Here is a 72,089-nt window from a genome sequence, read left to right as displayed (position 1 = left end):
TTAGTGTCCACCTACATGCTAAGGCAGGTACACAATAGCCTGGGGTTAAAGGAAGTAGGTTAAATTATATTGGCTGTCATTCAACTCGGAAGACTGAGGATATCTTGTGGAGGGGAAAAAAGTACTGTGGGAGAAATCCCAGAAATAAGGCAATTACTGCAGCAAAAAATGCTTTTTTATTTTCTCTTTTAAAGAGCTCTACTTTAATATATACTGAATACTTTTTTAGTTGAAATGTCTTTTGTAGAAATGCACATTATTAGCTTCCATAGTAATCATTATTTTAAACCGCCATTTCATTACCTGCACAGTAGGGGGCGATGGGAATAAATCTGCAGGACATAGGGGTTTCCCAATTTCCTATGATAAAAAAAACAAAAAAACAACACATTCTTTCATTCAAAGCAGAAAACATTAGTAGGATCTATCAGATGATGAAATACAGCCATTTTTAAAAAGGGCAACATACGAAGTGCCACTCTCTGGAGTATATAAAAGTTATTCGAATTTTAAAGCTGCTTCTCCACAGCACAGTGAGCTTTGTCAACCTAGTTTGGAAGTGTGTTACTGGCAGGCTCATCAAATAAAAATAAATGCTTACAAAAAATAGTAAGTTATAAGTATATAACATAGAAATACACTGATCGAAAACTTACCGCTTTCTTCTTTTCAAATGCAGCTACATGATTGATAGCAACAGCAGAGTAGCCAACTACATAGGGAAAGATTTCATTATTAATCTGTTTGGAAACGCAGTAAATAACATTTAAACAAACAAAACAAAGCAGCTACATCGATTGATTATTTGGGCCATTAGTGCAATATAAACTTATAAATGTAAGTGACAAAATAAAAAATAAACACTATCTGGCTGTTGCACATTGATTTAATTTCTTCTATGTTTGAACTATATAAAACGGTTTTAATGATTCAAGATTTAAAAGCATCATCCTTAAAGTGGTTGTAAACCCACTATTTGGACTTTTACCTACAGGTAAGCCTACAACAAGGCTTACCTGTAGGTAAGGAGAATATCTCCTAAACCTGCACGGTTTAGGAGATATTACCCCCGCAATGCGGGCGGCGCATGCGCAGGGGGGACTCCACGGCTGAAGGACCGGCATCGCCGGACCCTGCCGATTTTAAATCTCCCGCGCGCACGAGTGACGTCATCGCCGCTCCAGCCAATCACAGCGCTGGAGCGGCGATACCCGGAAGACACGCCGGAGCAAGATGACATCCTGCTCGGCGTGGACCAGGTAAGTGGTACACACCTCGTTCCGAGGTAAGTATTTCATAATAGGCTAGTATGCGATGCATACTAGCCTATTATGCCTTTTGCATTGCAGGTTTGGGGAAAAAAAAAAAAAGTTTATGCGGTTTACAACCGCTTTAAGTAATAAAGCGATATTATTGTAATGTGCAGTAGCATCAAACTAATTAGTATTCACTCTGCTGAAGTAAGCTCAATACAGTATAAATAGCTGAGGCAACAGGCAGTGGAGAGCACATAGTAGTAGTAAAGCAGTGAGCAGTAGAAAACACACAGAAGTAAAAAGATGTGAGAAATGAAAAGAAATAAAAAAAAAAAAGAAAATCCATAACATTATGCATGTCTTTTTCACAGAGCGATCAAACCTGCAATTTTCCATCCTTTTGTTTTTACTATCCATATGCCCTGCTCTCATTTTAGAGATCTATGCAGATCAAAAATATGAAAGTGGAGCCATAAAAAAGTAATCGCTGGAGATCGGATTTGAACTTATTTCCAGAAGGGTTTGTTTGTACAGTTGCATAGCAAATTCTACAACAATAAAAAGACACCAGGGCAAGTTTACAGTCTGAAGCTTGCCATACTTGTTATTCTACAAACCCATTTAGTTTTACCAAAAACAACAAAACTTGGAGGCCTACCTAAGTGATCTATTCGATATGTATTCAATCAGGCAGGTCTTTGCACTACATAGTTGTCTGGAGATCTAAAGCACATTGTACTATGTACAGTCATATTCAAAGATTGTAATGTGTGGCCAAATGAAAGCCCCACCTAATACTTACCTGAGCCCCATCTCGATCCAGTGATGAGCACGAGAGCAGAGGGTCTCCCAGGTCTCTTCCTCCTCATTGGCTAAGAGAGCAGTGGAAGGGTGGGCTGTGCTCAGTGTGTGAATGAACACAGAGCAGTGACTCAGGAGCAAGACTGTTCGGGTGCCCCCATAACAGGCCGCTTGCTATGGGTGCACTCAACAGGAGGGAGGGGCTAGGGGTGTTGGCAGGGGACATGGGAAGAGGAGGATCGGGGCTGCTCTGTGCATAAACACTGCACAGAGCAGGTAAGTATGACATGCGTGTTATTATTTTTTTTATCTGCCTTTAATATCACTTTAAACACGTGTAACTGCGATACTTACGATGTGCTGCCATCTCAATAATACTTTGCAGCTTCTTTACATCTGTGCAGTTCATAATATTGAGATCCATAAACGTGGCCATTCTGAAATTAGGAATATATATGCAAAACAAATAATCAAACATTGAACAGGTTTATTTCAATTACAAACTGATTTACTATACAGCGTCAACATTATCAAAGCCTAAAGTATACCTAAAACAGAAAGGTTAGTATAGAAATCCCATCAAGACCATCATAAAAATTAATTGCATTGAACTAAGGATTGTTCAGTTGTCCCTAGTATGAAGGAAATAAATCATGCAACGCTGTACCCAAATAAAATTGATGTCCTTTTTCTCCCACAAATAGATCTTTGCGTTTTTTACGCAATAAACAAAAAAAGCAGACAATTTTGAAAAAATATATATATATATATATATATTTTTTTTTTCTTTCTGCTATAAAACACATCCAATAAAACAATCAATTTAGGCCAAAATGTATTATGCTACATATTTTTGGTAAAAAAAATCCCAATAAGTGTTTATTGATTGTAAACGCTATAACTTTTGCGCGAACCAAACTATGGGATATATTTATGGAATTGTTATTCATTTATTCTTTTACTAGTGATCAGTGATAACTCAGTAAAAGGCGATCAGTGACTCATAGCAGGACTGCGACATTGCGGCAGACGAATCAGACACTAAGTGACACTTATTGGGGACCAGTGACACCACAGTGATCAGTGCTAAAAAATATGCACGATCACTGTACTAATGACACTAGCAGGGAAGGGGTTAACATCAGGGATGAACAAAGGTTGAAACGTATTCCTGGGGAGTGCTTAGTTACTGTAGAGGATGCGTTTTCTACTGTGGGTAGGCAGAAACTTAGCAGAGACACAGGATCTCTACCTTCCCTACTGACAGAACGGGGATCTGCCTTTACATAGGCAGACCGTTGTTCTGCCTCTCTGGAACGATTGGCAGCAGGCCGCCTGCGGCGCTTCTGCGTGCCCCAGACCCGGAAGTGCAAAATCACGTACCTGATTTTGCACAGCCATATAGGTACTGTATACGGTCGGCAAGCGGTTAAAGTGGTTTTAAATCTCAGCTATGGAATATGAAGGACGCATATCCTTCTATAGTATGTAGCACTAAGTCTCCATTCACATCTGCGCATTCCAGAATCACGGGCATGACACGTTTGCGATGCCTTTACTTCTAATGACACCCCAATCGCGGTATGATTTTGTCGCGATAGATGGCAAAGCTGTCACCCAAAAGATGTCCTGCTTCTTTTTACCACGATTGCAGCGCGATTAGTTGCGCTGCAAAATTGCACCACAATTGGGGTGCCATTAGAAGTAATGGCATTGTAACCGTGTCCCGTGTTTTGCTGCAATTCTGGAATCATGGGCAGAATCGCATGCGATTCTGCAATGCCCAGGTGTAAATGGAGCCTAAGTGTAATTCTGCCTGCTGCTTCATTCCTCTGCTATCAGCATGAGTCACTTGTGATAAGGTGACAGGGGAGGTATCTCCAGGCAACAGCCTCAGCTTTGTTCCTGTGTGAAGGGGGTTTTCTCCCTTCCCTCCAATCAGCTGTCAGAGCATTCCTCACTTAGCTCTGCAGAGTGTAACTTCAGCTGCCTTTCCCCTTTTTTCTGACAGCTCAGACAAGCTCCATTAATTTTGGACTTTGAACAGATGTATAGAAGAAAAGACCGCAGATAAACAGGTACAACTTATGCAGGAGGATTTGTTTCATCTCTGTGTATCACCTGAGGTCAGTCACTTTAATGGGTATATGTAAGTGTTTACAGACACTTTAAATAAAATGTCAAGAGTTGGAAGATAAAAGTGCCAGTTGGGCAAGCCATGAGCACATGCACAGTCACCACAGATGTGCCATTATCCAGCTTTGGTTAATAACAAAGGGAGTAGTAGCCCATAGGAACCAATCAGAAAATGCATCAAGGAATGTGACTGTTACAGGAACCTTGTCCAGCTATCCTAAAGCAGCCACACTTTGCTTTGATAACATGACATACTGGCGAGATTACTTGATGTCCTTTAAAACCCAAGAGAACCACGCAAGACTATTTACAAACAAGCATCTGGAAGATCCTGCACCCTTTTAGTTTGTCTCAATTGGTGTGATGCTCTGTTTAGGGTTTACTTTAAAAGAGAAGTTTTTTTCCCATAATCATACCTACCTCAGTGGATGCAGCATCTGTCTCTGTCCCCCGGCGTCTATTCACTGAGAACCGAGCCACCAATCACTGTCAATGGCTCGGTTCTTACTCCTCCCCGAGCAAAGCGATGCTGGCTGACTATTCCCAGGAGGGCGTCCACGTGCCCCCTGCGGCACACTCTGTGATCAGCAAGTCAAAGAGCCAAATGTCCACTTTTGGGTGAAGATCCACTTTCCCTCCTTCCTGCCCAGGCCAATTTCCAGCTTTCAGTGCTGTCACATGTTAAATGACAATTGGGTGGTCATGCCACGCTGTACCCAAATGAAATGTTTATCATTTTTTTTTTTTTCACACAAATAAAGCTTTCTTTTGGTGGCATTTAATCCCCACTGGGTTTTTTATTTTTTGTTAAACAAACGAAAAAGACCAAACATTTTGCATAGGTTGTTATAAAATTTTGCGAACAGGTAATTTTTCTTCTTCACTGATGTGCACTGATATGTGTGTCTCTGACGGGGTGGCACTGGTGGGCACTGTTGGGACTGCACTAATAATCAGTGCCTATGTCCCTTTAACACAAGCCAGTTATCGGCTGTTAGCATGAGTAGAGAAAAGAAGATATCGGGCTTGTGTTCATTGGACATAGCTGACCACATGGTAAAGGGCCACTGTGATTGGCCCTTTATCCTGATCTGTGATCAGCTGCGTTCAAAGGACTCAGTGATCACAGAATGCATCGCAGGGCGTGTGCGAGCAGCATGATCATGGTTGGGCGTCCAAGTATGCCCTCCTGGCAAATTAAAGTGGAGGTTCCCCCCCAAAAAAAATTCTAAGATTACATCAAGCATACTAACGACATATAAAGTATGCTGGTATTTTTATTTTTTTCTCCGTACATACCGTGTAATTGTTATTTTCGCCGGGCTTCCGGGTTCTGATTACTGCGGGACTTGGCGTTCCTATTGAAAGCTTAGCTGATTGACGTCTGGTTAAAATCTTCCCATGTCGCATACACCGCGCGTCACCAGTTTTCTTTAACCACTTCCTTACTGGGCACTTAAACCCCCTTCCTGCCCAGAGGACTTTTTGCGATTCGGCACTGCGTCGCTTTAACTGACAATTGCGCGGTCGTGCGACGTGGCTCCCAAACAAAATTGACGTCCTTTTTTTCCCACAAATAGAGCTTTCTTTTGGTGGTATTTGATCACCTCTGCGGTTTTTATTTTTTTGCGCTATAAACAAAAATAGAGCGTCAATTTTGAAAATTTTTTTTTACTTGTTGCTATAATAAATGGCTCAATTTTTTAAAAAATAAAAAATTTTATCCTCAGTCTAGGCCGATACGTATTCTACATATTTTTAGTAAAAAAAAAATAAAAAAAAAACGCAATAAGCGGTTTTCGCAAAAGTTATAGCGCCTACAAAATAAGGGACAGAATTATTATTTTTTATTATTTTTTTTACTGGCGGCGATCTGCGATTTTTATTGCGACTGCGACATTATGGCGGACACTTCGGACACTTTTGACACATTTTTGGCACCATTCACATTTATACTGCAATCAGTGCTATAAATATGCACTAATTACTGTATAAATGTGACTGGCAGGGAAGGGGTTAACACTAGGGGGTGCGGAAGGGTTTAAATGTGTACCCTATATAGTGTTCTAACTGTGGGGGAAGGGGGGTGACCAATCTGTGTCTCTATGTACAAGAGACACAGATCGGTCTCCTCTCTCCCTGACAGCACGGTGTCTGCGAGAGCCGGCAATGAGAAATGATCTCATATGTTTACATATGAGATCATCTCTCATTGGCCGCACAGATCGCCTAGCAAACGGCCACTCCGATTGGCCGTTCACGGCGATCTGTGATTGGGACACGGCCAGCACAGCAGTTCCGAACGAGCAAAGGGGCGGCCGTAAAAAGACGGTGCCCCAGAGAAGTAGAACCACCCTGCGGCCGTATATAGTCGTACGGCCGTCGGGAAGTGTTTAAATAGCCGACCTGCGAGTCGGCGCTATACACGCCTGCCTAGTAGAGCTGACTGCGCAGGCGCCATATGGCGCCGACTCACAGGTCGGCTATTTACGAAAAACTGGTGACGCGCGGTGTAGGCAACATGGGAAGATTTTCACCAGACATCAATCAGCTAAGCTTTCAATAGGAACGCCCAGTCCCGCAGTAATCAGAACCCGGAAGCCCGGCGAAAATAACAATTACACGGTATGTAAAAAAATAATAATACCAGCATACTTTACATGTCGTTAGTATGCTGGATGTAATCTTAGAAAAAAAAATTTGGGTGAACCCCCGCTTTAAGTCGGTGTTGTAGCCATCTTTCAGGTATAGCGCAGGAAGGAGATTAAGAAAGCCTGGTTTATTAAATTGCCCCTTTCCCCCCAGGGTTCTGCATTCCATATATAGAACGGAACGCCATCTGCTCATGCACACCAGCCTCTAGAACGCCAGTTAGATGTTTACAGCATCTAGGTTTTGTAAACATCTAAAACACAGCGCTATAGGAATCAATAGGGCCAAACACACAGCTATGTTTACAGATGGAAATGTGCACCACATTTAGGGCATTTAAAAAAACAAAAACAAGTTTTGTTGTTATTGTCATACCTATCTACTGATTTCATGTATGTATATGTACACAGCCTGTAGAAGATGCCGGAGTCTAAGCACTAAAAGCATGTAAATGGCAGTCTTCTGGGCACCCTGTGCCTGTAATGCCCTGTATTCTGTACAGACTACACACATATGGTGGTGAGTGACCCCTTTGTCACACCTCTACACCCAGGTTCTAGTGGAGTCACAGTGTACAGCCAACCACGTGTAGTCTTTCAGCCAATGAGAGCACAGTATCTACCCCCAGGGAACTCCTCCTTCACCTACCTACCTCCTACAGGTTCAAACACTTCCTTCTCACTAAACTCCACCAAAGCTCCCTTCCCACCATTCCTCCTCAGTATCAGCCCCTAAATATCTCCCGTGTACCGCCTTTCCAGCGCCCCCACTAACCCAAACACACATATATACCTGATGCACACTGACTCCCATGTGTTAATAGCCCCGTCCAGCTCTGTCCCGCCTCCTTCTAGAATCTGACCAATCACCACACAGAGGTAGACATCCGGGCTTCATCAAGCCTCGTAACTTTCCCTGGGCGGGAGAGAGGAAGCGCGCTGTTTCGATAACTATGGGAAAGCTGCTTTTGGCCCGGTCATAGGGGGCGGTGTTGTCGTGTGCCGCAGGAGGAACACGTGGCCGATCAGCTGTCGGATTGCAGCGTGGATGACAGTCCGTATTCCCTGGGTTCCTGATTGTGACATAGAATGAATGGGCTGCCCTTTGCATGGAGCTGTATGTGCAGATTTAGGATAGCTTTGATGGGAGTACACGCATTTCCTGTGTGTTAGAAGCGCGACAATGTACACAATTAGAGCGTGCAGCGATGGCATCAAATACAGCAAAGAAACATAGATGAGCACACTCACACCCTACATTATCATATGCACTGATCCAGGTTTTAAAGTGGCATTAAAGTTTTGTTTACTTGCCTACCGGGCACTTTCACCCCCTTCCTGCCCAGGCCAATTTTCAGCTTTCAGTGCTGTCGTACTTTTTGTTTTTTGATCAAATCATTTTTTTATTTCTTTTATATACAAACAACAAAAGCAGAGAAAAACATAACAGAAACAGCATACAACCCTGGCCCGTATTGAGAGGGAGAAAAGGAAAAAAGAAATACAAATTAAATACGCTCCCCTGATCCGCACTCTTAGTGATTAGGAACAGCGATCACTCTCCTCTTCCAGTCAGTTCCATCCCCCACATAGAAACACCTCCCAGGGAACACGTTTAACCCCTTGATCGCCCCCTAGTGTTAACCCCGTCCCTGCCAGTGACATTTACACAGTAAACAGTGCATTTTTATAGCACTGATCTCTGTATAATTGTCAATGGTCCCAAAAACGTGTCAAAAGTGCCCCATCTGTCTGCCGCAAAAAAAAAAAAATCGCAGATCGCCAACATTACTAGTAAGAAACAATAAATCTATCCCCCTATTTTGTAGATGCTATAACTTTTGCAAAAACAAATCAATATTCGCTTATTGCATTTGTTTTACCAGAAATATGTAGCAGAATACATAGTGGCCTAAACTGATGAAGAAATATATTTTTTTTGGGATGTTTATTATAGCAAAAAGTAAAAAACATTTATTTTTTTCATTGTCGCTCTTTTTTTTTGTTTAAATCGCAAAAAATAAAAGCTGCAGAGGTTATGAAATACCACCAAAAGAAAGCTCTACTTGTGGGGATAAAAAAGAACATACATTTTGTTTGGGTACAGCCTCGCACGACCACGCAATGAGGAGGCACTTGTGGGCACTGATAGGCAGCACTAATAGATGACACTGATGAGGAGGCACTTGTGGGCGCTGATAGGCAGCACTAATAGATGACACTGATGAGGAGGCACTTGTGGGCGCTGATAGGCAGCACTAATAGGTGACACTGATGAGGCACTTGTGGGCGCTGATAGGCAGCACTAATAGGTGACACTGATGAGGAGGCACTTGTGGGCGCTGATAGGCAGCACTAATAGGTGACACTGATGAGGAGGCACTTGTGGGCACTGATAGGCAGCACTAATAGATGACACTGATGAGGAGGCACTTGTGGGCGCTGATAGGCAGCACTAATAGGTGACACTGATGAGGAGGCACTTGTGGGCACTGATAGGCAGCACTAATAGATGACACTGATGAGGAGGCACTTGTGGGCACTAATAGGCAGCACTAATAGGTGACACTGATGAGGAGGCACTTGTGGGCACTGATAGGCAGCACTAATAGATGACACTGATGAGGAGGCACTTGTGGGCGCTGATAGGCAGCACTAATAGGTGACACTGATGAGGAGGCACTTGTGGGCACTGATAGGCAGCACTAATAGATGACACTGATGAGGAGGCATTTGTCGGCGCTGATAGGCAGTACTTATAGGTGACACTGATGAGGAGGCACTGGTGGGCACTATTGGGACTGCACTGATAATCAGTGCCCTGATTATAAGTGTAGATGTCCCTTTCACACAAGCTGGTTATTGGCTCTGTGAACGTGAGGAAATGAATGCCGATAACCGGCTTGTGTTTGACTCCTGATTGGACACTAAAGACACAGTGATCACAGAGCATGCCACAGTGGGCGCGATCATGCTGTAGCCACCATTCGGGAAGTTAAAGTACATGAGCCCCCCAGGTGGATTATACCATAAGGTACCACATATTAGCACATTATGAGAGACGTAACTGTCACAAAGTGCCCTCCAGTGCTCAGCTGTCACCTGTCCCATGGGCCCCTGGCTCTTCCATCTTCACCTGGTCTGCCTTATGTGGTCAAGCAAGTTTGGCCACTTGAAAAGTCAGGTGTGATTTTGTCATAAAGGTACGCTGAGCTGAGTATGCAAGGCTTATTTTCATGACTGCTGACAGGCAGAGGGAGGCATGTTTGACAAAAAGAGACCCATAGCATGCTTTGCAGCACTTCACCTTTTCTTGTCTGAGGGACTTTCTCCCCCCCCCCCCCCCCTACAAATCGCAGGGCTGTCTTAATGAGAGGGCACACTTGGGCACTACCCAGGGGCTCCATCTGCATAAGGGGGCCCCTGCACTTTCTCAAAAGCAGCTTCTCCTTGAGCCCATGCTGCCCCAAATTTGGGGGCCCCATGATGGCACTGAGAGTGATGGATACACAGGGGAGGCAGGCTGGCAGCAGTGCACCATGCTGTGTAGAAAAATACCTATTATTTCACAGCCATCAGGGAGGGGCAGGGTCGGAGAGCCAGTGATGCTCGGACACTGCTCCATGCAGCTTGAATGCTCAGGACTTGAAGGCTGTGTTGTAGGAGCTGGAGTGGGAGTTGCTGAGTCGGTAGCACTGAGAGCCCAACTGCGGAAGTAGCATTGTGGATGGTGTCATGGTGAGCCCAGCTGTCCAGCACTGTTTGCACTGAAAGGCTTGGAATGCCCAGAGGAATGCTCCCTCCTTCTGCCTGCTTGATTGGTATAGGTGAGTGCAGAGCCAAAAGTTTACATGCACTGTATCTCCACTGCAAAAGGGGGCACTACATGGATTGAATAATGGTGCTGAGTGATATCAAGGGTGTATGGGGGAAAACAATGCTGAGGGGGGATCTGGGGTGTATAGGGGTAGCAATTGGGCCTGGGGGGTGGCAGGTGATGCAGACACAAATAAGATAACCTAAAAGACGGTATTTGAATAGGTACAGTCCTAGCTGGACTGTATAATATAGCACAGTGTAAGTCTTCAGTGAAAAGCAAAAAACATATGTGTGAAAATCAAAACTCCAACATGAACATAAAATCCTGGATTGGTGCAAAACAAAGAAAAAAGACCACAGTTCCACACTAGAGCTGATACAGCAGTGAAAAAATGGTTGAGAATGAAAAGAGTTCCAGTTATGAGTGATAGGAGGATAAGGCTACAGCTTCTTTGTTATTATTTTTTTCCATGTGTATGACCAACCATTGAGAACTGGCAGCAAGATACCCACCCAATAGGAACACTGGTAACTTGTTTGGCCCTGAATGACAGCTGGAAGGTAAGCTGCACGAGTCACTGAGGTGTGGGCTGCAATCTTTTTGGATCTGTTTGGACTGCACACCTTTATCTATGCAGAGTCTGGAACTCTTTTCATTCTCAACCATTTTTTCACTGCTGTATCAGCTCTAGTGTGGAACTGTGGTCTTTTTTCTTTGTTTTGCACCAATCCAGGATTTTATGTTAATGTTGGAGTTTTGATTTTCACACATATGTTTTTTTCTTTTCACTGAAGACCTACACTGTGCTATATTATACAGTCCAGCTAGGACTGTACCTATTTAAATACTGTATTTTAGGTTATCTTATTTGTGTCTGCATCACCTGCCACCCCCCAGGCCCAATTAGCCCGCTCACTCACCTTTCCTTATATTCACCTATCCGGCCAAGCCATATCACAGCGCAGACAATCATCACCTTTTACATACACCACTTTTTGTCTTCAAAGGACAGACTCCCCGTTTGTTTGCTGCAGTGCCCACTTCCATTTCACCCATCCTTTTCGCCCACTCCCTTCCCCCTCTCCCCCCTCCCTTCATCCTACACAGCGCAGGAGTTTCACCTATTTATACATAGGGGTAGCAATGCTTGAGGTAGCTTGGGTGGCTATAGTGCTAGAGGTATCAGGGATGTAGAGAGGTCACAGTGTAGGGGGTATCAGGGATGTAGTGGGGTCACAATATAAGGGGTATCTTATGGTATATAGTTACAGTGCTGGGGTTTAGAGGGATCAGAGTGCTGGGGGAAATCTGGGGTGTAGAGGGGGTCAGAGTGCTGGGGGGATATCTGGCTTGTATAGGCGTCAGAGTGCTGGGAAGATATCTGGGATATAGAGGGGTCAGAGTGCTGAGGGGATATCTGGGGTGTAGAGGGGTCAGAGTGCTGGGGGGATATCTGGGGTGTAGAGGGGCCATAGTGCTGTGGAGGCATCAATCTAGCAGATATATTATATGCACAGGGTAGCTTTGTTACTTTATGTATGTAGTATTTTCCCACTGTTTCTTTGCTGTACAGAATGATTGTTCATGTAGTTAATGAGGAGCTCCACCCAAAAGAGGAAGCTCCGCTTGTCTGCCTCCTACCTACTTGATGTCTGTTTACCTGCACTGTCTCCATTGTAGGGGCCCCAGAGCATTACTTTGCCCAGGGGCCCATGATACTATTAAGACGGCCCTGTACAAATGCGTAGATGTGCTCCAGGGCTCAGGTTCCAAACGAGCATTGCAACACATATGCACATGCGTCCATTTCCTCGGCCATCTGCCCACATGCAGGGTTTTCCCCACACACGCAAAGAGTGCTCCCAGGGAAGTCCAAAACCTCCCCCATCTTTGCACATGCACTGAAAATTGCCTGCACAGGCAAAGATGCACCAACAGGTTCAGGACCTGAGGGCAGGGCAGAGCGTGTGTGCATAGCTACGCATGAACCATATTTGTGGTCCCCAAGGTGGACTGAAGTTCTGCTTTAAATGCTTGTTTTCATTTAGGGGACTGGAAAAAACAGTTTTACTAATCTGCTTTTGAAGTGGTTCTGAAGGCAGAAGGTTTTTTGCCTTCATGCATAGTTCCCAACTGTCTCTGATCTTGAAGTGACTGGTCCTCATTTGGAACAAAGTCCCGTTGTCCCTCTTTCCTTGTTTAAAAACAAAGATGTCATACTTACCTCCTCTATGCAGTTAGTTTTGCACAGAGTTGCTCCGATCCTCCTTTTCTCGATTGCCCCATCAGAGAAGCGTTCTCCTTTGGAACACCCGTGCGGGCACTCTCCCATGTCCTGCGGTTGCGTCTATTGACACTGACAGCAGGACTCAGCTCTGCCCCCCGTCGCCCACGTCATTGGATTTGATTAACAGCAGCTGGAGCCAATGGTTGCACTGCTATCAATCTATCCAATTAGGACACAAGACACCATCCCCAGGGCAAGAAAGAATGGGTTCAGGTAAGTAAAATGGGGGGGGGGGGTTGAGGGGCTGCTGCATGACAGAAGGTTTTTTACCTTAATGCATAGGATGCATTAAGGTGAAAAAACACAAGGGTTTACAACCCCTTTAAAATGTCCTGTGCCGATCCCTGCTGGCCCTCTATTGCCATCCATCTCAGGCATCTGTATGTGACATCACATGGGATGGATGGGAGAAGAGGGCCAGCAGGGATCAACACACCAGAGGAAAAAGTGGTATGTCAGTCACCACTGCTTCACTGTGCCATGCTGCATGTGGAGGAAGCTGCTTCTGCACTACAGACTAATGAACCCTTGTGAGCTGGGGATATGTAGCAGGTACAAAGCTCCCTGGGGTGAGCCCACTTTCAGGCACAGATACCAACTCAGTGATGTAGTGCTGTACAGTGTTCTACAAAATAAACAAGGCAAAAACTCCAAAAATTCTAGCCATGTGTGGGCACTAACTAAACAAATTCCTGTCCTAACTAGTAGGCTGAGCAAGCCTAAGGATTCCAACCACTTTGCAGCTCTCACAGACATGACTTGTCTGTTCCCCAAGCACAAGAGCCCTGACTCTGAGTTGAAGGTGATGCTGAATTAACAAAAGGGAGAGGTGCAAAACCCGAACTGGACAGAGAATACAAGGTCTTTAAAAGTGTACGAGAAGAGCCTGGGAGATGTGTAAACCCCCAACAGGACTTTTTAGGCTCCCTTTGAGACATTCTGCTACACCCTTGTACTTACCTCTGCTGACCCTTGTACTCTGCCAAGTTGACCCCTTGTACTTTGCCTAGTTGATCCCTTTGCTCTTCCCTGCCATCACTGCGTACCCCTGTACTCTGTCCTACAAGCTACTGACCCCTGTATACTGCCGTATAAACTAGTGACCTCTGTACCGACCCCTGTACACTGACCTACACACTACTGACCCCTGTTCACTGCCCTAAAAACTACTGACCCTGGTACCTTGCACTAAACTACTGACAAACAAACTACTAAACCCTGTACACTGCCTTACATATTACTGACCCCTGTACCCCTGCTCTACTTACCATTTACACTGGCCGAAACTCAAACTAAGCCAGAACTGTTCATCAATGATAACAACTAATACAATTACCCACAAAAAAATCTTAAGGTCTGCAACCATGGATTAATAATGCCCATGTGAAAGTCTAACCAATCTATAGCACCCTAATTGAGAAAGTAACATGTGAGAATGTCTGAAGACCTCCTCTACTTGGACTTGGGCCAACGAGATGCAAACAAAGCCTTAATATGTCAAAATTATTGTGTTTGAAAATTCTGTATCACAATCCCAGAAAACAAATATTTAAAACCACTCAAACAGGTCATTTCAGTCTGTGAAAGAATGCTGTGGAGTAGGTTAAGAAAAAAAAAAGCTATAAAAGGTAAAACCAAACTGAATGGATCAAAGATCTCCAGTCTCATATTGGAAGAGACTCTGAAGTATTTCTGGTAAGGAGTTTAGGTCTGTCCTTAATGCCGCGTACACACGATCATTTTTCAGCATGTCCAAAAAACAAAGTTTTTCCAACTTCATCATTAAAACGATGTTGCCTACACATCGTTTTTTAAAAATGATCTAGCAAAGCGCGGTGACGTACAACACATACGACGGCACTATAAAGGGGAAGTTCCATTCGCCTTTGGGCTGCTTTAGCTGATTCCGTGTTAGTAAAAGACGATTCACGCTTTTCTGTCTGTTACAGCGTGATGAATTTGCTTACTCCATTATGAACGGTAGTTTTACCAGAACGAGCGCTCCCGTCTCATAGCTTGCTTCTGAGCATGCACAGGTTTTTTTACGTCGTTTTAGCCCACACACGATCATTTTTTACAACCCGAAAAACTACAGAGTTTAAAACAGCGTTAAAAAATGCAGCATGTTCGAATTTTTTTTTTTTTCGTTTTTCAGAACCTGAAAAATGATGTGTAGCCTACACACGATCATTTTAAATGAAGTTTTTGAAAAACAATGTTTTTTTCATGCCGAAAAATTATCGTGTGTACGTGGCATAACTCTTTTTAAGCAGAACCCCATGGCTTTGGTGTTTTTTGTTTTCAATTTATTTTTATTGTTTTTTTTTTCCAACTACAATTTTTTTTTTTCTTGGCTTTGGTGTTTTTAATAATTTTACTAAATCAACAAAGTTCTATGGCTTATTAGTATCTGTAACATTCTTTTTAATGGTTTTAGTTATTTATGTTAAATATGATCATGTTAGTACACTATTATAGCATGCATTTATAAAATAAATTGTCTTATTTGCTCAGGTGAAGATGTTGGTGCACAGTCTTCTAGTCCTCTCCTTGGCAGTTGCTACAGCATTTTCTAACAAATGTGGTGAGTACGGTATATTTCTTGGGTAGAAAAACTTATGATCTACACTACTACTCAGCTATTTTTTTTCTGGCATCTAAATGTCATTCTGTTAATGTGCTGGAAGTGTCACTGTTGGCAAGCTCTGTAACTCTCAGGTGTCCGTTTATGAAGCAGTGATCGGATCGACGCTGATCACAGCCCATAAACAGTATAATGTGTTTCCTACAGCAAGGTTTTGGAAATATGGTAATCTGAGGACCCCATCCATTCAGTCTAGCATGCTTTGCACGCCAGCAATGCTCTACACATTGGCCCGGATTCAGAGAGCAATTGCGCCTGCGTAACCATAGTTACGCAGCGCAATTGCTGACTTGCTCCGGCTTTACGAATGCTCCTGATTCAGGAACATCGTAACGCCGACTGCAGCCTAAAATCTGCGTGGCATAAGGCTCTTATGCCACGCAGATTTTAGGCTGCATCTTTGCGATGACCGCTTCCCATTGTGCTCAGTGTATAGTATAGCAAATTGCATACTAACACCGATTCACAATGTTGCGCGGGCCCTGTGTACGCAAGTTACGGAGTTTCCGTACGGCGCCTTTAGCGTAAGTCTGCCCCTTCTAATAGTAGGGGCAGCCAATGCTAAAGTATACCCGCTGTTCCCGCGTCGTGAAATTTGAATTTCACGTCATTTGCGTAAGTGATTCGTGAATGGCGCTGGACGCCGTTCACTTTGAATTATATGACGTCCTTGCGACGTCATTTGCCACAATGCACGTCGGGAAAGTTTCCCGACGGAGCATGCGCTCTACGCTCGGCGCGGGAGCGCGCCTAATTTAAATGATTTACATTAGGCGCCCTTACGCAGGGCAAGTTTACACAGCGCACACGCAATTTACGGAGCTACTGCTCCGTGAATCGCGGGTAGCACAGTAAATTTACGGGGGCGCAGGGCAAAAACGCTGCCCTGTGCCTCCGTAAGAAAGGGACAAATTCTACCTGAATCTGGGCCATTGACTTTTTAATGCAGAATGGTTAAATATGTTTTTCATGCTAAAAACACTACGGGGGCTAATTTTCTAAAACTAGAGAGCGCAAAATCTGATGCAGTCTAAGCATGGTAGCCAATCAGCTTCTAACTGTAGCTTGTTCAATTAAGCTTTGATAATAAAACCTGGAAGCTGATTGGCTTCTGTGCAGAGCTGCACCAGATTTTGCACTCTCCCTTTTTTAATAAACCAACCCCTGTAATACTTGTAAAAGTAGAACTTTAAACCACTTTGGCATTTGTTTTTGACCTGGCTTATAATTTACAACATGGACGAGATCTGCGTGTAAATGATCATGTGATGATTAAAAAAGGGTAAAAATGTCAGACTATACAGTGTGCTGTATATGAGTACAAACATATCGTTTATCTGCCCAGAAGATAAGAAAAATCTCTGAAAGAGATAAGCAACCCCTAATATTCAATGTACATACAGTACATGTTGCCTATTTATGTACAGTATGGTATTTCTTGTGTACCACAATGCCATAACTATTGGAGAGCATTTTGTAAGTTGTTTATTGTTTATATTACATGGTAAGCAAAAAATAAATACATTTGAATTGTATATTTAGATCCTGGCAATTACAACCAAAGGTTGTTTCTATTGTATTCTTTAAAGTTTCTAAGATATTATTAGGGTACTTTATTTTTATTATCACCGTGATCATTCTTTATTCTATCTGAAGACATTCTGGCAACATAAAACATTTTGTAGATGTAGTCTTCTTTACCTTTTGCAACTTGCATGCCACTTTACAGCATGGCAATGACAATGGTACATGTTAGGCCCGGTACACACGAGCAAACATGTACGATGAAAGCGGTCCGTCGGACCGTTTTCACCGTACATGCCTGCCAGAGGGCTTCTGTACGATGGTTGTACTAACCAACGTACAGAAGTCCGCGCGTAAACAATACGCGGGGCGTGTCCGCGTCGTCGCCGCGACGATGACGCGGCGATGACGCGGAGACATGGGCGGGCCTGCCATTTAAAGGCTTCCACGCATGCGTCGAAGTCATTCGACGCATGCGAGGGACGGCGGGCGCTCGGACATGTACGGTAGGTCTGTACTGACGACCGTACATGTCAGAGCGGGCAGGATTCCAGCGGACGGTTTTAAAACACGTCCAGGAATATTTGTCCGCTGGGAAAAGGCCCGGCGGGCAAATGTTTGCTGGAATTCGGCCCGCTCGCGCCCACACACGACCGAACATGTATGCTGAAACTGGCCCGCGGACCAGTTTCAGCATACATGTTTGGTCGTGTGTACGGGGCCTTAGTATAGAAAGAAAGATGATTTTTTTTTTTAAGCAGTTGGAATAGAAAGAAATAATATAGATTAGTACATAAATGTATGTTGGAAAATAATCAAAGAACCCAACATTTTGCAGAAATTCAGGAAGGAATGTGTCTATTTCTCTAATTGTACCTATGTCCTTTCTTAGAATCTGCTTCTCTCTCTGAGAAGAAGGAGACCATCCTGAACTTGTTGGCATGCTGGGATGATAGCGCTGCAAATAGGATCGTATCAGATTCTGGGTACCCTACTGGAGGTGGGTACCCTACTGGAGGGGATGCTGGATACAGGAGCTGTAAGGAAATCAAGAATTCAGACAGATATGCTAAAGGTGAGATACACATTCATATATCATGGTGCATATACATATATGATAGGGGAAAATATGCTTTCTAACTCTATAAACAATAGGTCATCAATAATCCAACAGAGAAAGGGTCTGTTTTTTTTTTGTTTTTTTTATGTAATGGATTATATACTATGCATTTCAAGATAAATACTTGTCATTCACTTATAAACAGAGGGCCAGATTCCCGTAGATCTGCGGCGGCGTAACGTATCGCATTTACGTTACGCCGCTGCAAGTTTTACGGGCAAGTGCTTGATTCACAAAGCACTTGCCTGTAAAGTTGCGGCGGCGTAGCGTAAATCCCCCGGCGCAAGCCCGCCTAATTCAAATGATCCGGGTAGGGGGCGTGGATCATTTAAATTAGGCGCGTTCCCGCGCCGAACGTACTGCGCATGCGCCGTCCCTAAATTTTCCCGACGTGCATTGCGCTAAATGACGTCGCAAGGACGTCATTGGTTTCGACGTGAACGTAAATGGCGTCCAGCCCCATTCACGGACGAGTTACGCAAACGACGTGAAATTTTCAAATTTCAACGCGGGAACGACGGCTATACTTAACATTGGATACGCCACCTAGGGGGCATGTTTATCTTTACACTGCGTATCTCTTACGGAAACGGCGTAAATTTACTGCGACAGGCAAGCGTACGTTCGTGAATCGGCGTAACGACTCATTTGCATATTCTACGCCGACCGCAATGGAAGCGCCACCTATCGGCCAGCGTAAATATTGCACCCTAAGATACGACGGCGCAGGCCGTCGTATCTTAGGCATGTTTAAGTGTATCTCAGTTTGAGAATACATTTAGACATATGACGGGCTTAGATTCGGAGTTACGTCGGCGTATCTGCCGATACGCCGGCGTAACTCTTTGAGAATCTGGCCCTAGCAGTCCAACTTGTAGTAAAATGATGATTAGGTCAACCAAAGAGATTTTATTGTTTCCTGTTATTTACTATTTTATTTGAGTTTGTAATAAACCGCTCAATGTAAAATTCATTCTGTTTCTAATGGACATGAGAGAAGTAACCTTGTTGCTCATACAAATAAGATGACTGATTTCCTTTGAATGCATAGTTGTTGAAGCTAGTAAGTGTTGTTACATAGTTTGCAATAAATATGATAGGGAAGACGTTTTGAGGAGGTGGGTTTTGAGGGGCTGCTTAAACAATATAAAGGTGGAAACATGTCTAAGGTAGAAAAGAGAATTCCAGAGAGCAAAGAATTGCCTGAGAGAAACAAAAGGGGAGAATGATTGAAGAAAATGTTAGACAATTCCATAGATGCAGGTGGGAAGCTGCATGGTGAAGGGTTTTAAAAGGCAGAGCATAGGTTAACTGGAGTCCCTTAGGCCTTGTACACACGAGCAGACCAAAATCCCCGCGGACAGAGAACGCAGTGACGTATAAGACACCAACGTTCTCTAACACACGAGTTCAATGCTTACACGCATGCGTCAAATCAATTTGACGCATGCGCGGGATTTCGGGCCGCTGGTTATACGTCATAACCAGCGGACATGTCCGATGAGTCGTACTAACCATCGGACATGTCCGACGGACATGTTTCCAGCAGACAAGTTTCTAAGCATGCTAAGAAACTTTTGTCCGCTGGAAACCTGTCCGCTAGGCCGGAAAACTGTCCGCTAGGCCCTACACACGGTCGGACATGTCCGCGGAAACTGGTCCACGGACCAGTTTCAGCTGACATGTTCGGTCGTGTGTACAAGGCCTTAGAGAAACTGGTACAAATGGTTGAGAGATGAGGGGTGGTTGGAAATGTAGTTGAGCATTGGTGTGTGCACAGGGTGTGCCAGGTGTGCCCAGGCACACCCTAATTATCCTGTAGAGCACAGATTCCCCCTACTGCCCTGGGAACCCCCTCTTCCCCCCACAGTGCTGCCGGCTTCCCTCCTTTGCTCTCCCACTGGCTGCTGCTGTGGGCACACACTGGGGGATGTTTTAGGATGAGTGGGGAAGGGGCTGGTAAATATGTGATTTACTGGCCCCTTCCCTTTCTGAGTGAACACAGTGAGTGATCGGTAGCATGTGTTTGAGATTATAGACTATAGAGGAGGAGAGAATTTGTTATATGAGAAAAAACAGGAGAAGGTTGCATTTGTGCAAATGTAGAAATGAATGACGAAGGGCAAAGACAGAACAAATATATGACATTTTTCTGCTTTTACGATGATTAAAGATTAAAACAGTGCATATGTCACCCATCTTCTACCATGATTTTATCAGCTTTATACTGGGGTGGATACTAGTCCAAGTACAAATTCTGAACTAAACAATATACTGCTAATCTAGATGGAATTTACCAGCTGTCCACTGAAGATGGAGTGGTCTATCAGACCTTCTGTGATATGACAACCAATGGTGGAGGTTGGACACTGGTAGCAAGTGTACACGAGAACAACATGAATGGGAAATGCACACAAGGAGATCGCTGGTCCAGCCAGCAGGGAGACAACCTCAATAATCCAAAAGGAGACGGAAACTGGGCAAATTATGCCTCATTTGGGCTTCCAGATGGTGCAACCAGTGATGATTACAAGGTATTACAATTCATTTTATAAAAAAAATAGAACTATTTTAGTTTAGCTTCCACAATATAAGGGCAACTGAAAGATTTTTTTTTTCAGTAAATTTTTTCTGCTGTGTTGTTGGCAAGGACCTGTGTACTGTTTGCAGTGACCTTCCAGAATTATTGAAAAATACCCATTCATGTGAAGACTGCCAGCCACAAAATATAAACTATTACACAATCGTCACTTTTCATGTAGACTTCATTCTGATTCTTACTGACCAGATAGCTCTGAAAAGTACTTTTATGGCACATTTTTACAATACTTCCAGTTATTCTAAACATAGGGCCAGATTCACAAAAGAGATACGCCGTCGTATCTCTGTTTCTAACTATGCGACTGATTCATAGAATCAGTTACGCATAGCTAGCCCTAAGATCCGACAGGTGTAATTGTTTTACACTGTCGGATCTTAGGATGCAAAACCGCGGCCGCCGCTGGGTGGAGTTCGCGTCGTATTCCAGCGTCGGGTATGCAAATTAGCAGTTACGGCGGATCCACGACGGATTTTTGCGTTCGCTACGTCGTCCGTAGTCAAGTTTCCCGTCAAAATTTTAGTCGTTATTTGACCTGCCCTAACTTTACACAGCAATCGTATTGCTGTATAAAGTATGGCCGTCGTTCCCGCGTCGAAATTTAAAAATTAACGTCGTTTGCGTAAGCCGTCCGGGAATACGGAATTACGCTACGCGCGTCGCCGTTCGAAAAAATTACGTCACTGCGCGCAAAGCACGGCGGGAATTCCGAAACGGAGCATGCGCAGCAGGTCTGGCGTGGAAGCGCGCCTAATTTAAATGGCACACACCCATTTAAATTACGCGGGCTTACGCCGGAGGCCGCCGGCGTAGTTTTCATCGCAAGTGCTTTGTGAATCAGGCACTTGCGATGAAAACTTGCTACGATACGTTACGACGCCGCACTTCTACCTGAATCTGGCCCTTAATACATAGATAGACAAAAAATCTGTTTTTATTTTTTTTTTTTTTTTTTAGAATCCAGGATATTATGATATTACTTCCAAAGATCTAAGTCTGTGGCATGTTCCCAATGACACACCCTTGTCTCAGTGGAGGAATTCATCTCTGTTACGGTATCGCACTGACAACGGTTTCTTTAATCAGGAGGGTGGAAACCTCTTCCAGCTTTACAAGGTAAGCATTCTGTGGAATATTGGTGGCCTTTGTATTTTATCTAGCTTTTAGCACAAAGGATTTTTCTTTGTTTGTCAATGAATGAAGGGTAACAGGTAAATAGGTTCAGGTGCGTAGTTTCAATCCCGAAACACTCCTGCTTCCAGCGACAAAACTTTCGTCGCCACTCTAGCCAGAGTGGGTTTTGTGAACCCGGATATGCCTCTCTCACTAACCTAGCAGCCAGGGTAGCACACGGAAAAACAATGGTACAGTCTCTGCCACAGACCTTCCCACTGATGGAGACACTTTTCGGTCCGGAATCCTCACATGACAGGATTCAGCACCCGGATCTCTCCAGAGTAACTTCTAGTAGAACTTGAAACTGACAGGCGATCACCATCCAGCCTTTCAGTAAACGATGCATTCTTCGATGAAGTTCAAGGCCTCTCGAGACACCAGCCTCTTGCTTGGTCCTCTCCAAGATAGGTCCTTCATCAAGCGGCTTCCTCCCTCAGGACGGACAGCACAGGATCACCTTCCAATGCGTAGACCCAATCTGACTACTGGGTCTACTCAGAAGATCACAACCCCGGACCAACGTGGTCCCGGAGCCAGGATTGCAGGAACAAGCACCCCCAGCCAGGAGGGCCACACACGGGGGTGATGAGACGACAGACTCAGGATCGACGACCCCAGTCCAGTAATGTCTGTCCCTTAAGTACCCCTCCCAGCATGCACAGTGGGACGATCAACCCCACTGATTGGCTGCCGAGGGAGGATACTCAAATCACCCTGACCTAGCTGCTGCCACCCTTGGCCTGGAGTAACAACTACACCCCAGGCAAACAATAGTGGTCACTCACAGCACAGCCATGGCTGGAACTGATGCCAAATTTACACAAATCACACATGTCTGAGTAAACTAACTCTCAGGCCCCGTACACACGACTGAGTTTCTCGGCAGAATTCAGCCAGAAACTCGGTCGGAGCTGAATTCTGCCGAGAAACCCGGCCGTGTGTACACTTTCGGCCGAGGAAGCCGACGAGTTCCTCGTCGAGCCAAATAGAGAACATGTTCTCTATTTCCTCGTTGTTCAATGAGGAAAGTTGGCTCGCCGAGATCCTCGGCGGCTTCACACAGAACTCGACGAGCAAAACGATGAGTTTTGCCCGTCAAGTTCCTCGGACGTGTGAACGGGGCCTCAGACTTCCCTCTAAATTTACAGCAGCGCTGGCTCGAAAAGAGCAGGCCGCTACACTTATTCGGGAAATAGATACAATTAGACAAATCTAATGACAGGATATGTATTTAGACCATTTTTTCCCCCAGCTGTGTTATCGCCTTGCTTTATGTACTATGGATAAAGTAGTTCTATTACAATAACAGTTTTGAGTCATTTATTGCCTAGTTATGGTTTCAGTCAACGTTTTTATCTTTTTCATAGAAATACCCTTTGGTTTACAACGTTGGAGCCTGTTTGGCAAACAATGGTCCTGCTGTTCCTGTAGTGTATGATTTTGGAAGTGCCGATAAGACAGCATCTTACTACTCACCATACGGAGCTAGTAAGATCATGATAAATATCCATTAATTCTTATGTGTTGTTCTATATGCGAGTTCTGTGACATGATAATTAACAAGTTAATGATCCATTCTTTTGGTACAGAAGAGTTCACTGCCGGCTATGTCCAGTTCCGAGCTATTAACTCAGAAAGATCTCCCCTAGCTCTGTGCCCCGGTGTGAAAGTGACAGGCTGCAATGTAGAGCATGTAAGTATTAATGCTTCATTAGTATTGATACAATGTCTTGCACATTTACAGTACTCTTATTTGCATGATCATATTTTTTTTTAACATGAAGGCATAGAAGCCATTGCTGTACATCATACACTAATAAGAACCAAAAAGTAAAAAAGGGGTTGTATGCATATTTTGTTTGCAACTACTATGAATCTAACAGATTTGGATGCATGGGAGGAGTGGGGAGGGGAAAAAATGATCAAAGAGCTAAGTAATATGAATAGTCTTTCATTGAAGAAGAAGAATCCCTTTAAGATTTGTAGGGTTGCATATTCTATATGTAAATATCTTCTACTAGTTAGAACAGCTTATGCCTTGTACACACAATCTATTATTAGATAGAATTTTCGATGGAAAAAAGTCAGACGGAATTTTTTCATCGGATATTCCGACCGTGTGTGGACCCCATCTGAGTTTTTCCATTAGAAATTCCGATGGACTTAGAAAGAGAACATGCAAAATTGTTGAAGAAGATGAGGACAGCTGCACTCCAAAAAAGCGTTTATTTTTAATAAAATAAGTCACAAAACTCACATGTCACGGCAAAAATCAGAAAAACACAGCTGACACGTTTCACACTGTCATACAGTGCTTAATCATAGCGGTCACCCTTCTCCCCTTTCTAGAAAGAGAACATGTTCTCTTTTTTTTCCAATGAAAAAAATCGGAAATTCCGTTCGTCTGTATGGAACTCCGACGGAGAAAAAAACACACATGCTCAGAATCAAGTCGACGCATGCTCGGAAGCATTGAAATACATTTTTCTCGGCTCGTCGTAGTGTTGTACGTCACCGCGTTTTGGACGGTCGGAATTTCATGTGACAGTGTGTATGCAAGACAACTTGAACGGAATTCCGTCAGAAAAATCCGTCTGAGTTTATCCTGACTGAAATTCAGATCGTCTGTACAGGGCATTAGTCTGCAAAAACACAGAACCACCAATTCCAAAACTTATCCTTAATGGCCTGTAGGAAAATACAACTAGTATAGTTTACATATTCTGAAAGGTCCAATACAGGTAAATACTGTGCATATTCAGTCATTGAATATTGTATCTGCACACTTTCATAATGAACAGATCAGTAGCACGTAATGCCTACAGTTCACAAGTAGCTAAAAGATGGGATGCAGCATCAGCCCCTCTCCTATTTAGTAGTTTTATGAAAACTCCGCCTCTGATCTGTTTTCAAATGGGAACTTTTATAAACCTTTTACAACAAATAGTATTTCAATTCATTTAACACATGACACATATTTTCTCAAATTACCCATTTGCAAAACCTTTGCACTAAATTCAAGTTCACAGGACTTTTTCTTTTGATGCTTGTTCTATACCTTTAATTCCTAATATTTTACACTCCTTACTAGCACTGCATTGGAGGAAGTGGATACATCCCAGAAGGAGCGCCTCGTCAGTGTGGAGACTTTTCAGCCTTTGACTGGGACGGCTATGGAACACACATTGGATGGAGTTCCACCAAGGAAATTACTGAGGCAGCTGTCCTTCTCTTCTATCGTTAATTTAAAAACAGTTCATATTTTTCAATAAAGTAAATTGCATTTTTGCATCAAACCTGTCTTACTTATTATCTACACCTGCCTTTTTCAACCAATGTGCCCACGCACCCTGTGGTGCCTTCAGGTCGCTTCAGGGGTGCCTTGGCATAATGCCTAAAAATTGTCCAAAAATTTTATACAAACCAGCGGAGGGCGCAAGACCTTTAACCTCCCTGACGGTATGATTATGTCAGATTTTTGGTGCTGAAAGCGGTACAATTATTTTGCATGGAAATTTAGCGTTTTATATTGTAGGACTGTAATTCTTAGGAATAACTCACTTAAATCTTTCCAAACAAGAGTCTAGTAGACATCCCGGGTATGATAAAGTTTGAAACACAAAAATCATAAATTATAATATAATAAATAACTATAAATAATTATAACAAATAATAATATAATAATAATAAAAATTATTAAATAATGTAATCAAATCAAAAACACTGAAATTTGCCCAGTTGCAGAATTGTCTCTGTCATTACTTTCAGGCCCCGTACACACGGCCGAGGAACTCGAGTTCCTCGGCCAGTTCAGCCCTGAAGCCGCCGAGGACCTCGGCGGGCCGAGAGCTCCCATAGAACAACGAGGAAATAGAGAACATGTTCTCTATTTCCTCGCCGAGGTCCTCGTCGGCTTCCTCGGCCGAAAGTGTACACACGACCAGTTTCCTCGGCAGAATTCAGCCAGAAACTCGGTCGGAAGCTGAATTCTGCCGAGGAAACTGTTCGTGTGTACGGGGCCTTAGCCCTGGTTCACACTGGGTACGATTTGGAACGATTTGAGATGCGATTTGACATGTCAAATCGCATCTCAAATCGGCGGCAATTGTCGGCAATGGCACTGTCCTAATCAGTGCGACGCCGCATCTGCGATTTCAAAAAGTAGTTCCTGTACTACTTTTTGCGATTTTGGGCCGCGATTTACATTAAATTGTGGCCGAAATCACGGCAAAATCGCGGCAAAATCGCAGCCGCGAAATCGCTGTAAAATCGCGCATTTTACCGCGATTTTGAATTCGCAGCAGTGTGAACCTAGGCTTAGTGTTTGATGACGAATTTGCCCAAAAATCGCTATCAATCAATTCTGCAAGTGATTCTAATTTATTATCGATGTTTTTTAGCTGGTCTAAAACCACTTTTGACATAAAGAGACAGTTTTTGGTTGTTATGGACAATCTCCAGTTTCCAGGCAGAAAAAACAGTATTTATAATATAAAAGTGCATGCAGGACACTGGACAAAGCACCAGGGACAACAGGGATGTGTAATGTATACAGTACTGTAATCTGCAGAGCTTTTTTTCTCAGAAAATAGGTGCAGGAACTCAACCACGACCCCGTTCAGATTTCACAAACAGTAGAAGGGTCTTAAAGGGGCATTAAATACCAGGATTGCATAACATACAGAGTGCAGAGTTCAGGGGGGTTACACACAGAGTGCAGAGCTATCACTTGTAAACACAGAAACCAGACTTCTGTGTTTACAAGTGATTGTGGTGAGCAGGCACCAAAGAGTCTGAGCCAGAGGTGGTGGAACTGATTTCCCCCAAGTTCCCCCTGAAAAAAAGCCCTGGTAATCTGTAAGATTACAGTGTACTGTATGTGTACCTTGTTTTTACTTTTTTGAATTTGGCGGCAATCTCCTCCCCCGTGCGTCGCAATGTCGCAGTGAACGTAGAGAGAGAGAGAGAGAGAGAAAGAGACTTGACTAAAAAAAGTTGAAAAACATTGATCTACACAAATTGCACATGTTATTTTTTAAATGTTAGGTTTATTAAATGCATATGTATTAAAAGTATCCAATTTAGGAAAAAGAAATCAACCTTAAAGGGTCACTAAAGGAATTTTTTATTTTTAGCTACATAGCTTCCTTTACCTTACTGCAGTCCTGGTTTCATGTCCTCGTTGTTTGTTTTTGCTTTGATGTTGCTGTAAATCCTCTCTGTTCTGGACCTTTCATGGTTGTCTGTTACCTGATCACCACAGTACTGGGAGATTTCTCTCTGTGGTGACTAATCAAGGAGGTGTGATTACTGTGTGTAAAACGAAACTGGATTGGTGCTGAGGAGTTTTAGACAAAGTATCACTGCCCTCTATTGGCTCACTGCCCTCTATTGGCTCTCTGTACATCAGAGAACCAGGAAACAACAGCAAAAACGAAACTAAACTGCAGGCACATTATATGATTGGTTTTTATCTATTTTAATCATTTTTAAAAGGAATCAGTTAACTATTATGTCTCTATACCCTGTAAACAGTCATTTCAGCTAAAAATGTTTTTTCCTTTAGTGACCCTTTAAGTTCTCAATAACCATTTCCGGACCGCCCGCCATTGTTTTACGTTGGTACTTTGAAGAGGAAAAGCGTTGTTATGGCAGCAGCTAGCTACCATAACCCCGGTATCCTCTTCTTCAGTGGGCGGTCTGCTTCAAAATAAAAGTGGTCTCTGTGGCGGATTCGCCATAAGATCACTTTTATCGGTGACAAGAGAGGGCCCCCCCTCCCGCCGCTCTCCAGTGCCCTTTGCCACTCACCAGAACCACCAGCAGCGGTCCTGTCCCTGGCTTATCATGGAGAAGAGTCTGATGGCCCCCATCCGTCCATATCATTGCAGGGAGAAAGCAATCTCAAAACGTCACTTCCGCCCATAGCTCTTAAAGGGAGATTTTATTTTTATTTTTTTCTTCAAATTACATTAAATTTTTTTTTATTTTTTTATTGCATTTTAGTCTTTTTGACCCCAAATCTCATATTTCAGAGGTCCTGTCATGCTTTTTTTTATTTTACAAGGAATATTACACATTGAGGTAAACATCCAATAATGGTTAGGCCCTTTTGTATCCAGAAGGAGCTATAGCCCAAGATTTACAAATACAGTGAGTCGGCTGCATATGAGGCATTTCCCTGATGTTGTCCTTGGTACCCCAATCCAAAGGTTACCCCAAAGAAGATGTTGTGTCTGTAGCAGAAATGGAAAAGAATGAGACACCCACTATTTCTGTCCCTCCTTTTATGGCCAACCTGGTCTCTGCATTAAGGATTGCTTCCATTGCTACTACACACTAGTGCAGTTATTAGTATAGGGTACAGAACAGCACAGTCTAGGGCAAACAATTCACACAAAAGGGTCTCAAAGTTGTTAGATAGTCAGGAAACTGTCTATTGCATTTTGAGAGATCATAAACTTGAAGGCTGGAAATTTTACAATCATGGTCCTTCTAAGTTACAAAAAAAATTAAAATAAAAATGAAAAAAATAAAAAAAGTATAAAAAAAGTTGTTGTTTTATTGAGTTAATGTTACATTGTTTTCTGTGTTTTATTGTTAATCTTTGTTGTTTGATTTCCAGGAACGCCAATCAGCTGCAGCACTGATTTGTTTAGTCTGACAGCAGCAGGGTGTGGCTCTCAGAATACATACGTCAGTGCCTGCAGTGATGCAGGAGGAGATTTCTCATCCGCAGTTAAAAAAAACGTATATGCAAAAGCATGAGGGGCCTGGGGTGAACAGATCGCTCCTATGCTTCGGGATATATACTGTATGTATATATATATATATATATATATAAAAAATAAAATAAAATATTTGGTTACAGCTAAAGCATAACTCTATCCTTTATAGACAAATATTCCTCACAAATAACACACAGTAACGATATAACATTAACTTTCTTTTGTACTGAAATCTGTGTCAAAAAAATAAAATAAATATATATATAAATATATATATTTCATAGATATATCTATATAGATATATCTATATTTATTGTTGAAGCCATATGTCCGATACGGATATGAACAAGATAGATAGACTTAACATAAGACTTACCACATGAAATGGACCTGAAGTGTGCCCTCATCTGATGGACGGTATGCCAAAATAAGGGGGCATCCCCAAGATTAGCGATGAATGTTTTGTGGAGAGAAATTAATTTGAGAAATGCCCTAAAAAGGGGACGGGAGAGTGGGTATGGCTCACAGGAAACCGACAAAGACCACAGGGGAGTGGGCTGGTTAAATACCCCCCAGGCTCCTCCCATAAATCCAGGCCAGTACTGGCCTTGTTACTTATGGTTGAAGCCCTATGTCCGATACGGATATGAACAAGATAGATAGACTTAACATAAGACTTACCGTACCACATGAAATGGACCTGAAGTGTGCCCTGATCTGATGGACGGTATACCAAAATAAGGGGACAAAAACGTTCAGGTAGGGGTGTAGTTTTATTGGTTTTAGCTTTATTCATTGAGCAAGTTTGGTGAACGCTTGTGCCATGGTCCACCTGTGGATTGGGGATGTGCTGGGTGAAGCAGGCAGACTTCCACCTGTCAAGTCTCTTAATTGTCATGATCTGGGATGTGGCCGAGGCCGCTCCAATACGATAAGAGCGACTGGAGCACTGACTGGGGTTGAGGTGTAGGTAGCGTGGAAGAGAGTGAGCAAGTGTGAAGGTGACAGGACACAAATTGACCTAACCCCCCCGTTGATCCAGAGGAAGGCGAAAAACCCCAGCCGAGCCTAGGCCAATTGCTACAGCAGGGGAGAAAATTCCTTCCTGATCCCCCGAGAGGCGATCGGGTGAACCCTGGATCAACTCCTATGGTTGGTTGTGCCCCGATGAATTCTCACGTGTTTGACGAACTGGCAGGCACTCAAGGGTTTGATCGGGAAAGGTAGAAGGGGACAAGAGTTCGACTGTTCAGGTAGGAGTGACAGAAGGTGATCGAGTATGGTTACTGCACACCAGACATTGTTTTAGAGTTGGATGTCTACCCCCGAAGCCTGATCGCTGGGTTTTGGATAGTGCCAGGTGGAGGATGAAATGGTTGTGGTAGCAAGCCAAGTGAGGTCTACGTAGAACTTGGCCGGCGGGGTAGCTGCGGGTGAACTCGCTAGGCTGCAAGAACCCGTGATAGGCCAAGTAGATGGCTGCTTGAATGACCAGGCTGGGGAGAAGGCCAAATGGGAAACTAGCCAGGATAGTGGACATTAACTGGTGCTGTGGGGATAGTTGTATGGACCTGCGTAGGAAGGACATAACTTGGACTTGCCTTTACTAATACTATCGGCCGTAGCCTGGTTGTCAGTGGTGAAGGCCATGGTTTGTCCTGTCCAGATATGACCCCAGAGCTGAGCGGCTGCCACGATCGAATATTGTTCGAACAGGGAGGAAGTCTGGGTAAACCCTGGGATTAAGAGCGTCTCTGGAGGCCATGGTCCTGCAAACCAATAGTGGCCAAAAATTGCAGTGAAGCCTATGGAGGCTGGGGCATCTGTCACTACCTGCTGTGATGGGGGCAATATTGATGGCATAAAGTTGATACTTTTTCACGTAGCAAGGAACTCCTCCCATATTGACAGGTCTGCTACTGCCGCAGTGTCTAAGTTAAGGATCTGATCGGGGTCCTGTGTCTGGGAAAGGAACACCAGGAGGCATGACACAAAAGATCGACACTGGGGAATGATCCTAACTGCAAATTGAGCATTCCCGGGAGAGATTGAAGCTGCTTCTTAGTACACTCCCGTGTGCGGGCGAAGTTTTGGAGAACTGACCTGATGCGGGTCAACTTGAAGGAACTAAAGGCGTAGTGAAAGCTAGTTTGTGTGTGAGCGCGACAAAAAAAAAATAGGTGAGCAGCCAAGTTGCTACTGGAGATTAGTGACCGATTTGAGCCACTTGCAGAAATGCTTCCAGCAATTGCAATTAAGCAGCTTTATTAGAAAGCTGAAAACAAAGTTTAGCGGAAAATTTTGAGTATGTAGGAATGACCGTGCGCAACATTGTACATACAGATGGAGTGAGATGCAAATGTTTATGCTTGACAACTAACGTAAGGCCAGGGATCTGAATCGTAAGTACCACTGTATTTGTATCACTGACACGAATAGTTTGAATCGGGCTGAGGTGTGAGCATCGGTGGGGTTTGTTTTGTGAAGGATCTGAAACGTTGGGCCGGTGCTGCAAATGGACTTGGATCGGTTGGTGAAGTTTGTATTGCTGAGGATCCGAATCATTGCGCCGATGATGCGATTAAATTCGGATCGGCTAAGGATGTAAGGTGACGGAGGGGCTCGTGTGCCGAATCCGAGTCGTTGCACTGATGATATGACTAGACTCTGATCGGCTGATGGTGTTAGTGGTTGATTAGAATCGGAACGTGATACGTGACAGTGAAATGTTTTGCCATGACAGAGGCATGAATCGGTGTGCCGCACGTGCGACTGACAACGACCGGACTCTGGAGCATGTACTGAAATGAGGCCAAACAACTGGGGCACACCGGGACGAATCGGTGCATCACGGATGCGCCTAAATTTGAATTGAAGTGCGGTAGGTGACAGTGAAATGACTGCCATGACAGAGGCGCGGATCGTCATGGGGCTCTGTAGTGTGGAGATTCCATAGTGTCTTGGGTGGGACGGGATCTCCAACCCTGTATCCAGACTTTGTTGATTACCAGCAGGGTGTGTGCTCAGGACAGTCCTTATATTGAGTGTATGGGAAGACCTCATGGCTCCCAGTTGGAGACGGCTCCACACCAAGAGAGACAGGAGGTATTCAGGAGTCAGGGAGGCTTTATGAGGCAGCCAGAATGTTTGTGACTGCAAGAGGCAGAGCTGTGGTCGCTAAAGGGAAGCCGTCTACTTTGAGGAGTCCGTGGTCTGGGTGACCAGGATAAGGTACAGAAGTACTGCTACAGATACTGCTACAGAGAGCCAGGTGGGCTAGCATTTTCTGTTCTGTGTATATGATGGAGAAGAACCCCTGCCCGGGAAACCTTTGTTTGGACTTTTATTTTGCCTTTTTAATAAAAATGGGCTACCATGCCCTAAAATATAGTTCCTGACTGGCTTAAGTCACTGGAAAAACGCATCTACCACGAGAGCTAACAACCCCCCATGCCACAATATATATATATATATATATATATATATATATATATATATATATATATATGAAGAGAGAGAGAGAGATTGAGAGAGAGAGAGAGAGAGAGATTTTTGCCACAGATTTCAGTACAAAAAAAAAAAGTTAGGGCCAGATTCTCGTAGATCGGCGTAAAAATGGGCGGGCGTAACGTATCTGATTTACGTTACGCCGCCGCAAGTTTTTCAGGCAAGTGCTTTATTCATAAAGCATTTGCCTGTAAAGTTGCGGCGGCGTAGCGGAAATCACCTGGCGGAATTCAAATTCGGCGGGTAGGGGGCGTGTTTCATTTAAATGAAGCGTCCCCGCGCCGAACGAACTGTGCATGCGCCGTCCCTAAAATTTCCCGGCGTGCATTGCTCTAAATGACGTCGCAAGGACGTCATTGGTTTTGACGTGGACGTAAATTACGTCCAGCATCATTCACGGACGACTTACGCAAACAACGTAATTTTATAAATTTTCGACGCGGGAACGACGGCCATACTTAACATTGGCTGCGCCTCATATAGCAGGGGCAACTTTACGCCGGGAAAAGCCTAACGTAAACATCGTAACTTTACTGCGTCAGCCGCGCGTACGTTCGGGAATTCGCGTATCTAGCTAATTTGCATATTTGACACGGAAATCGACGGAAGCGCCACCTAGCGGATCGAATGGATATCTATGCGTAACTGATTCTAAGAATCAGTCGCATAGATACGACGGCCCAGATTAGGACTTACGACGGCGTACATGGCGCTGCGCCGTTGTAAGCCCTTTGAGAATCTGGGCCTTAATGTTATATTGTTACTATGTGTTATTTGTGAGGAATATTTGTCTATAAAGGATAAAGTTATGCTTTAGCTGTAACCAAATATTTTTCATTAAAATGACATCCAGATGGTATTGCATGACACAGTATGTGATAAACAAGTATTTCTGGTAAATGCTAGCACAAACATTAAAGTAATTTATTTCTTTGAAAATTGATCAAGTGGCCAGTGTGTCAAAACGTTTTAGTGCTATATTCCAGTTGCTTGTATTTCTGACAGTATATTTACATAATTGTTATATAAACAGGTTAAATAACCATTGCACAACAATGTTGTATTATTGCTGTTTAAGGACAATGTCCACCTTTCTTCTCCACCTTTTTTTGTAGGTCATATATAGCATTGAAAGAAACATTAAAGATTGAATAATGGCCGCAGCACATCTCTGTGTGACTCCATGCTCTCAAGTGCACTTGAAGGTTTGTTTTTATTGCTATATCTGTTCTTCTTCCCTTTTCTTGATTGTATTTTTGTTTGTGTGCTTGTTGTGTGCCAGTAGAATGTCCTCAGACATGGGCGTCCACTGAATTTTTTTCGGGGGGAGGGGGGCGCTTCGGCAGCGGCGATACATAGTCACATTTTACCCTATCTTTGACCGCTAGTGGGGCTTAAAAGCGACCCCCCCCCCCCCCACGTTAAAGTGTAAAAACACCCCACTGTGCCCCCTGCATCTTTAAATATCTCTTTGTCACTACTTTGTCACTTAGTGGTGTGTACCTACTCTCCACAACTGCACCTCTGGACCCCTTTATATTACACAGCACCCTGCATCACTGGACCCCTTTACATTACACAGCACCCGGCACCCCTTTACATTACACAGCACCCTGCATCACTGGACCCCTTTACATTACACAGCACCCTGCATCACTGGACCCCTTTACATTACCCAGTACCCAGCCCCCCAAAGCACAGACCCCCAAATCAGCACAGATGGACCATTTTTCAGCACAGACCCCCCCCTTCAGGGTCTCACTGTCACAAAGATGTAAATTCAAATACAATTGTCAGTTCAGTTGTGACCTACCTAACTTCATGGCAGTGTATAGTGTAGTGGTCCCTTCCCTTCCTACAATAGTACTGACCTACCCAATTCCTACATTGGCCACTACACTACCCTGCACACCACACTGAACAGTACACTACACTCTGACCACTACACTACACATTGACTACTGACCACTACACTGCACACTGACTACTGACCACACTGACCATATGTATAACGTGTCCTATGACGTCATGTTTCTGCAGTCACACACACACACGTGTTGTAGGACATCTCCTCCTCCCTCCATACCGCACACACAGCCTGGCTATCCTTCCTTCTCACCTTCAGCAGGTCCAGCGAGTGTGTGCATCAGGCCGCCTCGCAGGAGGCCAACCCCCCGAGGTACCACCACCGACTCGAGACACCCTTCGCTCCACCATCTCCCCCCAGCTCTTTTTCGTATTCTCTTCCCGGGCGCGCTGCACAGTCCAAGGGCCAGAGGTGGAGAACGAGAAGAGCCGGGGCCAATCGGGTTGCAGCGTGAGGCCCCCGCCCAGCCAGTGCTGCCAAACTACGAGACGCGGCGTCAGGGAGGTGTGGTGAGCCCGGGGAAAGAAGGAGGGAGTACATGTGCTGCGGTGCAGATCTTTGCTGGGCTGGAAGTGGGTGTCAGGGCGGCGGAGGTTGTAGAACACTGCCAATTTGCGCCCCCCCTCGGCCTGCGCCCCTGGGGGGCGCCAGTCTCGCCATTCCCTTGGTACGCCCCTGCTCTTCAACAACTCCACATATTAAGTTAGGTCTAAAAGAAATTTTATTCCTCTACGGTAAGTTCTCTCCACTCAAAGGGATGGGCGTAACTAGAATCAGGCTTTCTTACTATGTACTGCTGTGCAAAGATGTTGCACTGGGCCACAATGGACGATAGTAAGTCTTTGGTGAAAATCAAATGAAAAAAATCAAGCATGGAAAAATCATCAGTGTTCATCTGGACACCTGGCTGGGTGGTGAAAGGGGGGATGTTTGCTGCTCCGGAATTAGGGGGAAGCCACAGGGGGTTTTGAAGGGCATAGGGAAGGCTGGCATGGCACCTATCCCCTTGGGGCTGAGATGACACCCTACTGGTGCTTGGCCTTTGTTGCAGTGGCACTGTGCTCGAGGTGGCACTGCGTTCGAGGTGGACGGCACTGCGCTCGAGGTGGATGGCCCTGCGCTACTGGTAGGCGACTGCTGCTCCACGCCAGAACGCCTTCTTTTCACGGGCACACATTCCTCTTCTGATTCTGTATCAGACCCACTGCTTGTCACGGGTTTATAGGCCGAATCAGAATCGGACTGAGACTCAGAGAGCTCCCCGCTGCTCTCATCTTGTCATGCTTAGACGCTGGCAGGCCTCCTCGCTGGTAAAAAAATGTTTTGCCATACTAGTGGCTGGTGAGGCTGTACTGCAGAGTACTGATTTGCACTATGGGGCGCTGTAGTGGCACTAATGAGTTGCACTGATGGCACTGTAGTGGCACTGATTGTACTGTGTAGTGGCACTGATGGTACAGATGGTGTGCCCTGGCGGGCAGTGAAACCAGCGAACACGGATGTTCCCATGTGCCCAGGGGGCACGCTGGAGCGAGATACTGGGAGGACGTCAATGTACACCCTCCCAGAGATATCGAGCCGCACTGTAGCCATCGTGCAGCTATAGTGCTGTGTCGGTAACTGGTTAAAGGGAGTGATTAATTGTTTACAGGTGTATAAAAGTGTCTATACAAACTCTCATTTGAGCTGGCTCCCTGCTAATGCTGGCTTGCTTCTGCAATTTTTGAACATAAGTGCAATTTTGACCTAAAGTGGAGAGTTAATAACCAGGAGTTGTGCCCTTGACTGTGTGTGCTTGCAAGTGTTTTTGTTTTGTTTTTTTTCCTCCTTTATTTGATAAGTTTGCTATCAGTTTTAAAAATAGTTTTTTTCTCTCCTTTTTCTGACACTTTTTAAAACAGCACATTTTTTTTTGCTCTGCTAACTAAGGGGAGTGGTTAATTGTTTACAGGTGTATAAACGTGTCTAAACAAACACTCGTTGGAGCCGACTCCCTGCTAATGCTGGCTTGCTTCTGCAATTTGTGAACATAAGTGCAATTTTGAACTAAAGTGGAAAATTAATAACCAGTAGTTGAAAACAGGAGTTAAGACAGGAGTCTTCTAACCTGTAAGTTACATCTTAAATTTCCTATAAGTAATTATATTGTAACTGGGGAATGAGTGCTAGCAGGTTTGAAGGTTTTGCTCAGTGCACAGTGTGCCACATGTATGCAAAATTGGTGCAACAGCTCCATGATGGATACCGCTGTCACAGATGTGAGCCCTTCTGGAAGCTCACATTAGAGATCTGGAGGAGGGGTCCTCTGCTCACTGAGCAGGTGGTCAGTAGGGTTGATGTGGAGGGTGGAGGGGCAAGTCAGGATTATCAGATAGGAAGATGGGTTAATGTAGTTAGAGGGAGTGGAAGTGGCTCACAGAAAAGGAAGGCCAATCCTGTATTTTTGCATCAAAACAAATTTGTCAGGTTGGGTGAAGATGTGGAGGTGGCAAACACAAAGGTGGCAGCCCTAGATGTCACTGCTACCCCTAACAGCCGGCAGAGCAGCCCATCTAGTAGAGGTGATAAGGGGAGTACAGGTAGGCTTAGACAGTTGGTGGTAATAGGGGATTCTATAATCAGAAGGACTGATAGAATAATTTGTCACCTGGATCGCCTCAACCAAATGTTTTGCTCTCTCCATGGTGCTAGGGTTCGGCATTTGGTGGACCGGGTTGACAAATTACTGGGAGGGGCTGGGCATGACCCAGCTGTCTTGGTTCACATTGGAACCAATGATAGACTACATGGAAGGTGGAGGCTCCTTATGAATCAATTTAAAGAACTAGGCTGCAAGTTGAAGGGAAGAACCTCTAAGGTGATATTCTCTGAAATATTGCCTGTGCCATGTACAACACAGGAAAGGCAGGGGGAGATTAGAGAGCTGAATGCATGGCTAAAGACCTGGTTGTCAGGTTACCTGTGGCCAGGTGACAAGTGCACCCCGTGGGGGTCAGGGATGCACCACAGGGTAGTGAACCCTATAGCCGACTGCTGCTATCAGAGAGGAAGCGTGAATCCAAGATCACCCAGGGCGCAGAGTCTAAGACCCAGCTTTGTGTTCACCAGAGCCTCTAGTGGTGAGGATGGCCTTCGCCGCAGCTGGATCAAGGTCGCGACCCCTGGGATCCCCTAGGTCACGCTCCGCAGAGAGGGGAAGCAGCAAGCAGGACAAACGGTAGTTATGGGTAAGCCGAGGTCAGGGCAACAGACAGACTAGGGTAACCGAGAGACAGGCTTAAGGTCAAGGGCACAGGCAAACAGGAGAAGTCAGGGACGAGCCAAAAACGGTACACAGGAAGGTAATCGTAGCACACTGGCAGACAGGAACTTAAGCAAACAACACTGTTGAACAGCACTGCAGGCCTGTAGTGCAACAGTTAAATTTGACTTCCAGGTATGGCCTGGGTGGGGCCATACAAGAAGGAGAGGAAATAAGAAGGTAACCAGAACAGAGTCAGGCCTCTAATAGACAGATGGAAACAGGTAAGCTGCCAGACTATTGCATATCCATGACACTGGTGTAAGAGGACCTGGTTGATGGACAGTGTGATGAGTCTAAAGCATTATGGGTGTAACTGCATATAGATGTGCATAGTTCAAAGTTAATCATTGGAGTTTGTTATAGACCACCTAATGTTAATGAGGAGGTGGAGACTTACACATGCACAGATGGAAAGGGCTGCAAGGGCTGGGATGGTGATAATAATGAGGGATTTTAACTACCGAGAAACTAACTGAAGTAGTGGCACTGCTGGGACAGTTAAAAGGCAAAAATTTATAAAACTATTACAGGAAAATTTTATGGTCCAGTTTATTGAGGACCCAACTAGGAATGATGCTCTGTTGGGCCCGGTAATCTCAAACCATGCAGAGCTTATTACTAATGTTTATATAAAGCAACATCTTGGTAGCAGTGACCATAACATGATTTCATTTGACGTTGGCTGTAAGCAAAAAACACATACGGGAAAGATAAAAACACTTAACTTCAAGAGAGCAAATTTTCCAAGGATGAGAGCGGCTCTCCAGGACTTAGACTGGGAGAGAATATTGGCATCAATGGGCACAGAACAGAAATGGGAATTCTTCAAGGTGACTGTTTGTGAACTCACTGCAATATATATAGGTTAATAATAAAACCTATATATATATAGGTTAATAATAAAACCTATGTCGCTTACGGCCAAAGTTAAAAAAGCTATAAACAATAAGAAAAGAGCTTTTAAAAAATATAAAAATGAAGGAACACTAGTGTTGTTTAAATGTTACAAAGAATATAACAGAATATGTAAAAAGGAAATCAAGGACACAAAAACTCAAAACGAACGACAGATTGCAAAAGATAGTAGGACAAACCCCCAAAAATTCTTCAAATATATTAATAGTAAAAAGGTCAGGTCTTAGCATGTAGGCCCTTTACAAAAAAATCTAGAGTGGGTGACTGGGGACAAAGAGAAGGCAAATGTATTAAATACTTTCTTCGGCTCTGTTTATTCAAAGGAGCATGGGGGAGCTCATGTCCATAATGGGGGTGGTATTGACACAGCCCCAAATGATCCACAATGGCTCAAAAGGGATATGATCCAGAAATATTTAAACAGAATAAAGGTGGATAAAGCACCTGGACCAGATGGCATACACCCACGGATCCTAAAATAATTGAGCTCTGTAACTTCAAAGCCATTGTATATAATTTTTAGGCACCCATTAATGACGGGAATAGTACCACTAGATTGGCGCAGGGCCAATGTGGTGTCTATATTTAAAAAGGGAACAAAGGGCCAGATTCACAGAAAAAGTATGCCGGAGTATCTGCTGATACTCCGGCGTACTTTCAAATTTGCCGCGTCGTATCTTTATTTGTAATTCACAAACCAAGATACAACGGCATTTGGCTAAGATCCGGCAGGCGTACGGCTTCGTACGCCTTCGGATCTTAGGATTCAATACTTCGGCTAGTGTTGCTCACGAATATTCGCATTGCGAATATTCGACTCGAATATAGCATATTCGAGAAATCGCGCTATATTTCGAATTTCGCGGTGAATATTCGCAATTCCGAATATTCGCATTTTTTCAATTTTATTTTTAAAACAGATCACATCCTATCGACGTCTAAAAGCATTGCTGGTATGATTAGAGACCCTGGGCCGAGTAGCTAAGCTGAGGCGATCCTTTTATGTTGCCAAATTGAAAAAAAAAAAATTGCGATTTTTCGCTATTGCGAATGCGAAAATGATTGCGAATTTTCGATAACTGTGGTAGGAGAACTCTGATTGTCTCTGATGCAAAAGGGGGGGGGGCTTTGTGTATGTGTATGTTATGAATATTTGTATGTTTGATATTATTTTTTTTTGTAAGAAGGAAAAAATTGTGCATACCTTAAAAAAAGGGGAGAATACAGCAGCAACTCAAAAATGTTATACAACATAAATTAATACAAGACAGAAAATGGAGTCGCTCTACAAGAATAAAAAATATGTCTAGTGACAAGACATGTGGGCAAATTATAAAATAAGCAAGCGCAAATAACTTGTGAAATACACAGTGAAACAAATATATAAAGAAATATAGTCCCAATAATAGAAAAATAATCTTTCATAAAAATGTCTTTGATATGTGAAGTGAAAAAAAGTCCAAAGCATGCAGCATGAACGTGTTCAATCTTCAAGGTGTTTGATTGACAAACGGCTGTGACAGATGGATAGAGTAAAGAATCACCACCAATGCAAAACACTTTTTATTTTGTATTGTAAAATATCACGAATATTCTGAGCCAATCAGAGTGCTCCTTCCGCATTTGCCGAATATTTGCAATTATTTTGTATTGTAAAATATCAAGAATATTCTGAGCCAATCAGAGTGCTCCTTCTGCATTTGCCGAATATTCGCAATTATTTTGTATTGTAAAATATCAAGAATATTCTGAGCCAATCAGAGTGCTCCTTCCGCATTTGCCGAATATTCGCAATTATTTTGTATTGTAAAATATCACGAATATTCTGAGCCAATCAGAGTGCTCCTACAGCATTTGTCGAAATTGCGCAATAAATATCGCATTCGCATGTTGCGATATTTCGATAAAATATCACGAATATTCTGAGCCAATCAGAGCGCTCCTCCAGCATTTCTCGAAATTGCGCAATAAATATCGCATTCGCATGTTGCGATATTTCGATAAAATATCACGAATATTCTGAGCCAATCAGAGTGCTCCTACCGCAGTTATCAAAAAATCGCAATTATTTTCGCATTCGCAATAGCGAAAAATCGCAATCATTTACTTTCGATAAAATATCACGAATATTCGAATTTAGCGAATATATCTCGAATATTCGAATATATATTCGAGATATATCGCGAAATCGAATATGGCATATTCTGCTCAACACTAACTTCGGCGACCACTGGGTGGAGCTCGCGTCGTTTTCCGCGTTGGGTATGCAAATTAGCTGTTTACAGTGATCCAGGAAGGTACGCGCGTTCGTCGCATTCTCTTACGTCGTCGCTAGTCGGCTTTTCCCGTCGCAAACTTAGGCCTGATATTTCATGGCTTAGATTTAGACCAGCCATGTTAAAGTATGGCCGTCGTTCCCGCGTCAAATTTTAATTTTTTTTTTTGCGTAAGACGTCCGGGAATACGAAAGGACGTAACGCACGTCGGCGTTCAAAAAACACGTCGGGGCGCCGTAATTTCGCGCAAAGCACAGCGGGAAATTTTCACACGGAGCATGCGCAGAACGTTCGGCGCGGGAGCGCGCCTAATTTAAATGGTACACGTCCCATTTGAATTAGGCGGGCTTGCGCCGGACGACTTTACGCTACGCCGCCGCAAGTTTACACGAAAGTGCTTTGTGAATCAAGAACTTACGATGAAAACTTGCGGCGGAGTAACGTAAAGGGGATACGTTACGCCGCCGCAATTGTTCGTGAATCTGGCCCAAAGTCTTTACCAAGTAACTATAGACCTGTTATGCCTCATACACACGGCACGGACTTCCCAAGAAAAAAAGTCAGACAGGCTTTTTTTCTTGGAAAGTCCGGCCGTGTGTAGCCTCCATCTGACTTTTTTTTTTGGAAGTCCGACAGACCTTAGGTAGAGAACTTTGGGCCAGATCCTCAAAAGGGATACGCCGGCGTATCTACTGATACGCCGTCGTATCCCTGTTTCTATCTTTGGAACTGATCCACAGAATCAGTTTCCAAGAGATAGACAGAAGATCCGGCATGTGTAAGAGACTTACACTGCCGGATCTTAGGATGCAGTACCGCATCCGCCGCTGGGGGCATTTTGCGTCGAAATGCCGCTTCGGGTATGCAAATTAGCACTTACGGAGTTCCACGAAGCTTTTACGCTTCGTTTTTTCTCTGTAAGTATTAAGTTGCATGTGTAAAATTAGGGCTGCTTTTACAAAGTGTAAACTGTTTACACCTTGTAAAAGTAGACCCTTCTGTCCAGCGACGCGTTTTTTTTTTGTTTTAAATTTTTTTTTTTTTTTCGCCGTATCTTTTTTTTTTTTTGACGCAACTTTATTGACCCGACGCGATCCACAAAGCTCGGCGTAACGTAATTTCGCGCTATGCACGTCGGGAAAATGACGTCACGAGCATGCGCAGTACGGCCGGCGCGGGAGCGCGCCTAATTTAAATGGGAATCGCCCCCATTTGAAGAGGAACGCCTTGCGCCGGCAGAATTTAAGTTACACAGCCAAACATTTCTAGGTAAGTGCTTTGTGGATCGGGCACTTAGGTAGAAATTTTAAGGCAGTGTAACTTAAATGGGAAATTTTACGTTACGCCGGCTCTTTGTGGATCTGGCCCTTATTCTCTTTCTTTCCGTCGGACTTTCAACTGACTCACGGCGGACTTTTGCACTTTTTAACTTCTATAGTTGGGAAGATACTAGAGAGTTTAATAAAAGACCACATAGACGAGTTCTTGCTGGAAAAAAAAATATTTTAAGCAACAGACAGTATGGATTCATGAAAGACAGAAGTTGTCAAACAAACCTGATTTCTTTTTATGAGGAGGTAAGTAAAATATTGGACAGAGGGGTGGTGGTGGACGTGGTTTACTTGGAATTTGCAAAAGCGTTTGACACAGTTCCCCACACACAGTTCATGTGTAAGGTAAAGTCTACAGGCTTGCAAATATCAGTTTGTAAATAGATAGAAAACTGGCTAAAAGACAGAATTCAGAGAGTAAAGATTCTTACTCTGAATGGTCTAAGGTTATCAATGGTGTACCCCAAGGTTCAGTGCTGGGACCCTTACTTTTTAATATCTTTTATAAATGATATTGGGTCTGGGATTAAAAGTAACACTTCAGTCTTTGCAGATGACACCAAGCTCCTGCATTAGAGGAAAATCTTTGCGAACTCTGTTGCACTTGTGTGCAGGTCTAAGAATCCTTGCAATATGCCAGTGATAGGTACATACTCCATGCTGACTGCAGACACCTACCTGCACCTACCAAGTTGGGGAGAGGGTCTGGCTGTCTTCTCGTAACCTCTGACACCATGTTCCCTCACTAAAACTGCCACTGTGCTATATGGGGCCTTTCCGCATTCTCCGTAAAATCAACCCAGTGGCCTACGCATTAGATCTTCCTTCCAACATGCGTATTTCTAATGTATTCCCTGTTTTCTTATTAAAGCCTTGGGTGTGCAACCGCTTTACCACCACGGTACCACGCCCTCACCTGGTTTAGGTTGACAACAATGAGGTGTATGAGATACAATCTATCATTGACTCCCGTAGATTTCATGGACGCATACAGTACCTTGTTCATTGGTCCTCCGGACCGTGACCTCAGGATGCTGCTCTAAGAATAGTTACGTTAGCGCTTGCAGCGCTTATATGCAGTTATAAAAAAATGTGTATGGCCAAGCATGAGGGGCATGGGGTGATCAGTGGGTGGATCACACCTGTGCTTTGGCATATTATTTTTTCTCATTTTTTTCTGGCAGGGATTTCTACAGCCACATCAATCGATGTGAATGGAGGAATCGGTTCCTTTTTCTTGTTCAGGTCGTGATCAGCAAAATACTCGACATGCCTCTTAGCGCATACATTGTAGTGTCTACTTTCCAAAAAGGGGTAATTTGGGGGTGTTTTGCACTATCCTGTCATTTCAGGGTTTGCAAAACTGTGATAGGTAGTCAGAACGTGAAATTAAGAAATAACGTCCTTTGAAAGCCTGAAGGTGGTCATTGGATTTTGGGCTTCAGTACGCAGCTAGGCTGGCAAAAAGATCTCTCATGTGGTATCCCCAAACTCAAGAGCAGTAGCAGAATGTGTTTTGGGGTGTAATTCCACATATAACCATGGCATGTGTGAGAAATATCTTTGTGTAAGACAACTTTGTGTAAGAAAAACAAATATGTTTTTTTTATTCATTTTCCAAAAACTTATGTCAAGAAATAACATCTTCCATGGACTCAACATGCTTCTTAGCAAATGCCTTGGGGTGTATACTTTCCAAAAAGGGGTCATTAGGGGGGTGTTTGAACTATACTGTTATTTTATGCCCAACATTAGAAGCTTTTGTCACACATGACCCACTCTTATAACCACTTAAAGACCAAGCCCTTTCAGACACTTTGGGCCAGATCCACATACATTTCGATTGGCGCAGCGTATCAGAGATACACTACGCCGCTGTACCTTACCTGGCGTATATTCGAATCCTCAGCGAGTTCACGCCGTAAGTTACGGCGGCGTAGTGTATTTCTGGCGGCGGAATTCAAATCGGCGGGTAGGGGGCGGGTTTTATTTAAATGAAGCGCGTCCCCGCGCCGAATGAACTGCGCATGCGTCATCCAGAAATTTCCCGCCGTGCTTTGCGCGAAATGACGTTGCAACAAAGTCATTTTTTGAACTTAGACGTGAGTTACGTCCATCCCTATTCACAGACGACTTACGCAAAAAAAAAAAACAATTCAAATCTTGACACGGGAACGACGGCCATACTTAACATGGCAAGTCTATCTATACGCCGCAAAATACCAGCTTTAACTATACGCCGGAAAAAGCCGACTACAGACGACGTTAGAAAATGAGACGGCCGCACGTACGTTCGTGGATCGTCGTAAATAGCTAATTTGCATACCCGACGCGGAAAATGACGCGAACTCCACCCAGCGGGCGCCGAAGTATTGCACCTACGATCCGAAGGCGTACGAAGCCGTACGCCTGTCGGATCGAACCCAGAAGCCGTCGTATCTTGGTTTGAGGATTCAAACTAAAGATACAACGCGGGAAATTTGAAAGTACGCCGGCGTATCAGTAGATACGCCGGCGTACTTGCTCTGTGGATCTGCCCCTTTTTGTTTACATGTAAAAATCTGTAATTTTTGCTAGAAAATTACTTTTATCCCACAAGCATTATATATATATTTTTTAAGCAGAGGTCCTAGAGATTAACAGTGGTTTTTCAAAGGCACATTTTTTGAAAAAAAAAATATGCCTTTATTAATTTTGATGCACAAAAACACAATATATTGCCCAATTGTTTGGTAAATAGATACTAAAATTGTGCATGCCTTTGTAACGGCAACAAACTATTTTAATATTTTTTTTTGTAGTCTCAATTTGATTCTGCGTTATATTTATATATGCATCTTGAGTTGTTATGATGGTCTCATTATGTCTGTAAAATTTAAATTATGTTAGCACAGCTGCATAGCATGTACATTACTTATATTATTTGTCTTCTTTGCTCAGTTAAAGATGCTGGTGTACAGTCTTCTAGTCCTATCTGTGGCACTTGATGGAACGTTTGCTAACAAATGTGGTGAGTATATTTCTTGTGTAAAAAGAGCTATGATCTAAAACAGGAGTGTTCAGCTATTTTTGTTTTGTGACCCAAAAATCTGTCTGTTATTGTGCTGTGGGTATCAATGTTAGCATATTATGAGACTACCAATGCGCTTTTGAATAGAACGTTCTAATAAAATGGCAATCTAAGGACTCTAAAATCAATTTATGTGATCTCATCCCTAAATTCTACCAAAATGTTTTAATAAGAGGCTGTACACATCTGTGTTCAAAGCTACCAACCTAGACACATTGGCCCGGATTCACGTAGCACTTACGCCGACGTATCTCGAGATACGCCGCGTAAGTGTAAATGTGCGCCGTCGTATCTATGAGCCGTGCCCATAGAACTAGATACGCCTGAAAATAGGCTTCCTCCGACCGACGTAACTTTCCTACGCCGGCGTATCTTGGGCGCATATTTACGCTGGCCGCAAGGGGCACTCCCATTGATTTACGCGTTGAATATGCAAATGGCTGAGATACGCCGATTTACGAACGTACTTGCGCCCGTCGCAGTAATATACACCGTTTACGTAAGGCGTACGTCCGGCGTAAAGTTATTCCACATATAGGGAGGCGCAACCCATGCAAAGGTATGGACCACTGAACATCCGTAGTACGTCGTTTACGTAGTACTACGTGAATAGGGCTGGGCGTAGGTTACGTTCAGTGATTCAGCGTACCTTAGGCGTTCTTTCCAACGTGATTCTGAGCATGCACACTGGGAAGCGCCCACGGGACGGCGCATGCGCCGTTCGTTCGGCCCATTATTTGCATGGGGTCACGGTTCATTTAAATGTATCACGCCCACTTCCACCTACTTTGAATTTGAACTATTAACAAAGTTCTCCAACAGAGGGGTAGAGGGACAGGGAAAGACTCAGACACTTCCACTTTGCGGAATACGGGTACCACTTAGATCCAGAGGATTAACTCGGCTCCACACTGGATTTCAGCAACCACCAGATAGGCCTACTCTCACCAACCTAGCAGCTGATGCGAAGTTAGACAAAGTCTCTGCCACAGACTTGATAAGTGTCGTCAGGCCGTCCCACGATCTTCTGCCACAAGATCATGTAACCGACTGCACACTCGATATAGTTCTCACAAAAGTTACACGACTCACGGTGCCAAGAATCTTTCAGCCGGACCGGCAGCACAGTGAGGTAAATCCGCCAAGGTACGTCCATCAATTGAATCCCACTGGTTTAGCTTCCTTCCACAGATAAGGTAGCGGAGGACCATCCCTTGATCAGTAGGCCCCAGAAATGCCTGGGGCTACTCTCAGTTGCTAGGCCTCAAGCCAGCCGGCCCCGAGGCTACAAAACAGCTCAACATCCCTGAGCCCAGGAGGGCCCTCAGGTCCTCACCCCAGATGATGTTCCCTAGAACGAAACGCATCGGGAAGGACTACTGATGCCACTGTTTGTGATTTTATGAGCGCTCTTTACATCACTGCAAATGTGAGTGTATTTCTTTCTTTTAATAAATAATATTGAATAATTCGCAGAATTACGCTATGTGCGCCCCTTTTTCTTCTTTTTCCTCCTTCCTTCAATATGTACTGAATGGATACTTTGACATGATACTTTAAATTTGGAGCCTCTTCATTGAACCTCCTGCATCCTTTGAGCTGAGTTTTATGCTAGGCTCCAGGACCCATGATACATCAAGATATCTAAGATATTCCTATTGTGGCTGCGTGACCTCTAACAAGCTAGATTGACCTAGTGGGTATATGCTCATCTGGGTTCAATCTCTCCGGTAACTATGTCCTTAGTCAGCTTGTCTTCAGCAAACTGTTTGAGGGCTTTCTTGTGCATCATCTTTAGAAGAGGCTTCCTTCTGGGACAACAGCCATGCAGACCAATTTGATGCAGTGTGGTCTGAGCACTGACAGGCTGACCATTTCAACCTCTGCAGCAATGCTGGCAGCACTCATACGTCTCCCAAAGACAACCTCTGGATATGACGCTGAGCATGTGGTCTCAACTTCTTTGGTCGACCATGGCAAGGCCTGTTCTGAGTGGAACCTGTCCTGTAAAACCGCTGTATGGTCTTGGCCACCGTGCTGCAGCTCAGTTTTAGGGTCTTGGCAATCTTCTTATAGCCTAGGCCATCTTTATGTAGAGCAACAATTCTTTTTTTCAGATCCTCAGAGAGTTCTTTGCCATGAGGTGCCATGTTGAACTTCCAGTGACCAGTATGAGAGAGAACGAGATAACACCAAATTTAACACACCTGCTCCCCATTTACACCTGAGACCTTGCAACACCAGGAGTCACATGACACCAGGGGGTGAAGCTATGGTGAACTCCATGCCCAAGAGGGTTAAGGTAGTGCTGGAAAATAATGGTGTCCACACAAAATATTGACACTTTGGGAAAAATTTGGACATTTTCACTTAGGGGTTTACTCACGTTTGTTGCCAGTGGTTTAGACATTAATTTCTGTGTGTTGAGTTATTTTGAGGGGACAGTAAATTTACACTGTTATACAAGCTGTACATCCACTATTTTACATTGTAGCAAAGTGTAATTTCTTGAGTGTTGTCACATGAAACTATATAATAAAATAGTTACAAATTTGTTTCGCTGATTTGTCCATGTTTTTTTTTTTAGAAAATCCTTTATCTGTGAAGAAGCAGACTATCCTTAACCTGTTGGCATGCTGGGATGATGACACTGCGAATGGCATCACATCAAATTGTGGATACCTGACTCGAGGTGGCAACTATGGATACAGGAGCTGTAAGGCAATCAAGAATTTACATAGCTGTGCTAATGGTGAGATACACATTTATATATCAAGTTACACTACATACACATACACAATCAATGTTTTTTCAAACACTATGAACAATGGGTCATCAATGATCAATCATAACAAGTGGTGTTTATAATCATAATGAAAATATTATATACCTGTACGTTTCAAAAATCCAATAAAACTTTTGCAAAAGAAAAGAAAAAATAATTATATATATTGTAAAATAATTGATCTTCACTTTAAATATAACAATCAGACTTGTAATAAAATTAATGAAAGGCCAGCTAAAACAAATTACATTCTTGCAACCAATTTTACATTTTGTGAGTTTGCATCAGAAAAATCTACATGTTTATTTCAGACATCTGGAAATTCCCATGTTAAATTAGATGTCTGCATTTCTTTCTACCCTTTTAGCTATAGTAGTTTAGTTGGTGTGCATTGCTTCTGTAGCATTTACAGCAACATTAACAGAACAGGGTAAAATAAAGGATATTTGTAAGAGATGGGTTTTAATGGACTGGCTGAATATTTTAAAGGCGGTAACTTTTCTAATGGGACAGGAAAGAGAAATCCAGACAGTGTGGGATTGTCTAGGAAAAAGAGATGGAGAGAATATTTTTAAATATTTATAGGTGTGCCAAAATGTAGGTCAATTGGAGAACAATGGAGAAAACACTTGGCAGAAATGGGTGGCAAATGAGGAATGGTTGAAATTATAATACAGCCTTGCAGCTGCATTCATAATGATGAGGATATATATAAAAAATAAAAAAAAAACAGTAGGTTGCATCAGTTGGATTGAACACTTGTAAGGAAAAAGGCAGAGAACCCATATAATTTAGGTGTCGGTAGAATGCATTCTATTTACTATTCTGATCAAAAATTGCAGTGCATTCATAACATACCTTCTACTCTGATTTTATAGTCTTTGGACTGTGCATGAATTTATGTTTTAACACTGCTGTCCAGATGGAATTTACACGCTGACCACTGAAGATGGAGTGGTCTACCAGACCTTCTGTGATATGACAACCAATGGTGGAGGTTGGACACTGGTAGCAAGTGTACACGAGAACAACATGAATGGGAAATGCACACAAGGAGATCTCTGGTCCAGCCAGCAGGGAAACGACCCCAATAATCCAGCAGGAGAAGGAAACTGGGCAAATTATGCCACATTTGGGCTACCAGATGGTGCAACCAGTAAGGATTACAAGGTATTTCAGTGCATCGTATGGAGATCATAAAACGTTTACATTTTATTTAGCTTATACTACATAAGATAAGTGGGGGGGGGGACATTTTTTGAAATTCTTGCTTTCGTGTGGTTGGAGGCCTATGCATATGGTTACTGTGATTAAAGATAACATCTTGTGCTTAGTAATGCAAAGAAAGTTAAAACTGCTGTACTCAAATACACCTGAATAACAGGTTTACAGTGACAATAAAAAAATCAGAAAGTGCACTGTCTCTTTAAATAATAATCCTAATGGAAAGGCAAATCTGTGCAATAAAGTGCTGAATGAAAGAAAATCACATCAATAGCATAAAAACTATTCACTCCTATAAGAAATATTCCACCAATAGATGAGTATAAATCCTAGGTGCAAAATAAATGACTAAAATTAATGAATAATCATCAAAAATAAAACTCATTAGTATGTGAATTAATATATTTGTGACAAAGTTCATTATAACATATGTTCAGAAGTAAAGTCCATATAAAAGTGTTGAAGAAGGTGCTCTTGTGCTCTCTGTAAACAACAAAATTCCAAACGTGCTGCAGCCTCTTACCGGACTGAAATGATGTCAAGTTATAAAGATTAATGCTTGTGTCCAGGGACGACGCTCATAAGCCACAGCTAACTGTTTACATCAGGCATGTCCAAAGTCCTGCCCGCGGGCCAAATGCGGCCCCCCTGTTGATTTAATATGCCCCCCCTGGGGATTTGGATATATACATATATATATTGTTTGTGGCCCCCAGGGCCACAAAAGATATATACCGTATTTATCAACGCTGCCTTGGAGGGGAAAGGGAGGGGCAGGACGAGCGCCATCAGATTACATGAAGAGAATCTCTTGTTTACTCAGCAGCGTCTGAATTGGAAGTCCCGTCTCCTGGGATGCCATTGGACGACTGTTCTGTCTATCATAGGAGGCGGGACTTTGTAATAAAGAGGCCACAGAGTAAATAAGAGATTCTCCTCTTTGTAATCTGTCAGCACTAGTCCCGCCCCCCTCCCTCTGCCCTCCGAGGCTGCAGGTGGGCATTGATCAGGCTGCACTGATGGCAATGGTAAGGCTGCATTCATGGCACATGTGAGGCTGCATTCATGGCACATGTGAGGTTGCATTGGTTGCAATGGTAAGGCTGCATTGATTGCAATGGTAAGGCTGCATTCATGGCACATGTAAGGCTGCATTCATGACACATGTAAGGCTGCATTCATGGCACATGTGAGGCTGCATTTATGGCACATGTGAGGCTTCATTGGTTGCAATGGTAAGGCTGCATTGGTTGCAATGGTAAGGCTGTATTCATGGCAATTGTAAGGCTGCATTCATGGCAATAGTGAGGCTGCATTCATGGCAATGGTAAGCCTGTGCGTGGTATACGTCGATAAATAGGGTATATCCAAATAACACGCCCAAGCTCATCCTTAGTCCTAAGCAGCGCTCTGGGATTCGTTGGGGCCACAAAAGAAATACATACAGTATATCCAAATAACACGGCCGAGCTCATCTCTTCATCACACACAGTCATAAAAAAAGAGGACCTCATAGCGCCACTCGACTACAAACAACTATTTATTGAAGTGGTCATGCACTTACATGAACCGAAGAGATAAAAAGCGTGTAACAAGACAGCTTGCAACAGAACCTCAGCCGCGGTATAATTCGAGCAGCTTCGGCGTGATGACGTCACGGACACAACTCTTTGTAAGAAGACACCTCTGTGATGTCTTCAAGCCCAAGGTCCTCTTTTGTTTTTTACAGATTGCACAAGAGCACTTTCTTCAGCACTATATGGACTTTATTTCTGCAAATATGTTATAATGAACGTTGTCACAAATATATTTATTCATACACTAATGAATTTCATTTTTTTTCTTATGATATTCATGAATTTTAGTTTAAATCATTTATTTTGCACCTAGGATTTATACTCACCTATTAGTGGAATATTTCTTATAGGAGTGAATTGTTTTTAATGCTGCTGATATAATTATTTTTTATTCAGCACTTTATTGCACAGAGTTGTTTTTCCATTAGGATAATTATTTAAGGAGACAGCGCAATTATGATTTATGACTCATTATTGTGTTTACACCAGATTCTTCCATGATCTAAAGTCATTCTAAACATACCCATTCACCCCGAGGCTCCCAACCATAAATTAAAAAGTTTGTGGACAAGGGGTATAACGAACGGCATCTGGACAGTATAGTTGAGGAGGTTTTGAGACTTCCAAGAGAGCGTCTTGAGAGACACAACTAGTCAGGAGGGGGGTTTCATCACAGGATTCCACTCACAATATGGGGAAGTGGAGTAAATTTTCTCTACTCATTGGCACATATTACGTATGGATAAGGTGCTAAAACCAGTACTCCCACCAAATCCCAAATGTATTTATAGGAAGGCAAACTTTGGAGACAAAACAGTTAGATCCACCAACTAGACCACCCTTTTTTTGGGATAGGGATGGATTCTTTGCATGTAGAAAAGGCAGACCAATAAGAGGCCTAGGGAGTTTTACATCTACTTCAAATAATAAAGAATTCTCTATTAAGGAATTCATTACATGTAAAACTACACACGCTGTATATGCTTTGAAATACCCTTGTGGGTTCATGTTCATAGGCTGTACGAAGAGGTATTTAAAAGTTAGGATAGCAGAACATGTACAGAATATAAAATTGGGTTCAAAGATCATAATTTTACTCTGCATTTCAAGTTGTTCCACAACCAGGACCCATCGGGGTTTAAATTATGGGGTGTTGATTACCTAAAACCAGTATGGAGAGTTTTTTTTTTAATATTGTCAGAGAATTGTCAAAATGGGAAACACAATGGATATTTTTGGTTGACACTCTCCTACCAAAAGGGTTAAATGTTGATTTGGATATCAACTGTTTCATCAGCGATTATTAAATTCATATAACCATTGTATCAGTTTTTTATTACATTTTATTAAATTGTATTTGAATTTTAAATTGATTTAAATGACTTAATTCGATATATTAACTACCCTAGTAGGGTCTATTATTAATAATGTCCAGATCAATTGGAGCCTTTTAATACTAAGATGTATATATTTCTTTATCATTCATTTCTGTATATGTATTTTTTATATATCCTTTTCAGTTAATGTCGTGAATATTCATGTATGCTGTAGGTTTATTGGGTGTGAATGATATTCAGTTTTAGTAACTGTTTTCTAAATCAACACAAACTAGTGATTGTATTAGGTCTGGGGTATGAAGATGAAGATGTAAAGCTATACCCCTATTAATGAATTAATACTGATGATGCGCTCGTATCAACTCATGTGCAATGTGAATCGTACATATATATTCAAGCAATAAAGCCTGGTGAAAAAACTCTTAATATAAATGTGAGTAGATCATGAAAAAGTCCTGGTAATGAATCAGTCAGTCTGCAATGCTCCTTCCTTAATTGCCAAACTCTCACTTCAGTGTGGTTACAACAACCTCCAGCAGCGATCAGATGTTTCCAGTTGTATTCAGTCACATGCAAAAGAGGAGGAAAGAAGACATAGCGCAATATTGTAACATATGGATGTGGATAAAAGTGCACTCACGTATCCTTGCTTATGCTATAGACAGGGTATGTTGCCGCTCAGTTAAGTGGACTCCTCACTTGGGATAGACATCCGATGGTTCGTCACTGTAGGCTCCTCCCCCACGCATATCGTCACTCGTCACGTGACTTAATCATGGCTTAATCATGACTTTTTTTCACTATACCCCTATTAAGTTATTAGATTGTGCAGTGTGGCCAGGTGATTCGATCTCTCGAGCGGGTAAGGTTATCTCTGTGTGTTGATATTACGCTTGCATTCACCTATCAGCTAAAGCGAGCAACACACAATGGGTTAATAAGTCGGACTAATAAAAGACTGATGTTATGCCATGAGATCACACCCTCAGTTGAAGTCGGATATGATGAAACGCGTCAGTTCTTGCCCTCCACGACAACCGGAAGTGACAAGTGAGCTTCACAGTCAGCTGGCTACGATCAGGAAGGAAACAATATCGCTGTGCAATCGACACAGATGTCTCTATGTGCAGCAGACTGGTGACTACACTCGCTTTTAATTCATATGCTTCATTGATGCATACCGTTTGTTTGTATTTTATAGGGGGGGGTGGGCATTTTGGGTTTATAAATACATTTATAAAACAGGATGTCCGAATCTTTTGTATTTTATGAATACCACTGTTCAGAGCAAATTATATGTCCCAAATCCGCCTCCAATGCTGATGACCGTGTTTCAAAGTACAGTAGGTGCACGCGATATTGTGTCAATCTCGCTCCCTTTCTCGGCGAGATTGAGCACCTACGAGCCCCATCGCGGGAGCCAGCGATGAGCTGGCTTGCCGCGATGGAGACAGAGCCGTCATAGAAGCGACGGGAGATCCGACTTGGATTCCCGCCAATTCTACACGTGTGCGGCGTTTGCTATGAATCCTGAGGGGGAAGTCCCCGCCGGATTTTAAATAAAAATTCAGCATGGGTTCCCCCCTCAGGAGCATACCGGGCCCTTAGGTCTGTTATGGGTTGTATGGAGAGCCCCCCTATGCCGAAAAAACGGCGTAGGGGGTCCCCCTACAATCCATACCAGACCCGTATCCAAAGCACGCTACCCGGCCGGTCAGGAAAGGAGTGGGGACGAGCGAGCGCCCCCCCCCTCCTGAGCCGTACCGGGCTGCATGCCCTCAACATGGGGGGGTTGGGTGCTCTGGGGCAGGGGGGCGCACTGCGGGGCCCCCCCCACCCCAGAGCACCCTGTCCCCATGTTGATGAGGACAGAGCCCCTTCCCGACAACCCTGGCCGTTGGTTGTCGGGGTATGCGGGCGGGAGGCTTATCGGAATCTGGGAGCCCCCTTTAATAAGGGGGCCCCCAGATACCGGCCCCCCACCCTAAGTGAATGGATATGGGGTACATCGTACCCCTACCCATTCACCTGGAGGAAAAGTGGTAAAAACACAAATAAAAAACACAGGGTATTAAAATATTTTATTAGTCTGCTCCGGAGGCTCCCCCTGTCTTCTTTAGCTCTTTTACCAGGGGGAGCTTCTTCTTCCGATTTCCGGGGGTCTTCTCCTGCTCTCCGGGGTCTTCACCGCTCTTCTGTGACGTCTTCTCCGCTCCGGGGGGTCTTCTTCTATGTTCGCCGCTCTCCGCTCTTGACTCGGCGCACCCCGGTTCTTCCTCCCGCTGTCCGGTGCCTTCTCCTTCTTCCGCTGTTCTGTGACGTCTTCTCCTCTTCTTCCGCTGTTCTGTGACGTCTTCTACTTCTCCCTTCAGGCCGCTGTGCTGTGACGTCTTCTCTTCTTCTCTTCTCCCGATGTTGACATGCCGGGCTCTTCTTGCTGCAATGACGGGTGCGCGGCTTGCGTCGGACTTATATAGGCCTCACAGTCCCATCATGCTCCGGTAGGTACCACGTGGGTAGGTATCACATGGGTAGGTACCAGAGCATGATGGGACTGTGAGGCCTATATAAATCCGATGCAAGCCACGCACCCGTCATTGCAGCGAGAAGAGGCGACGTGTCAGCATCGGGAGAAGAGAAGAAGAGAAGACGTCACAGCACAGCGGCCTGAAGGGAGAAGTAGAAGACGTCACAGAACAGCGGAAGAAGAGGAGAAGACGTCACAGAACAGCGGAAGAAGGAGAAGGCACCGGACAGCGGGAGGAAGAACCGGGGTGCGCCGAGTCAAGAGCGGAGAGCGGCGAACATAGAAGAAGACCCCCCGGAGCGGAGAAGACGTCACAGAAGAGCGGTGAAGACCCCGGAGAGCAGGAGAAGACCCCCGGAAATTGGAAGAAGAAGCTCCCCCTGGTAAAAGAGCTAAAGAAGACAGGGGGAGCCTCCGGAGCAGACTAATAAAATATTTTAATACCCAGTGTTTTTTATTTGTGTTTTTACCACTTTTCCTCCAGGTGAATGGGTAGGGGTACGATGTACCCCATATCCATTCACTTAGGGTGGGGGGCCGGTATCTGGGGGCCCCCTTATTAAAGGGGGCTCCCAGATTCCGATAAGCCTCCCGCCCGCATACCCCGACAACCAACGGCCAGGGTTGTCGGGAAGGGGCCCTGTCCTCATCAACATGGGGACAGGGTGCTCTGGGGTGGGGGGGCCCCGCAGTGCGCCCCCCTGCCCCAGAGCACCCAACCCCCCCATGTTGAGGGCATGCAGCCCGGTACGGCTCAGGAGGGGGGGGGCGCTCGCTCGTCCCCACTCCTTTCCTGACCGGCCGGGTAGCGTGCTTTGGATACGGGTCTGGTATGGATTGTAGGGGGACCCCCTACGCCGTTTTTTCGGCGTAGGGGGGCTCTCCTTACAACCCATAACAGACCTAAGGGCCCGGTATGCTCCTGAGGGGGGAACCCATGCCGAATTTTTATTTAAAATCCGGCGGGGACTTCCCCCTCAGGATTCATAACAAACGCCGCACACGTGTAGAATTGGCGGGAATCCAAGTCGGATCTCCCGTCGCTTCTATGACGCGCACGTTGGAATGTGCTGTCACTATTCCAGTGAGTGCGAGATGTCGGCGAGATCTCGGCACCATGTCGCCGAGAATCAGCGCGATGCTGTCGTGCTAAAAACACAATATCACAAACACTTACTGTAATATGAGGAATTCTCTTAAGGCTTGAGATTTTCGAGTCTCTGGTGTTTGTAACCTCTTGGGGGAGTTTGCCTCACGTGGTGAATATTTAGGCCCGGATTCACAAAGCACTTACGCCGACGTATCTCGAGATACGCCACACGTAAGTGTAAATGTGCGCCGTCGTATCTGTGCGCCGTGCCCATAAAACTAGATACGCCTTAAAATAGGCTTCATCCGACCGACATTACTTTCCTACGCCGTCGTATCGTGGGCGCATATTTACCCTGGGCGCATTTTCTGCTCCCATTGATTTTCTATGCACAAATGCAAATGAGGGAGATACGCCGATTCACGAACCTACTTGCGCCCGGCGCATAATATACGCGGTTTCCGTAAGTCGTACGTCTGGTGTAAAGTTATTCCCCATATAGGAGGCACAACTCATGCAAAGGTATGGACCGGGAACACAAGCCGTTGTATCTTTTGTCGTTTACGTTGTACGTGAATATGACTAGGCGTAGGTTACGTTCACGTCGTAGGCAGTGATTCGACGTATCTTAGGCAGTTGTTTCGATGTGATTCTGAGCATGCGCACTGGGATGCGGCCACGGGACGGCGCATGCGCCGTTCATTTTAAGCACTTCTATGACGCTTGGCCCATCTTTTGCATGGGGTCACGCCTCATTAGCATGCCTCACGCCCACTTCCACCTACGCTGGCTTGCGCCGAGGAAACCCAGCGTATCTTTAAGAGGGAGTGGGAGCGAGTGCTTGGTGAATCCAGTGCTTGCCTCTGTGCGCTGCGCCGGAGTAACGTAAAAGAGATACGCTACCCAGGCATAAATATGCGCCGAGCTATGTGAATCCGGGCCTTAGTGTCTGGAGTATGGTGCACGCGCTGACAACTATCTAAGATCACCCACTATACTTGCGCTGTTTCTCACTGTCATCGCACAAGAAACTACATGTTTATGGTATTGAAGTTGGTCATAAGTTACAATAGACTGACCGTAGCGCTGTTTTAACAGGGGACTGATGCAGCAATTGGACAGAACTTTCTTTTGTTTTCTTTATTTTTTAATATAAAACAAAATTTTCACTTTTTTCAATACTTTACTCTGGCTCCTATAGATAAGATAGCTTTGAAAAAACAAAACAATTCCTACAGGGCCTTCTCTTAATTGATATTTAATAAAATCTGAACAAAGAAATTAATCTATTTTTAATTAATCTGTGTTTTAGAATCCAGGATATTATGATATTATTGCCAAGGATCTGGGTCTATGGCATGTTCCCAATGACACACCCTTGTCTCATTGGAGGAGCTCATCTCTTTTAAGATATCATACAGACAACGGTTTCCTTTCTAAAGAGGGTGATAACCTCTTCCAGCTTTACAAGGTACGTAGTTTGTGGAATATAAGAGGCTGTCATTGCTTTTTTATGTGTTGTAGCTGTCACTTGTTTTCAAAGTTCTGCTAAACCCTTCCAATTAAGTCAATCACACTTCCAAACACTTTAAATGTGAACTAAAGCCCTGTACACACGATTGGATATCTGATGGAATCTAATCCAATGGATTTTTTCATCGGATATCTGATTGAAGCTGACTTTCATCAGTCTTGCCTACACACCATCGGTTAAAAATCTGATTGTGTCCAACGCGGTGACGTAAAACACTATGACATGCTGAGAAAAATTAAGTTAAATGCTTCCGAGCATGCGTCGACTTGATTCTGAGCATGCATGGATTTTTGACCAATGGATTTCCCCACAGACGATCGTTTTTTTCACCATAAGAAAAATTTAAAACAGGTTCGATTTTTTTTTCACCGATGGATAAAACACCGATGGGGCCCACACACGATCGGTTCGTCCGATGAAAATGGTTCGTTTTCATCAGACGAACCGATCGTGTGTACAGGGCTTAAGAGTAGAATGAAAAAAAAAGAGTAAGGAACAAAAAGCTCCAAACCGCTTACTACCTATAGTGAGAATCTAATCTCATACCTTCCAACTTTTCAAGATGGGAATGAGGGACACCTATCAGCAAAAATTTGCAGGCATAGGACACACCCCTTGCGACGCCCCCTTAAAAGAGAATTGTACAAAAAAACAAGATTGGTTAAACCCACAAGTGATTTTTTTACCACTACTTTTCCTTTATATTGGCTTTTGCTTTTTATTGGCTTCTGTACCCCCCCCCCCCACAGTGCTTGGGTGTCAATTTGCCGCTCCTCTCAAAGTGCCGTCCTGGTCCAATGGACCCAGCGGGAACCATGGTAGAGAAAAAAACACAAGAAACTGCGCTGCAACACAATGATTTCAAGGCAGCAGCTATCGTGCGAGATACACAATAAACATAAATAAACAAAAAGCCGCGCCATGGTAGGGCTGGCCCTGTGTCCTGGCATGTTAGTGCCTCAAAAAAATTGATAGATGATCAGAAAGTCAGAGCTGCGTAAATACCGATCCCAGCTTTATCTATTGTCTATGCTTGTCTGCTGCATGCCCTGACTTTGGCTTGTTTCCTGGTTTTCCTGGTGGTCTCCGCATTATCAGCTGGGTGCACCTGGGGACCAAGACTTGATTCCAGCTTGCTGCAAGGCCATCTCCACCATCAGGAGCCTGGAGAAGCAGGCTGGGGCTTAGACGCTGCACCCTAGGGAACCCCCGAGTTGGCAAACTACAAGGGCTCACTATCACAGACTCCTGACATTTTGCTCAGGCCATGAGCTCCCTGAAGACACCACAGCCTGTAATAGTCATGCACAGCCATGTTGTCCACGTTTAACCATTACCTTTTGTTTTGTCATTCGCTTCTCTTTTTGAAAACGAAAGATCCAACAGCTCTGTTTGTTCTCCCCCCTCCCAGAACATAGCTATAGTTCAAAGGGTCCATTGAGTACACAAGGACTTGGGCCTTCAAACAAACTTATCTCTTAGGCCTTTGAAGAACTGTAAACAGCTAATTGAGTTCTGACAGGATGTCTGTTCATTTCTGCAGAACCAGACTTATCTTAGCACTATGACCAAATCCTTTAACCTCCATGGCGGTATGATTATGTCTGGAATTTTGTACCAAAAGCGGTACAATTATTTTGCATGGAAATTTGGCGTTTTACATTGTAGGCCTGTAATTCTTAGGAATAACTCACTTAAATCTGTCCAAACAAGAGTCTAGTAGACATCCGTTATAATATAATAAATAACTATAAATAATTATAACAAATAATAATGTAATTATAATAAAAATTATTTAATAATATAATCAAATCCAAATTACTGAAATTTGCTCAGTTGCAGAATTGTCGCTGTCATTACTTTTATTTTTTTATGACGAATTTCCCCACAAATCGCTATCGCACAATTCTGCAAGTGATTATAATTTATTATCGCTGTTTTCTAGCTGCTCTAAAACCATTTTTGACATAAAGGGACACTTTTGGTTGCTATGGACAATCTACAGTTTGCAGGCAGAAAGAACAGTTTTTATTTTATAAAAGTACATGCAGAACACTGGGCAGACCACTAGGGGCAATGTAGGTGTGTATTTTTTACATACAGTACTGTAATCTGTAAGATTACAGTATACTGTATGTATTGTGTTTATTTACTTTTTTGAATTTGGCGCCGTTCTCCGCCCCCGTGCGTCGTAACGTCGCAGGGAATGGAGATCGGCGGCACACAGGCACTGCTGCTCGCTCACACAGAGGGGATGCATCGCAGGATCCAGGGACAAGGCGGCCCCGAGTCTGACTCGGGGATACCGCTTTTGGTATTGAAATCTTACCCCGAGTCAGACTCGGGAATACCGCCAAGGAGGTTAAGAATACAGTACTTTTCTCCAAGCCAACATTTCTGTATTAACATTTTTTTTTTTTATTGGTCTTATGTATTATTCAAGTTTTCTGAGATACTGAATTTTGGGTTTCACTAGCTGTAAGCCATAATCATTAAAATTAAAAAAAAAGAAATGCTTCAATTATATTACTCTGTGTGTAACGCATAAAATATATATGAGTTTGACTTTTTTAATTGAATTACTGAAATAAATTAAAGTGGAAGTCTAGTCAAAAATTATTATTTTTTTTCTATTAATTATATGTAAAATATTTTTATCTTTTTGACATTATTCATTTTCTGTATAGCTGATTGCCAAACGTAGAAAGTCTAAGCAAAGCTAGACAATCAGCTTCTTCCTATTCTTCAGGGACAACCTTAATTCCCTTTATCTAAATTCTGCATGCTGTCTCTCACTTTGATGCAAATTTGAGTGCAGCTTTGATCCAACTTACACTCTCTGGATCAAAGTCGCATCAAAAGTCACACCAAAGCATTGCAAGTACCAACACACCTGTGCACAGCTATACTGTATATGTGGCCCAACACTCAGTGCAGATTATCAATGACCATCAATGCAGCCTTATCAGTGGCCAACAGTGCAGCCTCATTAGTGCCCAATAGTGCAGCCCCATCAGTGCAGCCTCATCAGAGCCCATGCAGCCTCCCAGTGCCCATCAATGCAGCCTATCAGTGCCATCAGTGCCCATCAGCGCAGCCTATCAATGCAGCCTATCACTGCATGGGGACCACAGGGAGGAATTTTGTTGCCTAAAAAAGGGGGTGATGCTGAATATTTTTACTTCAATCCTTACATGTGTCAAGCCGCACAGGGCTCCTGTGTAAATTCGCACCGGAGCCACATCGGAGAGAGCCGGTCACAATCTCTTGCTATTGTCAATTGGATTCTGGGATTCCACATCCAATTTGCAATAGTGTGAACCTGGCCTTAGTTTGGTTTTTATAATGTTTTTTTCTTTTTTCAACATGGCAGCCTCCAGCAAGAAGAGGAGGAATGCTGGAGGCAATTTACATCACACACTAATTTTGGTAGCATAATTATTTATGTGGAATGAATGTTCCTTTTTTTTATCAGATTGTTATTGGTAAAGTTCCACTGTAACTGTGCTTTCACCTTGCACTGATGTTATTAGTCTTAGGTAGTTTATATAGTAATGACATGTCAATGATATGAACCATTGTTTTTACCCATTTTATAGAAATACCCTGTGGTGTACAATAGTGGAGAATGTTTGGAAAACAATGGACCTGCGATTCCTGTTGTTTATGACTTTGGCAATGCTGAGAAGACAGCAGCTTACTACTCACCAAATGGACAACGTACGATCATGATAAATACCAAATAATCTTTATCTATATATGTGAATTCTGAAAAATGATGATCACAAAATGAATGCACCTTTTTTTTCTCTACAGACGAGTTCACTGCCGGCTATGTCCAGTTCCGAGCTATTAACTCAGAAAGAGCTCCCTTGGCTCTGTGCCCCGGTATGAAAGTGACAGGCTGCAATGTAGAGCATGTAAGTATTAGTACAGCTTTAGTACTAATACAATGAGGTTGATTTACTAAAGGCAATTAAAGTGGATTTCCACCCATAAATATAACATTACATCAGTAGTTTTAAAAAAATGTCATTAGTCCTTTACGAAATTTTTTTTTTTTTTTAGATGCCTTCAAAGTGTTGTTGCTAGGCAGAATAGTTAATCTTCCCACTTCCTGCACCTAGGTGCTTAATGCTTCCTAACCTACACCGCACAGACTCCTGGGAATGTAGTGGGTGTAACTTTCCAGGAGTCTGTGCACTCCCCAGTCTCAAAGAATCATGTGACTTGGACAGCACAGGTGCTGAAACCTGATCTGACACTGCTTGTGCAGCACTGAGCATGTGCAAGATCTGCAAGGCTGAAATCCAGGAAGTCATACAGTCTGGCTTCATGATGCCCACACTTAAGATGGCCCCAGTCAATTTCTATTTTATAAAGTGTCTAAATGCTGTAACAACCTAACAAAACAGACCTTAGTTTACAGACTAACTTTACTAGAATACATTAAGCACTATATTTAAAAAGTGAAATTGTGGCCGGAACTCCGCTTTAAGCTGTTAATTTTGCATGGGGATTTTCGCTTTAAAAGAGAATTTTCCCTTAGCTTAGTAAATGAGATGAAGCTCTGCTGACTTCCATCATGTACATGAAAAAAATATAGATTTTATTTTTCTTGCACTTGATTAGGTATTTGCAAGCCATGGAAAAATTCTCTCTCAAAGTGAAAATTGCTTTGCTAAGTGAACAGCCTATATATCTTTGTTAAAACAACCCCCATGAAGGCATTAGAAGCCATTGTTGTACACTAATAAGAACCTAGTATGTGTGACCTAGTATGTACGACCCTTACATCCAGGCCATGTGCTCGGTATGACGATCACATCACACATGTGAGGAGGCGGAGGACAGATCAGACTATACACACAATACAGTAATACAATGTCAGTGTTCTTCAAGTTCAGTCACTGGGGCTCTGCTCTGCATCTGGCGACTCTGCCAGGCACAAACCCTGCCTTGGTGCCTCCAGGCTCCAGCTGTCACCACTCAGCAGGCACTGACCCCGGAGCGTCCACTACTCCGATCGGCTATAGCGCTTCTGCACGTGAATGACACTGCCACTGTACATTACAGGCAACAGAACACTGGGAGAGAGAGAGCCAGCCTCTACGAATGACGGTGACATGGGGGCGGGGTCAGGGGGTCACATGACTAGACTCAGTAAAGGAATTCCAGTCAATGAATCAAGTATGGGCAGAGGCAGAGCTGGCTGTACTGGGCAGTCACCAGAGAGACACACAGGTCTCTGATCTGATCATAGGGGCGTGCAGCGGCAGGGGATGTTTGCTTTCGTTCCATCGGGAGACTTGGGACATGTCCTCCAGTGCTAATGACAGTACAGTTAGGTGGAGCACCTGCCTGTCTGAGTTAGTTACATTCTGCAGAGGCGCTGGGCCACATCCCCTGCATTATACAGCACCGCACCAAAAACGTACATAGCGCGGAGACTGGCGGGAGATGAAGCGTAGAGAAAGCAGCGGCCAGGCGCCCTAGGCAGCTGCCTAGTGGTAGCACCGACTCTGTGTGCAAGGAAGCTTTATTGCAGTTGTTAATATTTTGTACTTCTTTCACTCTTTCTTAGCACTGCATCGGAGGAGCTGGTTACATGCCAGAAGGAGCACCTCGTCAGTGCGGAGACTTTGCATCCTTTGACTGGGACGGCTATGGAACTCACAAGGGATGGAGTTCCACCAAGGAGATCACTGAGGCAGCTGTCCTACTGTTCTATCGTTAATCTGTAAACAGTTATCTATATTCTTTTCTCTACCGTTTTTGTTTGCTTCAATAAAATAGAGAGTGCTTTTGCCTGAAATCTATTCTACTTATCGTTCATATACAAAACAATGCTGTTTTTGAGCTGCTAGGTTTATTAAAATGTTATACATCAAAATGACCCAGTTAAAGAAAAATATTTCCAACATAAATGTCTCATTCGATTTTATGAGAAAAAATAAGAAATAGTGGGGCAGATCCACATACATTTGCGGCGGCCGCAGCGTATGTAAGATACGCTACGCCGCTGTAACTTACTTTGATTTTGTTTGAATCCTCAACGAATCCGCGCCATAAGTTACGGCGGCGTAGCGTATCTCTCGCGGCGTAAGGACGCAGAATTCAAATTCGGCGAGTAGGGGGCGTGTTTCATTTAAATGAAGCGCGTCCCCACGCCGAACGAACTGCGCATGCGCCGTCCATAAAAACTCCCAGGGTGCATTGCTCTAAATGACGTCGCAAGGACCTCATTGATTTTGACGGGAATGTAAATGGCGTCCAGCCCCATTCACGGACGACTTACGCAAACGACGTCAAATTTTCAAAATTAGACGCGGGAACGACGGCCATACTTAACATTAAGTACGCCACCATATAGCAGCTTTAACTATACGCCGGAAAAAGCCGAACGGAAACGACGTAAAAAAAATGCGACGGCCGCTCGTACGTTCGTGGATCGTCGGAAATAGCTAATTTGCATACTCGACGCGGAATACGACGGCCGCAGAAATATTGCATCTAAAATCCGACGGCGTACTAAGGCATACGCCTGTCAGATCTAACACAGATGCCGTCGTATCTTGTTTTGTGGATACCAAAACGACGCGCAAAATTTGAAATTACGCGGCGTATCAACAGATACGCCAGCGTAATTTCTTTGAGGATCTGCCCCAGTATGTATAAAGCGATGTTTACTTCATGCTACCTCACTGTTTATGCTTAGTACAGTGATATTCACTGGGGTATTCACTTGGTTGGTGTTAATATATTTGTATACACTATTTCTGCTTTTGGAGCTATTGAGTGTTGCTAAGGTCAAATACTATTGTTTGTTGATAGAAAGGAATTTAGGTAGTGGATGTTACATGCAATATATCTGTTTATCATTTTAAATAGCAGCCATGATATAAAATTTTTGGATACAAGTATATAGGGTATGAGTCAAGCAGAATGAATCATCCTCTTTGAAAAAGCCAATAAATTAAATATTGCTCTACATAAAGATGGCCGCCCTAGGCTATAAGACAGTGGTCATCCACCCTGTCCTCAGGGCCCACTAACAGGCCAGGTTTTATGTATTACCTTGGGGAGATGCAGACTACAATACTGAAATCACTGAGCAGCAAATTATATTACCTGTGATGTATTTCAGTTATCTTGCAAACCTGACCTGTTAGTGGGCCCTGAGGACAGGGTTGATGACCACTGCTAAAAGACGATTGCCAAGACCCTGAAACTGAGCTGCAGAACGGTAGACAAGACCATGCAGTGATTTAACAGGACAGGTTTCACTCAGAACAGGCCTTGCCATGGTTGACCAAAGAAGTTAAAGGGGAGGTTCACCCTAAAAACCACTTTCCCTTATTACACTGCCCCCCCACATTACAATACGATTAGGCCTGTTATGTTTTTTTTGATGCTGTACATACCTTCGTACAGCTATTCACCCGTGGCTTCGGGGTTGCGAGTCCCGTGGGAGTGGGCATTCCTCACATGCTGGTGATTGACGTTTTGACAAAAAAACAGCTCCCCCCGTCGCGTATGCTGCGTCACGACTGGCGAAAGGAGCCAAACGGCGAGTCGGCACTATACTGCGCCTGCGCATCGCCGTTCGGCTCCTTTCGCCAATCGTGACGCAGCTTACGCGACGGGGGGAGCTGTTTTTTTGTCAAAACGTCAATCACCAGCATGTGAGGAACGCCCACTCCCGCGGGACTCGCAACCCCGAAGCCACGGGTGAATAAGCATGATTCAAAGTAATCAAAAGTAGACTGAACATCAGTGTGAGTTGAAGACAAAGAAATGTGCCAGAAAACTTGCTGATAGATGATCCGCCACTACCACCAGAAAATCCAAAAGCTTACCAGAGAGATTTAACTAAAACAGGTATACACCTAATGAGTCAATCAGGCTTGTGGTGTGATACACCCAGGGCAGGGCCAGATTAAGAACATTATGGGCCTGATGCTGAGGATTTTGGTGGGCCTTTTATAAATAAATAAAAATGCAAAAAAAAATTATTATAGCAAATTAAACTAAAGAGAGAGGGAGAGAGAGAGAGAGAGAGAGAGAGCATGAAAGGGGATGAGAGGCCCCTGGCACACCCCCTGCACACGCCTATGGGCTCATAAGTGGACCAAATCTTCTCCAGTCCCTGGTGAACCAGTCGATATTTCGATCCATCTATGGCCGTTTTTTTCTGATTTCGTAAGGCAGGTTAGATTTGGTCCTTTGCTATGATTTTTTTAGAAAACTGACATCCTTTAATTTTGGTACTGCTGCTAACTTTTTATGTACTTATTTATTTTACATTAGGATGTAATGTAGCAGGAGGAGTGATACAAGAAGCCAGATCTCAGTTACTAGCGTAAAATAACTGCAATATTATGAAAAAAAAAACTGCTTATACTTTCCAATCCAGTAACTAGACATTGCTTCTTATCTGATTACAAAGGTTACTGTTTACAATTTTATTTTCCTCCAGGCTCTATTTAGTGAGCAGAAGGCATTCCATGGCTGACTTTACGATGTCTTATCTGTAGGATCAGATGCTTTTAGATAATAAGATATAGCACTTTTATTTTTCTCTGGGCTCTGTTGAGTGTACAGGACCACATTCCATGGCTGAGTTTACAATATCAATCTTCTCTGCAGGTTCAACCGGTTTCTTTGGCTGCACTCGAACATTTCTGTATGCAGTTGTGACGATCAAGGAACTTACTGGAATCCTAAAGAAATTTATGTTGTCACGCATGCAATGCAGTCTTGTCAGGCAATAATCCTATAATGGCGTGGGAAAGGTTTGCAGTTGTTACCTTCAATTTTAAAGTGATTCTAAAGGCTGAAGGCTTTTTTACCTTCATGCATTCACTGTGCATCTCAGCCCCCCCCCCCCTCAATACTTACCTAAGCCTGGTCCTGATCCAGCAATGTGTACGAGAGCAGAATCTCTCCCAGGTCTCTCCCTCTTTATTGAAATCAATTCGATGCATGCTCGGAATCATTGAACTTAATTTTTCTCGGCTCGTCGTAATGTTGACGTTCAGAATTTCGGACAACATTTTGTGACCGTGTGTATGCAAGACAAGTTTGAGTGTTCTGTCCAGGGCTCAAGTCCTGCGGGAACGCATGGGAATGGAGTTCCTGCACTTTTTTCACAGCAGGAACGCAGTTCCCTTTGCAGGACTAGAGCAGCCGAGCTGCCCGAGCCAATCCTTCACTAAGCGGCGATGCCCAGCTCGAGTCACTGTCAGGGGCAGGCGAACCTTAGTAATCCTTTGTTACTGGCCGCTTCCTGTATATGGATTCATCGGGTAGTGTGTGGGTATTCCATCACTTCATCAATGCCGCAATGTCTCCTGGGAGCTTTTGTCATTGTTCCGAGGAGACTTTGCGGAGGTCTGCAGCGAGTTATCGCCGGATTTAGAATGAACTTGCTTAAAAAAAAAACACATGCGGTTTAGTAATTATGCATATGAGGGTATAATTTTTTTTTTTTTTTTTGGTGGGGAAGTGGATCTTGGGTAGGAGTTCCCACACTTTTTTCCCCAGGACTTGACCCCTGGTTCTGTCCCTAGATACAGGTCCAGTTGTTTGTATGTTATTAGTTGACATTGCATTTTTTTTTACCTGTCTTATAATTCATGTACTTTATATTGTGTGGCAACAGCACCATCTACTGCCCAGTTTATGAATTACATTTAGTCTTGTTTTCTCTATGTATTATGGGAGCCCCGGGGTATTCTGGGAACTTCCTGCTTCTTCTTTGTCAGTCCTGTCTTATAACAGTATGCAGTCACCATCTTGTCTCGGGAGCCTAATCATCATCCCTTGGTTCCTACCTCATCAGCCAGCTATTGAGCCTGTTTTCAAGCATAGTCGGTAAGGGCACTATCTTGTGACATTTATCTTAGTTTATACGTGTTACTAGTCTCTCATAGCTAGTTGCTATCATTCGTATTGCCATGTGCTGCATGTATAGCAGATAATTCTGTGTCTTAGGCCCCATACACACGATAGAATCCACCTGCTGAAAAATCCCAGCAAATGGGTTTCAGCGGATAGATCCTATGGTGTGTACACTCCAGCGGATCTGTTTCCCGCGGATATTTCTCCCCTGGGATGGATTCCAGCAGATCGAATATTTGCTGACATGCCAAACAAATCTATCTGCTGGAATCCATCCCAACGGATGGATCCGCTGGTCTGTATAGATTCACCGGATCCATCCGTCCGAAGGGATCCCCCGCATGCGTCGTAATGATTCGACGCATGCGTGGAATTCCTTATATGACAGCGTCGCGCACGTCGCCGCCTCATAATCGCGGCGACGGCGCGACACGTCATCGCCATAGGATTTCGGCGCGGATTTCAATGCGATGGTGTGTACACTCCCATCGCATAGAAATCCGCAGAAATCCTCGAGAGGATTTATCCGTGGAAACGGTCCGCTGGACCGTATCCGCGGATAAATTCTCCCGTGTGTATGGGGCCTTAGGCCATGTACCATAGATATGTTCTAAATGCTACTGTTTTATTCTGTAGTTTCACCGCTTTCCTGTCATTCTACTATCAATAAAAAGAGGAAGTTAAAGCAGTACAACTTCTTCTCTTCTTGAATACGGGATCGGTTTAGCTACATGTCAGATTACACATCGTGCTAACGTGTATGAGGACAGTATATTGAGCGAACAATCCGTTGGGAAAAAAACACACCGTTATGTTTTCGGAATGTCCGATCGTGTGTACTCGGCATAAGACTGGGAGGCTATTAAAGTTCATGTGCGTGTAAAGGCAGACAACCCAATACTTTTGGTAATATAGTGTAGTTTGGCTGTGGTGCTGTAACATAACACTGTCCTTTGCAGTCTCTCATAGTAGCAGTATGTCCTGATAGACTAACTCTCATGGGACAAACAGCCCTGGACCGGTCCTCTACAGATGTACCATATATATACATGTAGCGCTCACCCCTGAAGGAGTTGCTGGTAATAGATGGAATGGCATGTTACCTCTGTGACCGTCTAGGGTAGATGTTGAGAGCAGTAGTAATGGAATGTCCACACAGCATGTGTCCTTTTCTTGTGCTTTTATTCACTCAACAAGGTGAAACAATAAAACTTGAGGTAGAGAGTAAAGAGGTTGCAGAGGAAGAAACAGCAGATCCAGGCGTGACATCCCAGCCTGGACTCCACTGGCGCCACCTGTTGCCCCGGGGTGGTAAAACACCCCAGCAACAACAGAATGAGCCCACAGCCCAGCTGAAACAGAGACCCCCTTTTTTAGAATTGAAATCAGAATCAGAGTCTGTACACTCTGATTACCCCTTAAATTTTGTCAGCACCGGTACCTAGAAGTAACCCGGCGCTACATACAGTATACACAATCACACATGATGTGACATATCTGTAGAGGAAGTCACACATGACCTGACCTCCACAGCAATCAGCCAAAATAATTAAAGTGACACTCCACCAGAAATACAGTAACCAAGCATAATAACAGAAAAGTAACAGCTCCTGCCTACATACAGGTCTACTTTAAACCATTTTTTTTTTTAATATATTGCAGTTTACCTTAGAAGAAGTGGCTGCTTTAGTTTTCTCTTTTACAGTATTTTTTCTTCTCTTTTCTTTTTAAGTGACAATCCTGTAAATAGCATACCTCCTGTTGTAGGATGACAACCCTCACAACTCCGCTGTATCATTGGAGGGAGCCATGATTGTCTCCAAAGCTGGCCTTCACATATGTCTTCCAAACACGTTTGAAGTCTATGTTTTTCAGACATGTCTTTCAAGTGTATAATAAACACTTTACTAAATTGCCGTTGCACTGCAGAACCAATATGGAAAGATAGTTTCCAACCAAGTCATGGTTGGAAACCATGACACCAGGAGTCTTGTGGACATTTCCGTACAAGTCTTATATTTTTGCCTATCCTATTGTAAATATTTTGAATAGATCTTTTAAATAATGAGACCTATGTTGTGTTTCTGTTTTCAGGGTTTAGCACTGTCCCTGTAGGGCTTGCTGAGTGTTGACTTCATTGGCCTCTCCCTGGTTATCTGCAGCTGGTTGCTAAGGGTTTCCACTTGGTTGCTAGGGGTTTCCACTTGTCCCACCCTTACTCCCGCTTGCTCGTTACTCAATGACCAGTCCAAGGTATTTGTGTTTTTTTATTTTAGAACTTGGATAGGAGAAGAAATTAGTACTCCAACTTGAACTATTCACAGTGGATAAGGAGAACTCTCACTTGGCCTTGCCAGATTGTTTGTGGAAGCAGTCACACTGCTTTAACCATACTGCCACATGTATGGAGGAATTAAGTCTTCTTGCTCTCTCTAGCAGCAGACTTGATGCACAATCTTATCTTCAGGATACTCTCTAGCATCCCCTTTACTGACACCCATCCACTGATTCTTCTAGCTGAAGGGGGCGGCCCTCACTCAACAGGCCCCAAAGACACAGATCTGTACTTATAGTATGCAGAATCAGATCCCTCCTGGTGTCTCCCTTCCATTCAGCTCTGCAGGACCTCTGGGTTCAGCTTCTCTCTCTCTCTCTAGGTCCTTGGGTCTCCCACCCAAGGCTAAACGACCACCTTTGCGTGGAGGAGAGGGCAGCCGCCCCTTCTCTCCTGGAATCTGTTGCCCGGCTCAACTAGCTCTAAGTGTGCCTGAGCTTTTATACAGTATCCCAGCATGCAATGCAGCACTTTTCCTCTGCCATTTGCCAGGACTGTAACAAAGCCTGTGCACTCACTTGTCAAGTCACCTCCCAATGTCCAATATGCCTCCCTATTGGACCATTGGGGGACAGTCAAACAAGCTGAGCTGCACCTGGGCACAATGAGCAGACCTAACCTGCTCCCTGGTAGGCAAAGAGCACTCTAGGTTTTAGCTGCTTACCTGTCTTCCTGGTAAGTAGTAGAAAGACCAAAAATGATACTCTCTTCTAGCACCTACCTAGGAGGGTGCTACAAGGGTCAATGGTATTTTTATGGTCATAATGTTGCTACAAATTTGTAGTGCCTAACGTTAAGATGTAAACGCTAAGCTAAAGGTAACTTTGTGTTAAATTTAATGAGCATTAAGCTCATCAGGTTTTTTATAGTTTACTTCCTGTGCTCCCAAGTGAAATAATTCATAATTTGAAGACCCGCCTCCCTACACCTACCATTACTTTACTTACTTCTGACATTTGACTAAACATTAGTGGCAGTTTTACAGCTGATACAGTAAGTAGTTTTTATCACTACTGAAAATTCTCCTATATAATAAGCCTTACTGTTCCTACTGTTGACAGCAATAGACCTGATTCATTAAATGGAAATTAAATCCCAGGCTCACCCACACGTTCCTTACCCAGGACCTCTTATGACCTCTGGTACTTAATCTCAGACATTATCAATTCTTCTCCTGTTCTTAGTCAGACTCCCAGACCACACAGCCTCATGCACCAGGATTCACTGGACAGGCAGACCACTGCTCCAATCTCATGTACAGTCCCCAGGCTTCAGGCCTAATCACTCAACTGATTCTCACACACCCAACCCAGGCCAGAGCCTGGGTGGAAGCGAAAGATCACTTGGCCCTCCCCAGATATTTATACTCTCCCCCACATGCATCAGTGGCCATAAACTTCTACTGGTTGGCCAAGGAAGTATGAATATTTATCAGTTTGTTTTACTATAGTTTCACATACTAATACCAGAGGTACAAGTGACACCTACTGGCAGAAGGGAAAAACAGCAACTCAACTGAATTATGGGGCAAACCCAAGTAGACTATAAATCATCTAGGTTGTCTACCACTCAGCAGAACTACATTTTACTAGTAGCCCAGGTTTTGGACAGGGTGGATGTACCTACATATGTAAACATGGAACCTCAATTCCAAGCATCATCAGATAAAATTGTGCATGCATGTGTTACATTCCTGGTGAAGTGTGACCTGAAGAGGGGGCTTCTTTTGAACCGCTTGTCCAACAGCTCTGGATGTGGTGACAAGGGATGTGAGGACACAGAGTGGCATGAGGGCCAATGTTGCAGGCAGCCCTAGGTGTTGGGTATGAGGATCAGAGAGCTTTGGACCACCGGATAAGAAACAAATGCAGGAACACAGTATAACCCGACCTGTAGACAGGAATAATGCCATTTAAGTTAAAGATCATCAACAGCCTGTCAGTGAGGTACTTAAACAGAAGGCAGGGACAGCATCAGGATACAGGCCAGGGTCAGGAAGGTACATAAGGAACATAAGCCACAGGCAACACTGGATACAGGCCGAGGCTATTAACAGCTTGGCAGCAAGGTACTGAATCAGAAGGGAGAATACAGAGTCCAAAACAGGCAAACAAGAATCCAGAGATAGGTCAAAGGCAAGCTGCGTCAAACACAGGAAGGCAAGAGCGGATCAAGTCCCAAGTTAATCAGGAACTAGCTAAAGACCACTCATAAATCTGTCCATGTCACACTGCAACTTATATAGGTAGTGTGTCGCCAATTGAAGTGCCAAACATGCATGTGCGCCTATTCATGCATGTGCGCCTATTCAAACATGCATGTGCACGCTAATACATGTCTGGTAGTTACTATGCACATAAATACACTGGTCTTCTCACTTTGGAAGGCACTGGACCTTCCTTATAGCATTTTTCTTGTGGCTACAGCAAATATGTCTGCACATGCGCACTGTAATACCCCCAGAACACCATGCAGAATGTATTTCTTTATTTTCAGTATTTTTTACAGTTGCCTTTGAAGTCCAACTTAAACTCCTGTGTCGGAACCTTTCATGAGAGAAGTATGAAGGCTACCATTGCTGATCTGGAAATGCTAGTTGCCCAGCTGTCAAACTGGTCTTTTGGATTTAATAATTATCTAAAACAGATATGGGCTTTTGGCCTTCATGATTTGCACGCTTGGTCCAGGCAGTAACTTAAAGTAGACAGGTAGGTAAGCAATATCAGCTTCCTAGATTGTAAGCTCTAACCAGCAGAGCCCTCTGA

At 43.8% G+C, this 72,089-nt stretch overlaps 3 protein-coding genes across 6 annotated transcripts in view; 2 read left to right on the top strand and 1 right to left on the bottom strand.

Annotated features, from left to right (window-relative positions):
• Positions 1-7,770, bottom strand: part of RPP30 (ribonuclease P/MRP subunit p30) — a 31,607-nt gene extending 23,837 nt beyond the window's left edge. The window contains exons 1-4 of one of the 3 annotated variants that reach the window (XM_040362124.1): positions 7,638-7,770; positions 2,412-2,494; positions 657-712; positions 304-360 (exon numbers count right to left, since the gene is read on the bottom strand). In XM_040362124.1, coding sequence (XP_040218058.1) covers positions 304-360; positions 657-712; positions 2,412-2,493 — 195 coding nt within the window. In that variant the 5' untranslated portion in view covers position 2,494; positions 7,638-7,770. Of the gene's footprint in view, positions 1-303; positions 361-656; positions 713-2,411; positions 2,495-7,497; positions 7,592-7,637 lie in introns of those variants that run through there. The other 2 variants (XM_040362121.1, XM_040362123.1) reach the window with 2 other exon arrangements.
• Positions 7,771-15,442: 7,672 nt separating this feature from the next.
• LOC120947118 (intelectin-1-like) lies at positions 15,443-25,310 on the top strand. Its single transcript, XM_040362120.1, has 7 exons — positions 15,443-15,535; positions 18,012-18,194; positions 20,526-20,773; positions 21,796-21,954; positions 23,382-23,502; positions 23,604-23,707; positions 25,106-25,310. Exons 1-7 carry the CDS (start codon positions 15,472-15,474, stop codon positions 25,256-25,258), a joined length of 1,032 nt encoding a protein of 343 aa, XP_040218054.1. The 5' UTR covers positions 15,443-15,471; the 3' UTR covers positions 25,259-25,310.
• Positions 25,311-33,346: 8,036 nt separating this feature from the next.
• On the top strand, positions 33,347-62,902 carry LOC120947117 (intelectin-1-like). 2 transcript variants are annotated; one of them, XM_040362118.1, is made up of 8 exons: positions 33,347-33,454; positions 44,883-44,952; positions 47,600-47,764; positions 48,720-48,967; positions 56,865-57,023; positions 60,686-60,806; positions 60,903-61,006; positions 62,671-62,902. In XM_040362118.1, exons 1-8 carry the CDS (start codon positions 33,404-33,406, stop codon positions 62,821-62,823), a joined length of 1,071 nt encoding a protein of 356 aa, XP_040218052.1. In that variant the 5' UTR covers positions 33,347-33,403; the 3' UTR covers positions 62,824-62,902. The 2 variants fall into 2 exon arrangements, with proteins under 2 accessions (XP_040218052.1, XP_040218053.1); XM_040362119.1 differs by lacking the exon at positions 33,347-33,454 and adding an exon at positions 36,134-36,225.
• The last annotated feature ends 9,187 nt before the right edge of the window (positions 62,903-72,089 follow it).

This window comes from Rana temporaria, chromosome 8, assembly GCF_905171775.1.
Source record: "Rana temporaria chromosome 8, aRanTem1.1, whole genome shotgun sequence".
NCBI lineage: Eukaryota > Metazoa > Chordata > Amphibia > Anura > Ranidae > Rana > Rana temporaria.
Note: the sequence above shows the minus strand (reverse complement) of the source record. Positions and strands in the feature narration are given on the sequence as shown.

Coding starts and splice junctions, on each gene's coding strand:
- LOC120947118 (XM_040362120.1), top strand. CDS start 15,472: ATGTTGGTGCACAGTCTTCTAGTCCTCTCCTTGGCAGTTGCTACAGCA. Junction 21,955..23,381: donor ACCTCTTCCAGCTTTACAAG/GTAAGCATTCTG, acceptor TCTTTTTCATAG/AAATACCCTTTGGTTTACAA. Junction 23,708..25,105: donor CAGGCTGCAATGTAGAGCAT/GTAAGTATTAAT, acceptor ACTCCTTACTAG/CACTGCATTGGAGGAAGTGG.
- LOC120947117 (XM_040362118.1), top strand. CDS start 33,404: ATGGCCGCAGCACATCTCTGTGTGACTCCATGCTCTCAAGTGCACTTG. Junction 33,455..44,882: donor GCTCTCAAGTGCACTTGAAG/GTTTGTTTTTAT, acceptor TTCTTTGCTCAG/TTAAAGATGCTGGTGTACAG. Junction 57,024..60,685: donor ACCTCTTCCAGCTTTACAAG/GTACGTAGTTTG, acceptor CCCATTTTATAG/AAATACCCTGTGGTGTACAA.